Source organism: Carassius auratus, unplaced genomic scaffold (genome assembly GCF_003368295.1).
Source record: "Carassius auratus strain Wakin unplaced genomic scaffold, ASM336829v1 scaf_tig00215161, whole genome shotgun sequence".
Classification (NCBI taxonomy): Eukaryota; Metazoa; Chordata; class Actinopteri; order Cypriniformes; family Cyprinidae; genus Carassius; species Carassius auratus.
In genome coordinates, this window is record NW_020527958.1 from 1 (window position 1) to 72,089 (window position 72,089).

General features: G+C 36.2%; 1 protein-coding gene and 1 pseudogene across 1 annotated transcript; both read left to right on the top strand.

The window, feature by feature from the left end:
- The first annotated feature begins 623 nt into the window (after positions 1-623).
- Positions 624-11,266, top strand: LOC113093818 (p53-induced death domain-containing protein 1-like; annotated as a pseudogene).
- Positions 11,267-14,964: 3,698 nt separating this feature from the next.
- LOC113093817 (mitochondrial glutamate carrier 1-like) lies at positions 14,965-36,946 on the top strand. The gene is made up of 11 exons (XM_026259378.1): positions 14,965-15,151; positions 28,387-28,516; positions 28,610-28,735; positions 28,832-28,887; positions 28,974-29,064; positions 29,977-30,034; positions 32,245-32,305; positions 33,681-33,819; positions 33,911-34,065; positions 35,529-35,604; positions 35,709-36,946. Exons 2-11 carry the CDS (start codon positions 28,497-28,499, stop codon positions 35,860-35,862), a joined length of 936 nt encoding a protein of 311 aa, XP_026115163.1. The 5' UTR covers positions 14,965-15,151; positions 28,387-28,496; the 3' UTR covers positions 35,863-36,946.
- Positions 36,947-72,089: the final 35,143 nt, after the last annotated feature.

Here is a 72,089-nt window from a genome sequence, read left to right on the forward strand (position 1 = left end):
TTTTAGCCCACAGTGAAATGAATGTTATGGTGTCTTTACAGTGATTTACCATGGGAACTATTCACCTCTAAACAGCGCAGATAATGCAGCTATTGTTACTAAACACAATAAGCTGTTATTGTACCCACCACTAGTCAAATTAAAATTTACAAAAAAAAAAAAAATGAGTAAGGCAGTAATATTGCAGTAATATAATAAGATATTATATATATAATATATAATATATATATATATATTATATATATATATATATAATATATATATATATACACATGTATGTATGTATATGTGTATATATATATATATATATATATAGTATCTAGAATATATTACTGCTATTTAGATATATTTAATTTACATATTTATGTATGTATACACTGAAAATATATATGCAATATTATGTATGTATATATATATATTATATATATATATATATAATGTGTTTAATATGAATAGATTTTTTAAAAAGGTAATTATGCATTGACAAAACATATTTTTTTTATTATTTTTTCAGTAGTGGTGATGCTCAATTGCTGATCTTCAATTTTGCTGACTGTGAAGTTCATTGGTACGCTTTTACTGATTGTGAGCTTTTCCAATTAACACTTTCTTTTTCTCTAAAGGATGTTTTGTCTCTCCGGTGGATGGGCTTGTCTGAGCATGGCCGCCCAGTCTAGAGATGTGACCCCACTGCGGTGCTGGAAAGATGAAGACGGAGGTGCCAGATTCATCTCTCCTTCAATTTCCTCACTATATGTTGTTTGTAGGAGGAGCTGAAGAAAAAAGAAAAACCGGAATAGATGGAGAGAGAGGAGGATAAAACAGGCAGGGGAGAAAGTGTGGCTGGCCACGTCTGATAAAGAAAGAGAAGAAGGAGGACGTATTGGTGGTTTTTCAGCTGAAAGAGGAGCGACGATGGGGACGGACGTGGGTCTGGTTTTACCAGGTTCGTTGGAGCTCACAGTTGGAGGAAAGTCCACCGTTTGGACTCTCTCTTTCCTCTGACCACACGACACCTGGGCTCCGTCCGTCTGGTCGTCCTCTTCCTCCTCTCTGGCCTGTCTCTCTCCTCCTCTTCCTCCGTCTCTGGGGCTGGATGGTGTGCTGGCAGAGCAGCGTCTGGTTCTGGAGGAGAGGTTCTCCCTGTGTTCTGGGAGTGTGCTCAGGAGCGGATGAGAGGCCTGCAGTACCTCAGACTGGGATCAGAGGATGAGGGGGCGCTAGAGAGAGGCACTGAGTGTGCTGCCCCGACTCACACAACTGCGCTCTCTGACTATCAGAGGTACACAAACACACACTAACTAATGATTCAGAATAATAATATTAGTCTGTCTAACCTTTTTCACAAGTTTGTTTCTGTCTCAAGGACACCGTTTCCATGACCCTCAGGGTGAGCCTCTCCGGGGCTGCTCTCCTCTCTTCCTGACTCTGTCTCTTCACTCTCTCTCCTCGTTCACCTTGATCTCTCCTTCAACCGTCTCTCCTCTCTTCCTCCGTGTCTCCTGTCTCTCTTTCATCTCTTTGAGCTGCTGCTGTGTCATAATCGGCTGAGGGGTCTGCCGGAGGGTCTGGGAGCGCTGGTGTCCCTGTGGCGCGTGAGTCTGCTGGGAACAGGCTGGTGGATCTGCCCCGGGGTGTGCGCCTCCTCTGCAGGCTGGAGGAGCTGGACGTGCCCTTCAACCAGCTGGAGAGACTTCCAGATGAACTCGGCCAACTTCAGGACTTACAGAAACTAGAGCTGTCCAATAACAGGCTCAGAGCGCTGCCGGAGACTCTGGGTGAGGAACACACACACACACACACACACACACACACACACACACACACACACGCACACACACACACAAGATATGTTTTTTTCTTTCTACATGTTATCTTAAGGGTTTCCCATTGTTTTAGTGTAGCATTATCATACCGTTGTTTTCAGCTCGTTTATGTACATATAAACTAAAGCATGCAGTTGCATAAAAACAATAATATAAACATCATTCAATGTAAATTGTAATAATCGTAATTAATTACAATTTCAAAGGAAAAATTGACAATTATGATTTTTGGCATAATCGTGCAGCCGTGCATGATGCTATCTTTGTGTCAGAAATTGTCTTATACTATGCCAACTGCTGTTTCTAAATGAGATTTCAGATTTCTAACCTGGTATTTGTGACATGTCTGATGGCTCGTTCTCTCTCTCAGGGTCTCTCCGCTCTCTGAGGAAGCTAGTACTCCAGAGTAATGATCTGAGGAGTGTTCCTGAATGTTTGCGCTCCCTCCCGCTGCCTCGACAAACTGGACTTGAGGAACAACCCGCTGGGTCGACCGCTAACACCCCCACGGATCGCCCATGTGACCCCAGGTCACTGTCAGCTCTCACTGATGCTGCTTTAGTCCAGCTTATGTTACATTATTATAATGAAATGTTTATCAAACAAATATGACCTTTATCAAGCATATGATTATTATGACGGCCTAGACAGACAAGCATATGAGTATTATGTTTTTATAATATAATGTATTCTGGATGGTATTTTTTTGCATTGGTGTATGATGAAATCTGTACAAACTAAGCCTGTTTGATCCCATTGACATTATTTGTGTTTTAAAGTTCTGGAAGAATCTGGGATCCAGAGCTGCACCTCTGATTTCATCAACACAGGTGAACTGAGCTTACCTTTGTTTATCATTCAGAAGTATGGGGCGGTTTTAATGATTTTAAAAGACTTATGGTCTTATGGTCACCAAGGCTGTGTTTATTTAAATATAGTTACAATTTAAAATAACTGTTTTCTATTGTAGGATATTGTAAAATGTAATTTATTTCTGTGGATGCTAAGCAGTATTTTCAGCATCATTACTCCAGTCTTCAGTGTCACATGATCTTCAGAAATCATTTTAATATGCTGTTTTGCTGCTCAAGAAACATATTGCTTCATATTTTTTCTGGAAGCCATTATCATTTTTGAATGATGAAATCTTAAAAAAAAAATAAAAATAAAAATAGAATGCAGTGTTAGGGTAAAAAAAAAAAAAAAAAATTTAAAAACAGTATGCATTAAACATTCTATAATGCTAGTTCCAAACTCTCCTCTGTCCATCAGTTTTCAAGTGTCACCTGCTGGCTGTCACGTGCTCCTTCCTGGAGGGGCGGAGCTCTTGTTTCCACGGAGATGCGTAAATGCAGTAACACATCTCCAGTGGGCGGAGAGGAGACCAGACCGGAAGTGGGTGTGGCTAGATGAGCATGACATCCTGTTGAGTCGACAGCTGGAGCTCCGCCCACACGGAGCCACATTTGAGAGGGTTATCATTTTTGTTTATCAAGCTTTTTAATGACGTCTTTCCATGATTAAAACACTGATTGAGTAATTATGTGAGGCATGATTTGTTAATTTATGTTTGTTTTGCGTTAAAACTAGTTGTAAAGAATAATGGATGATTGCACTTTTCGGTACGAATATGTGTACAGTTACACACCTATATATATATATATATATATATATATATATATATATATATATATATATATATATATATATATATATATAATATTAGAGGTGGGCATAGATTAATTTTTTTAATCTAGATTGATCTCACTGTGATCTTGAAATTAATCTCTCAAACTCCCAGCATGCACTTCCTTCAGCCAATCAGAGTGCAGATTCCTCTTCCACCTGGAGTGACTGGTATTGCATCACATTCACGCTTCACTTCTTTCCAGGAAACGGTTTAATTGTTAAACCGAGCAGATCGTAAGCTTATTAGAGTCTCGTTCATGCCTGAGAGATTTAAGTTCACAGACATTAATGCTGTTCAAAACAAATGAGGAATGTGTACAATGATGTCTCCATCTTCAACACTGTTTTAGCATAAAAAAAAAAGTTTATTTTTCAGATGTTGAACTTTTTTATTAGTTAAACTCCTTAGATGTAAATTTGTTGTTTAAACTACCCCTAGATTTTAAGTTAATCTTTTATATTTTAACAGCACATTTGCATGTTTTGTGATGTTAATTCATGGTCACATGAAGTCAAAGTAAACAGAACAAAAAAAAAAAACTCTTTTTAATCATAATAGTGTTTCAGTTCACATTATATACGCACTAGGATTTTAAAAACCCAGTCAAACTGAATAATAATCATAACATTTAAGTAATTATTATTATTATTATTATGTTTGACTCTAATTATAAAAATGAATATTTGATCATAATTGTAATCATTTTAATTGTACACGGCAAAGTTATACTTTTATACTGCTCTTTATCTTTAGTGTTTATTTAGCCAAAATATTAGTGTACTGCATATTGCACAGTATATACTTTTACTGCCATTTTTAAAAATAAATATAAAATAAATAGTGTGTGAAACTATTTTAAATTATGTGTTTAAATTATGAAATGTAGCAATTTAAAATTACTACATCATATGCTTAATTTAACAAAAGGTGTCCAATTTTAAAAATACAGTTGTTATATTGTTATATAATTGTTAGATGTTATATTGTTTGTCATAATTTATTGTCTAAGAGCCTGATTACATCTGGTCATGCATTTTCGCTGATCGGATATATATCTGATTTGTTAAAATAGTTTTATTTTACTCTTGGCCACATAAATGTGTCTCTACAAAATGGATAGAAATCGAATGTACAGTTCCCCCGCTATATGGAAATTTAGGATTGCATTTTATTGATAAAAGCAATAGATATGCACTGCATTTTATTCATCATCAGCTAATTTAAAGATCAACTGGAGAGAGATCAGCACTGGAAAGCAACTCAGAATCTCATCAGCTAATCATGTTTATTATTTTAACATTTTGGGAGGAGTCAAATTGTGTGTAACTGTGTAATGTAACAAACAAAAGAGTGTGTATTGCAGATGCATGTTTTAGCTTTGTGTGTGTATGTGTGTGTGTTTAGGACACATGGTGGACATGTCCCGTTTGCACCTAATGCACGGTGACCCCACGGCCCACACCTGGACTGACATCACCGCTCAGGTGTCGCTTCAGGTCACGCAGATCTACGTCCTTTTCTCCATCACAAACTTCTCATGGTGAGCGTCTATAAACACATAAAGTGAACCCATACAGTCTGTCATGTATTAATGCTGTCAATCAATAAAAAAAATCACTAATCAATCACACATTGTGATTAATCCCACCTACATTAATATTCAAGTTTTAAAATATATTGCTGTTAATTTTATTTTCTTCAAATTAATGAAGCGCTAATTTTGAAAGCACTATACAGTGAAATGTGACATATTATACCTAAAAATTCTTCATACAGTGGACTACCAGTAAAATTGATAAATATTTAAGAAAAAATATTATTCAGACACTTTGACCTGACCATGTTCTGCTTAAGTGTTTTTTCTTCAATTGGTAATGCAAACTTTTTACACCACAGTCTGAACAAAATGAAGCATCGCTTGGTAAGTGGTTGACCTAAATTGGTATTATCTAATTGTGCATTTAAATTTAACAGCTGACAGATATTCAACCTAATTTCATTTGTGTGACAGTCTAAGAGAAGGATGATTTTATCAAGATGAATTTGTTAACGCTGAATTTTTGTCATATTTTATTACCATTTTCCAAGCTATAGCGAATATACTGTTAATGTGAGAAATGTTGAAGGTGTCTGAATAAATTTTCGTTTGACTGTATATGTGTGTGTGTGTGTGTTCAGGTACTGGTTGTGGTACACCACTCACAGGTGTGTTTGCGGGGTCGTCAGGAAAATGTATCACCGCTTGAAACAGTTCCGGGTTCGATTTCTGGCATTACAGAGAAAAAACGACCCAGAGCAAGTTCTGCTGCAGTGCCTGCCATCGGAAAGGGTGAGAGTATGAGCTCATGTGAGGGCTTTCATGCTATCTTGAATTTAAGGTGCTCTGGGGGAGGCATACTAAGTCAAAGAGTTCAGCCTTGAGTCTCTGTGCTTACAAGGTGTTTAAACTAGTGCTGGGCGATGATTAATCGCATCCAAAATAAACTTTTTTGTGTACATAATATCTGTGTGTGTACTATTTATTATGCATTTATAAGTATGCACGCATGCATGTATACATTTAAGAAAAATATATTGTTTATATATTAAATAAATGTATATTTAATATAAATTACATGTAATTACATGTACATATTTTCTAAATATATACTCTGTGTTTGTGTCTTTATATATACATAATAAATATATACAGTACACACACACATATATATGTATGTTATGTACACAAAAACTTTTATTTTGGATGCGATTAATCGCGATTAATCGTTGCCCATGACTAATTTAAACTTACAGGAAGTCAACCTATTAACTTGTTCATAGTTAAAGACTATGTTCATTGCAGTAGGATACTTTATTTTTCTTTAAAATGACATGCGTTACCTTCATTAGTCATGGTTCTTGTCTCTCTTTAGGCTGAAAGCAGGTTGCTGTCTCTGTCGGAGCAGTATGAAGGGCCTCAGCCGTCGGAGTTGAGCGTCCTGCTGGAGGGAGAGCAGTTTTTTGCAGGTTTTGAGAGAGGCATTGACATCAATGCAGGTGGACACACACACAAACAGAAAACACTACAGCTTACTATCAAACATAATGAAATCACAATAATAGCTCAAGTTTATTTAGCGGATTGTAATTGGAACATGTTTCCTCAGACCGTCAGGACTGTAAAGATGGCAGAATCTCATTCACCTTTTACTCTCACCTGAAGAACATTAAAGAGGTGCACGTGTGCCCGACCCACCCACAGCAGGGCACAGTGAGAGGGCAGGTGAGACAGGACTTGGGGTCGTTCAGGGGTCATAGTTGTTGGATTAGCCCAGTATTTCAAGTCAAAAGTAATGGAATAAGATGCGTGTCCGTCTAGGTGTCATTTTACCGCGGTGAAGTGCCCAGTGATCTTCCAGAGGAGGTGACGAGTAAAAGAAAAGAAAATTTTCTCCATCACAAACTTCTCATGGTGAGCGTCTATAAACACATAAAGTGAACCCATACAGTCTGTCATGTATTAATGCTGTCAATCAATAAAAAAAAATCACTAATCAATCACACATTGTGATTAATCCCACCTACATTAATATTCAAGTTTTAAAAAATATTGCTGTTAATTTTATTTTCTTCAAATTAATGAAGCGCTAATTTTGAAAGCACTATAAAGTGAAATGTGACTTATTATACCTAAAAATTCTTCATACAGTGGACTACCAGTAAAATTGATAAATATTTAAGAAAAAATATTATTCAGACTACAAGATCAAGACTCTGTCCCAAAGCACACAATACTATATTGTGTTTTATAAGATATCTCTCCTGTAAGACCTTTGTTCATCTTCAGAACACAAATGAAGATATTTTTTATGAAACCTGAGAGCTTTCTGACCCTCCATAGACAGCAAAGAAATCGGTAAAATAGTCCATGTGACTAGTCCATTTTATCAACTCAACAGTCACTTTTTGTGTGCAAAGAAAATAAGTGTGCAATAATAACATAATATATTCAGCAATTCTTCTCCCTGAGTTACTGGAGAGTACCCCAGAACGTAATCAGCATTGTTTTTGTTCAGTAGACAGCGTGGGCATGCTGAACATAAACAACGTTCACTTTTTATATTATATTATTACATTACATTTTTATACATAAGAGTATAATTCATATTATATTATTATAATATAAGTGTATATTTTGAAATATTGTATAAGCATAAGAAAGTATATTTGTATTGTTATGTACGTAAATATACATTATGAAAGGAACACGCCACTATTTTTGAAAATAGACTAACTTTACAACTCCACTAGAGTTAAACAGTTGAGTTTTACTGTTTTTGAATCCATTCAGCAGATCTCCGGATCTGACGGTAGCACTTTTACTGTAGCTTAGCATACTGTAGATCATTGAATCTGATTAGACCGTTAGCATCTCGCTCAAAAATGACTAAAGAGTTTCTATATTTCTCCTATTTAAAACTTGACTCTTCTGTAGTTAAATCGTGTACTATGACTGACGTAAAATTAAAAGTTAGGATATTCTAGGCTGATATAACTAGGAACTACACTCTCATTCGGGCGTGATAAACACATAACGCATCACCTGAAAATAGAAAATTGCAACTTTTCGTTTTCCGTCGGTTTTAGTACTTGATGTAACTACAGGAGAGTCAAGTTTTAAATAGGAGAAATATAGAAACTCTTTAGTCCTTTTTTGAGGGACATGCTAACGGTCTAATCAGATTCAATGATCTATGCTAAGCTAAGCTAAAAGCGCTACCGTCAGACCCGGAGATCTGCTGAATGGATTCAAAAACAGTAAAACTCAACTGTTTACCTCTAGGGAGTTGTAAAGTTAGTCTATTTTCAAAAATAGTGGAGTGTTCCTTTAAGCACTGCATGCAATTAAAGAAAATGGTTCCAGTTAAAATGCACAAGTGAAAGTGCTTATTTGCAGCCTGCTAATGTATTAGAATCAACCTCGAGAAGCTGTAAGTGACTATTAACTAATGTTTAAAATCAAACACTTATTACAGTAGGTTTCCTTTTAGGTTAGGATGCTGCCTGTGTATCCCACTAGTGTTCTGAACATTGCTCTTAAACAAAAATGTCATGTTTGTATCACATATTTCGGTCTATAATGTAGCCTCTGACAGATGAATGAGTATTGTGTTGTCATGCACACACACACAGAACGCAGACTGTGATGGGAGCATCTCTGGCGAGCTGAACCTGGGCGACCCGGAAAGCGGCTACCTGACACAGACTAACCTGCTGTCCATGTGCTTACGCATCAATCAAGAGTGGCAGAACATCGGCATCAACCTGGGCATCAGCTACGACCAGCTGGAACGCATCCGCAACCAACACAGGTGGGCATCAGATCAGAGCCAGCAGAGGGCCCTGCTATTCAGGACCAAACCTTCACTCTTTGTTACAGGACTGATTGACTCCAGGTTTACAGCTTGCATGTGATCTCCAGATCCCCTTAACAATTTCTGTGGCATTCAGTGATGCAATCATTTCAGTAATAAGAGGTTAGACAAACTGTACTACCAAAATAGGTTGTTGTTCACATTTATTGCAGCTTGTAATATTTGAATATTAATTAGATGCTGTGACTGGACATTCCAGGATTTAGAATCAAGCCTCATTAATATTCATGAGTTTTTGATATCTTAATTCCAGTTTTTCCATCACAGATGTGTTTGCGCTAGTGTAAAATCACTCATGATGAGAGAGAGAGAGAGAGGCTGTGTGAAAGGAATGAAGGCAGCGGTGGTTTTATGAGGGGAATGTGAGTGTTTTGTGTTGATGGTTCAGCCATCTGGGACTCTGCAGGAGACGGTACACACTCACACTCATGCATGCACGCTCAGTCTGTTCTGTAGTCTGTTCATCTTTTTGTCTTTAATGTCTCTCAATTCAAGTTAAATGACATATATTATTATAGAACAATAAGCAAAAAAGCAATCGTTAATTAAAAATACAAAGCAATGCCAGTCACAAAATAAGGCACAAAATGCATTTATTTCAAAGTGTATGTCATGACATTTCTTCTTGTTTTTCATTTCAAGGCATATTTAATGCCATATTTTCTCTCAGTTTTCATTATAAATTAATACTTTAATTCCTATTCCTTTTATTTACATGCCTTATTAACTTAGTTTTTTTTATTTGCAAGAAACTGTTATCTCCTAATTCTCATTAATCTTATACTACTACTACAGAAGATTCTCTTTCATACTCCCATTATTTTTTTAATGGGAATAATAGTAATAATATTAAACATTTACATTAGATTTACATTTATTCATTTTCATTTTAGCTGACGCTAATAATGATAATAATAATAATAATATGTGTGTATGAAATTTTAACATCTATATTATTTTGTGTGTTTGTTATTTTAGTATTTTTTTAGTATTACTTTTAATTCATATTTTGTGTTTTGTTATATTTTCCATTTTCTTTTTCATTTTAGTTAAGTTTTAATAATTGTGTTGCATGTTTTTTGTTGTTAATTATTTTCTAATACTTTATTTCATTTCTGTTATACATTTTTTTTTTTTTTAAGTAACAAAAATAATTTTTATTTTTTTGTTTTTAATGATAATGACCTTGATGCAGTTTTTTTTTTGGATTATGTCAATGAAGTCTATAATTTAGGAATGAAAGGTGTTAAGAAATCAATGCAAAAGATTTGTTATTTAGATTCGTGTTAAATTTAAGTTTTATTTATTTATTGCAACATTTCATATATTTAATTATTTATTGTAAATAAATATATAAATTATCATAATTTTCTATTATTTATTCATTACTTTTGTTATATAATCATTATTGATAATATCATAATCATATTAGCTTTAATTATACAGTATATTTAATTTTGTTCATTATGTCTCCTTATACTTTACTTGAAAAAATTCAGACAGATCAGATCGTTTTAGTAACAGTAATAGTAGCAGTAATAGTTACAGTAAGAAAAATGAAATCTTCTTGTGTGTGTTTTCTCAGGGACTTTGGGGCCCAGGTGTTGGCGATGCTCTTTCATTGGGTGAGAGGGAAGCAGGGGGCGGGGCCTGGGGTGGTGCAGCGGCTGATGAAAGCACTGGTGGACAGTGGTGGGCGGGACTTGGCTGAGGAAGTAGAGGACATTGTGAATCTGGGGAAGAGGAAGTATGAAGAATCATTAAAGAGAGTCGGACTAGAGACAGCAGCCAGCTCTGCAGACCCTCAGTCCAGCTGACACACGCTCACATTGTGACATATAAACTCCCACCAGCAGCACTGCAGACCAACAGAGACACACACACACAGACAGACAGTACAGTCTCTGGGTCTCAGAGCAGATTCAGTCTGTCTGAATGATGTCTTCATTAGATGTTTGTCTCTCTCTCCTGTGCCTCTCCAGCTCACATCGTCCAGCAGATGTGATTTATTTGTAGTGAGACACAATGCTGCACATGAGCCATCCGTACTTGTTACTTGTTCTTAGTGTTTTAACCAAGAAACAATCAAAAATATTTTTTATGTATGTGGGTGAATCCCACGCAGCCTCTAAATAAAGGTCATATTTCACCCTAAAATCAACTAAAAAATATGATTAATTTAACATTAACTTATATTCAATAAATAGTTATACATTTTGAATAAAGAAACTGAAGCTATTTTGGGATTTGGGATTGATATTATTCCTCCTTTCTTATTACTGAAACGCTCCCAGATGTTCCATCAGTTTTTTTTAAAGCCTGTGTCTGTGTATATTTACCTATTAATTTCTTATAATTATATATATATATATATATATATATATATATATATATATATATATATATATATATATATATATATATATATATATATATATATATATATATATATATATATATATATATAGTCACGGGAGGAGCACAAGACAGACACAGTGGGCGTGGCGTCAGGCCTCGGAGAGGCTTTTATTAACAGAAATCATAAAACAAAAGGGAATAAAAGTGGCCAAAGGGGGAAAGTGTCCAAAATAACAGGGGATCTGGTGTCCTCGTTGTGCTGCGGGGTTCGTGTGGGTCGGGCAGTGTTCATTGAGGAAGGGTCCAGGCAAGGGGCGGAGTCCGGCGGCCGCACGCGCACCCCTCCTTGGTCCGGGGCGCGAGGGGCGGCGGCTTCCTCTAGCGGCCGCATCTCTCTCGTCGGCCGCGGCGCTGGTAGGGGATGGACGGCCCGGCATCCTGGCCCGTCGGCCGTGTATACGGGTGCGGTTCTCCTCCGGATCGCGGGTCCGGCTGCTCACGTCTCTTGTGGCGCGGGAGTCCCTCAACGCACCCTTCCTGGACCACGAGGACACCAGCGTGCATGCACGGGGAAGAGACCGGTCCCCTGAGGAGAGGCGCGTTGGGCTTTTAACCAGCGGCGGTAATGAGGCTCCACTTCCTTCAGGTGTGCCCCATCACACGCCGCCAGCCCTGACTCGTCCAGCGCCCCTCCTCTCACACACCCACTCCAGTCGGGAGCCTGGTGAAGGGCGGCGATTTAGGACGGGGTGCCGGTGACAATCAGGGAGGAGGCAGCTGACTCGTCACATTCCCCCTCCCAAGCGACATCCCCGTCATCAGGGCGCCGCCCACACGGGAGTGCTACCATCCTCAACCAGGCTCCAAACGGTCGGAGTGGGCGGGGATTCCTCTCCGGGCGGTTCTCCCTCTCGCAGCGCACCGGAACAGGGACAGAGAAACCGGGTTTTAGTGACAGCCTCAACCAACCACAGGGTAAAATGACAATAACAGAAGTCACTTACCCTTTTTGTGGCTGGGAGGCTGTCCCCAGTTTTCCTCCGTCCCAGTCCGGGTTCTCATGAACGTTTGCAAGCGAGAGGGAGTGACGTCACCAGATGTTTCCCAACTGCGCTGTCTAGGCTCCGCCTTGCCCGCATTCTCCACCAGTGTCACGGGAGGAGCACAAGACAGACACAGTGGGCGTGGCGTCAGGCCTCGGAGAGGCTTTTATTAACAGAAATCATAAAACAAAGGGAATAAAAGTGGCCAAAGGGGGAAAGTGTCCAAAATAACAGGGGATCTGGTGTCCTCGTTGTGCTGCGGGGTTCGTGTGGGTCGGGCAGTGTTCATTGAGGAAGGGTCCAGGCAAGGGGCGGAGTCCGGCGGCCGCACGCGCACCCCTCCTTGGTCCGGGGCGCGAGGGGCGGCGGCTTCCTCTAGCGGCCGCATCTCTCTCGTCGGCCGCGGCGCTGGTAGGGGATGGACGGCCCGGCATCCTGGCCCGTCGGCCGTGTATACGGGTGCGGTTCTCCTCCGGATCGCGGGTCCGGCTGCTCACGTCTCTTGTGGCGCGGGAGTCCCTCAACGCACCCTTCCTGGACCCACGAGGACACCAGCGTGCATGCACGGGGAAGAGACCGGTCCCCTGAGGAGAGGCGCGTTGGGCTTTTAACCAGCGGCGGTAATGAGGCTCCACTTCCTTCAGGTGTGCCCCATCACACGCCGCCAGCCCTGACTCGTCCAGCGCCCCTCCTCTCACACACCCACTCCAGTCGGGAGCCTGGTGAAGGGCGGCGATTTAGGACGGGGTGCCGGTGACAATCAGGGAGGAGGCAGCTGACTCGTCACAATATATATAATTATAGGAAAAATATAGGTACATGTACACATATATTTAATTATTACATGTAAAAATATATATGAAATTATTATGTTGGGTTTATAAAACAACAGTACTTTTTCACTTTTTCACTAAAATTATAAATTAAAGGCAAATACCACCCTAATGTACATGTTGTGAAATTTTAGTAATAAAAATAAAATCAGTTCACATTAAAATATTAAAATGTGATAAAATATTAAAATAATAAATCATGGGAAGTGTGTAAATGTATTTTATCTTTATACATTTTTGTGGTTATGAGAATACTGTTATATGTAAATGAGAATTTGGTGGTAACAAATGCTTATTTATCATGAAAATTAATGCAAAGAGGACTAAGCATATCCCCCCCCCCCCCCCCAAATAAAAAATAGGATTAATATTTTCTTTATGCAAAATCTCAATCTAAATGAGTATAGAGCTCGGGCGTAGACGTTATGGAATGGTGCATTGTGGGTAACGGCGGCCATTTTAGAGGCATCGCAAAGCAGGTTTGTAATAAGATAATAGCCGGTCTCCAGAAAAAGTTATAGAACGTGACAAAAAAAGTTGCCTATACCTATATGGACAAACTTAATAATGAAGCCAAACAACGCTACTTGAAGAAAAAAAAAAAAAGAGCTTGTAATCGATCCCTATGAACACATGAAAGTTTACCAAGCCTCATTTTCCCTAATAATTTCTCCTACCGGGTCTGTGGAGTGAGCGCTTACACCTCCGATCAATTAAAAAATTTAAAATCACTGGAGGCTCACCTGCAGATCACAAATGGATCTGCAAATTAAACGTGGAGAAAACATTCGTTCTCACTAAGGAAATAGTGGTGACGCACACACATATACTCACACACTTATCAGATTCTGCGAGCTATGAAGCTTGTCTATGCGGGTTTGTTACACTTCAGGAGTAATTACTCACCTATCATACTTGCAAAAATCCACTGTTTTCATCCGGTAGTTCTGTAATTCGGTATAATATTGAAGATCATTCACCTCGGACACAACCCACCATTCACCAAAACAAGACGCTTAACTTCCTATTTTGAAGTTCGTTCCAGTTTTTTTATTTAGTTGTTCAAATTTGTTAAATACAGTCAGCACAAAAATATCAAAAAGCGATCAGAGACCATACACAACATGTCTCACCATAACTATGTATTATAATATTATCGAATGTGATGGTTTCCCTCCGTACAGTGGCGACCCAAGCCATCTGACGCCTCTTGGTGATTTCAGACACCTTGTGTTTTTTTTTCCAAGTAGGAAAATGTTGAAAACTAATATGATTCACGAGGCGTTTGCCCTGTCGATCATGAAACCGATTACAGCAGTTCACAATACAGCAATACTGAACCATTTTCCAAAAAATAATCAAAATTAATGACCAAATGACCAACGTTACCTAATGCCTACTATACAGTACATCTACTTCTGTACCGCGATTCCCACAATGCATTGCGACGTGACGCAACGATCCCGACCTCTATTGCAATATGACCAGGACATGTTCTGGAAAAAAATCCAAACGACATGATTAAATTATTAAATCAGTGATAGTCATTCTCCGCTTTTTTTTTTTTTTTTTTTTTATATATATATATATATATACCCCAAAAACAATAAGTGTGGTGTTTTCCTAAATCCAAAGGACATCATCTCTTTTTGGTGTAGTATCCTTCCGTGTGTTTAGATCAAGGTCACCGTTGCGTCACGCCGATGACGTGAGGACGTATTTTTTATCTATTTATTTTTTTTACCTCAGAAAGGAAACCTGAGGACGCAGTTACCGTCACGCGCCAGCAGGCGTCGACCCAAACACTCAATGCCTCCCGTCCTCTCCTCCTCTCCTCCTCCCTTCGTGTCGTGCTTTTACGCCCTCCTTTTCCTCCAAACACACGAACCGCAAGTAACACCGGCAGCTTTAACTATTGTCACACTGTCACCGGAGGAGGCACGTCACATGAAGCCATAATAATCCGGAATAACGGGACAAAACAGCGGTATGTAAGTCACGCTTTTCTATAAGCGTTTTTTTCTTTGACGAACGATTGTATCATATTAATATCCATATTCGTTTTGTATAAGGAACCTGAAATAGAATTATGTTACTTGTGATTTGATCGATCACCGCTTTATGATGTCAGCAAAAGAAACGGAGATAACGGCACAGCGGTTCATAATGTGATGCGGCGGAGCGTTTTCCCGTTATGTGGCAAACATCGCCGCGTGACGCAAAAAAAGGCGTTGAAAATGCTACGGGACAGATCAAACCGGCATACGGGGACGGGAGGATTAAAACGAGAAGCGTTTCTTTGACTGCTTCGCTCATTCCAACGGCCGCGTTCCGCGCACGAACATCTGTTCTTCATCACACAGCGGTGCGCGCGCTCGGTTTTCGTTAGTCGGGGTTATTAACCGGGGGAATCCAGCCGCAGAGGCGTTAAAGACGGCGCTATGTGTGCACGGATCCGCGGAGGATCATCAGACTCGAGTCTCTCGTGGATTTAAACCGGATTCTCTGCAGCAGAATTATGTCATCACTATCAGCGACCTCGTTCAGATCTACTGCAAATATTTCGTCGTTCTTCTGTATATTTTGGCTTTTATTTTCCGGTGATTATGTAATTTCGTCCTTGGACTAAAAGCAAACGGCCTTTACAGAAATGTTCTACACTCAGAATCGTGGTGTTTTGGGCATTGAAAGACGATTTGAATGCCATAATGTATCCCTGGACCACAAAAATAGTCATCATTCATTCTCTGAAACTGAGATTTATGCATGATCTGAAAGCTGAATAGATCAGTTTTCAATTGAGGTGTGTTTGTTGGAATTGGTCAATATTTGGCTGAGATGCAACTATTTGAAAATCTGGAATCTGAGGTTGCAAAAAAATTAAATAAATAAATAATTGTACAGTTACAGTATTGTAAAAATCGCCATAAAAATTGTCCAAATGAAGTCTTAAAAATTAAGTTTTGATATATTTACAATAGGAAATTTACAAAATATCTTCATGGAACATGATCTTTATTTAAGATCCTAATTATTTTGGCATAAAAGAAAAATCTATAATTTTGACCCATATTGTTGTTTTATTGCTACAAATATACCGTGCTGCTGGTTTTTAGCTCCAGGGTCACATATATGACCTACAGTAGCCTAACATGATGTATTAGCATTATTGTACCATAGTATTAACATTATTTTATACCATGTTTTTTTATGCTGATATTATTGTGTTCTTTACTCTGGAGTACCATGCATGTAATATGATGCATGGTATTGGATTATTACAATGATAATTCACCACGGGATTTATATTGTGTTTCAAAGAATGCTATGGTAGTGCCACTGAATCATGTTCAGTAAAAACACGGTAATACCATGGTACGTCCTTTCTTGGTTGCTTCATCTGGCTTGAAATCTTTGAGATATCGGCTTTGTTTCATATGGACTAATCTTCAGATTTACGATGTGTGTCTTTGAAACACAATCTGGTCTCAGGTGAACTTTAGTATAAGTTAAACATCTGCTGACGGGGCAAAGGTGGAAGATAATAGTTAAGAAGGGCAGAACACCTTGCAGATAACAGATTCTTGTAAGGTGTTCTTCAGTCAGAGCCGAATGAATATTCTCACATGCATCTCACTCAGAACATGGAATACATTTTAAAATAATTGAATTATTGTCTCATTTCTATTGTTCCTAATTCAATTTAAATACTAAACTGTGTTCACACACCTCCTTCTTAAACTGTTACTGGCTTAGTGGTGAGCACCGTGAGAGAAAGAGAGTGAAACAGTGCGCGCACACACACACACACACACACACACACACACTGGTGAGAGTACTGTACATCAGCTAACCAGTTAACCAGCAGACAGCGAGTTCTCTTGCTCTGAGGGGCTGATATTCATCTCTCTCATCGTATTGCCCCACACACTCAGTAAATCTGTCTTTGCTCTAGAGTCAGTCACTCATCACTGTCGGCTCATTTCTGCAAACATTGATTCACTGCTCAAACTCTGAGACTGAAGGCTACTAGACGCTCAGCTAGCTCTCCCTCTCTCTGCTGTTTAAAATATAGTTCTTGATAAATAAAAAAAACTAACATAAAAAAAATCTATATATATTATTATGTTTATATTAGGGATGTCAAATTTCGATTATTTCCATGATCGATCGTCGTTTAAATTAACGATCAATTAATCGATTAATCGTTAACCATAATACTGCAAAATGCGTCTATTGCAGGCACGCAGTCAGCGGTATGACAGGATGTGCAAAAGCCACACACACACACACAAAACGCTTTCTCACTTGAATTAAAGAGGTTTTAGTCTGAATAAAATGCTAGTAGCAGGATTATAAAATGAATAGATGCGATTATGATCATTTGATAAAATGAAGAGAGCGCGCCATACTTTTGAGGTCATTTTACTTTGTTGACAGTTTCCAATCCCGCATGGAGAACGCTGAACGCGCATCTTTAAATGGTTTTGTGGTGCTCGTTGTTGTATTTTAAAGCACAATTGCAATGTTTTCAACTGACATTATTGTATAAAATTATCCTAAATGTGGAGCGCGTGTGACTGCGCTGCACATTAAGTGAACTACATCGGCGCTGCTGCACCAAAACACAGTTGCTCACATTAATTTGATCCTGCTGGATTCTGTCCTAGAAAATGTCAGATTTTTAAAAATCCAGCATACAGCGCATTAGATCGTGACAGTGCATGCGTGCAGACGAGGATGAGCGAGCGCGGATTTGGCTAGATTTATTTGGAGGTTATTGCTCATGTCTCATTCGGCACAAATCGAAATGTTTCCATATTCGCAATGTATTTGAATGTTAAACTATTATTTATAATGTAAACTAGGCTTGTACTTAACACGCATTCGCATATAGACGGAAAAAAGATGATCCTCTTCATATGAGCAAAAACGTCCTTGGCATAACAGCAGAGTGGACCGGTATACTACGGTCTATTTAAACTGACCAGTGTAACCTTTTAATGTTTAGTTGACATTTTATTTTGATAATGAACAGACTGCGATGTAAGTTTGAATCGCTAGAATATACGTGTGCAGCAGGCTCCGGGGCGATCGAAACAGCTGAGACATTAAAAAAATATATATATTTTCCGCAAAAGTGTTTACTTTCATTTGTGCACACTCACAATAAAAACAGAAGATTTGTGCTCTTGTAAAATAAAGCAAACAAACAGAATGCGTTGTCATCATTTTTTTTTTTTTTTTTGTGAACTTATGGAGCGCCCACACTTCTGTTTTAAATCCGTTAATCTTAATTAGCCTATTTAAGTCGGATATATTTCGCATAGCCTATTTAAAAAAAACAAAACAAAAAAACATGAAAACAAATTGTTATTTTTATGTTGGGCCTATTACTTAGTAGGCTATAAATTTTCCTTAAAGCATCCCATTTTGTCCCAGGGCTTAGAACCTGTGCCCTAGTCAGGTCCATGCAGAAACTTGTGAACGATGCTCGGCGTCACCGTTTAGTGACAGCAGTGAATGCTCCAGGAATGTGTCGGTCACAGCGCCTATTAATCGCTGTTTTGAATCCAGCAATTATTTATTTAGAAATGATAAGATCTGATTATGACAAGTGTGGTATAAAAGCTTTGTTTATTAGAGGAATAATAGGTTAACTGGAAAATGTTAGATCGCGACCATGCTTTTGGACCCCATAGTCTGCATTTACGCGGCTTTGTTCTGGTTTGCCGGTTGGTCACGAATTTCCACAAATTCAGTATATTTAGGCATTGTATCTTTTCCTAAATCTTCATCGTCTAACCCTCTAATTTCCCAGGTTTATTTTATTATCTTTCGCTTTTAATAACTGTTTTCGCATCTCTTACTGTGGTAAAAATGGGAAGGGAAATTAAAGATTTCATGAATTAAGAATTCGTTCGATTTATTAATTTGTTCCCTTATTTCACTTAAATCATGGGTTATTTAGGGAACAAAATTAATGAAACATGGACAATTGCCACATTAATAATTCGTAGGAATGAATTAACAAGTTGTAGGAATGAATAGACTACCTGTCCTGTCACTGTGTCCCGCAGCCCTGCAAAGCGCACGATATAAAACCGTTATCTGATGAAATGATTAGTAACTACATTTCTATTGCATTTAATGTTGAAGAACTTTTATGTTGTTTCTATTTTAATGTACTTTAAAGTTTAAATCACATTAAAAGCTTAATTTGTACATTGTGAATGAATGATGATGCTTTTATATATCGTCACCGTCACTCACAGCCGCTCGCACGTGTTGAGTGCGCATGAGCCGCACGCAGCCAAACATTGAATCGGTTAACCGACCATCGATAGCCTTAATCGATTGCATCTCTTATCGACAATTAATCGATCATCGATTAATCGTTGACATCCCTAGTTTATATAAACATATATATATTTTTTCATAATTATATAAATTTTTCATAACTGTATAAATTATACATATATTGTATTATCAAATAAGAAATAATATAAATTGAATAAAATTTGTTTTATATTTTGTTAAATTGTCGAAGAAATTATGTACGTATACGCACACGTGTCTGATTATATAATAATTAGATAATTTTGCACTCTTTATGTACTGATATTTATATATATGTATGTATGTATATATATATATATATATATATATATATATATATATTTTACTATATTTATTATTATATTTTATTTGTACATTTACTAAAATTTAATAAAAAATAATAAAATAAACGTATATTATATATATATATATATATATATATATATATTTATATATATATATATATATAAACTATAATATAAACAAAATGTAATTAAATGTGTGTGTGTGTGTGTGTGTGTATATATATATATATATATATATATATATATATGAAATATATGTAAATATTTTATTATATTTATTATTAGAATTTATTTTGTACATATAGTAATAATAAATAAAAAACACAATATAATAAAACAATAATCAATGTGTATATATAAATGTATTAAAAAAAATTTCCTTATGAAACTGATGCATTTTAGTGAATTAATTAATTAATTTCGACTGTTCAATTCTATAGACTTGATTAAATTAACTGATCTTTTGATTCATCAGTTTGTTGTCTTTGCAGAAACCATACATGGAATAAAATATATATAAAACACATAAAATAATTTATGATTTCCACAGAATTATGAAACAGCACAACTGTTTTCAACATTGATAAATAAAATGAAATACTTTTTCAGCAGCAGAATATGCATATTAGGATGATTTAAACAAACCGGATCAACAAAACTGTTAAAAATATTATTAACGGTAATATCCCAAATAATATTAATATTGTAAAACAATATAGTTTTAGTTCTAAACAATGTAACTTCTGAAAGCCAGAGGATTCACAAATCAGTTTAAGCCAACCATTAAAAAATAGACATGAAAACCCCTCTAATAACTGACTATAGTCTTTGATATTTGTCCGCTCCCTGCATCTCAGTATCACTGTAATATTTACTCACTAGGATGCTGATATTTATTCGTCTGTGTTTGTTTGTTCTCTCAGTAGCATCTAAACACAGTGTATGTTTGTCAGATTATAATCAGGAAGCACAGCTGGATTATTCTGGATTTGAAGCACAATGTAAACCTGCTGAGGTCAGACTGAAAGCATGACAACAGGCCAGAGGCAGAGAGGAGAGGACCGTACAGATGTGGAGAGCAACATCTGTTATCAGAGTCAGATGAGCGACCGGTGCGGTCTGGTCAAAGCTGCACAGAGATTTCAACTGCAGCTTAAAGGAAAGTGAAAGTGACGTGACATTCAGCCAAATATGGTGAATGATTTGTGCTCTGCATTTAACCCATCCAAAGTGCACACACACAGAGCAGTGAACACACACACACTGTGAACACACACCCGGAGCAGTGGGCAGCCATTTATGCTGCGGCGCCCGGGGAGCAGTTCGGGGTTCGATGCCTTGCTCAAGGGCACCTAAGTAGTGGTATTACTGGCCCGAGACTCAAACCCACAACCCTAGGGTTAGGAGTCAAACTCTCTAAACACTAGGACACGACTCCCCCAATAATTCATTATTATCCAGCAAGGATGCATTCTGCTGGTCATGTATCATCATTTCCACAGAAATATTAGTCTGTACAACTCAACAGCAACAAGAAATGTTTCAGTATATTAGCTAGATTTCTGAAGAATCATGTGACACTGAAAACTGGAGAAATGATGCTGAAAATGTATGTAAAAGTTTTATTTTTATCAAATAGCAGGAGACTTCTTTTAAAAACCTGACCAACATGAAACATTTGAACAGTAGGGTATATATTTTAAAAATCAAATAATGTTTTTGTGTGTGTGTGTGTGTACTTTTTCAATTTGTTTGGAGCTTGATATTATAAATCAGTGTCATTTTAATTCTACGGACAAGAAATGTTCTTTTAAACTCCTACTGACGACATGAGGGCTGACTATCCATTTTATGCTGATAGTTGTTGCTCTGCGAGCTCTAACCATCTTAACCGAGATGATCTACCAGCTTTATTGGCAGAGCAGCTGATGATTATAAATGTGGGAGTAGAAACCTTTTCCAGCAGGTTTTCCAGAGAGAAGCAGTGGCGTGTCCAGAAAGACTGATTGTGAAGTTCTTGGCTTCAGCAGCTGCTTGTGATCTCAGGTCGGCTTCACCTACTTTCCTCTCCTCCTCCTCTTCCTCTATCTTCCCCTCCCTCCCTCCGTCTTCTCTCTCCTCCCACCCAGCTGTCTCTCATTACTCTCTCTCTCTTTACACTCCTGCATCCTCATTGATTCTCTGCATCTCTCTATTAGGCAGAAACGCAATACGTTGCGTGTATTTTATAGTTGACCTCTGTGTTTGTGTTTTCACTTACAGGAAATGACACGGTCCTATGGCAATACCGTGGTTTAGTTTAGTTTTTTGGGGATTTTTTGGTGTTGGGAGTGTTTTGTTTGATTGTGTTTAGGGGCCAGTCTAACATGAGTTAATGCTTCGTTTTAAAAAACACTTTAACATCTCCCATAAACATGCTGATCATTTCCTGCTTTTCTGATGCCCTCCCTCTGAAATGCATGCTGGGCTCAGATTGGTCAGCTGGCTCAGTGTGTTGTGATTGGCTAAACTGCTAGTGCACATCTAAACATATTGATGTATTTCTACTGGGTTGTCTCCCAGCCCTTAAATGAATATAGTTTGTTCAAACACAAAAACAATATAAATTCAGTAAATAATCAAACTAACTTAAAATCTTTGTGGACGATGACAGTTTTTATCTGCTTCATGTGCCTGGTTCACTTGCTGTTCCAACAACTTCCGCCCAATCATCAGCTTTATTAAAATGACCTGATAGCTGGGGATCATGTTTTTTTTTCTGTTGTTTGTATTTGAAGTTTTTCCTTTTTTGAGCCCCACTCTTTCAGAATTCCTGACATTTTTCCTTAGCCTATTGAATATTGTTCTTTACGCGCCTTTGATTTCCAGATTACTCCAGAATTAAGTGAAAAGAGATGAATGCAGACATGCAGACACAACAGACTGCTTCTGTCAGCTTTTAATATACGGTTTTATCCTGATTAAAGCTTTAATACAGTACGCCAACTGCATGCACGTCCATGTTTAATGCTTCTCAAAGCTATGTGAAAATAAGTCTATAATTGGAACAGTTCATTGTTTGAGCTGATCTGGTGATCTGAATGAGAAAGAGAGAGAGATGCAGAACATGAGCAGTATGAAGAACCGCTGCTTTAGAATATTGATTTTTAAACTTGTGAATCCATTAGAAGACAGAATCGTGATTCATATATGAATAGATTTTACATGAACCTCCAGTTTTCTCTTCCTGTTCTCTAAAGCAGAGCAACATGGCCCCGCCCCCTTGGCGCATGCTCCCAGGGGCGGGGTTTATCTGGGTTTGTGATGTCACGAACCCCGGCAGTAAGTCACTGTAGTCTCTACGAGACGGTATTGTAGGCATTAAACTGCCAGAGTTTTAAAAGACCGCATCTCCGTCTGCATTGAACTTTCAGTGCTGCAACTTTGCAGATATTGTTTATGCTCAAACAGCAACATTACACACTAACTAACGTTAAGAAAGTGAAATTGCAATCAACCACCCCTTTAAAGAAGTCTCTTCTTCTCACCAAGGCTGCATTTATTTGATCAAAAATACAGTTAAAGGTGCAGTGTGTAAATTTTAGCAGCATCTAGCGGTGAGGTTGTGAATTGCAACCAAGGTTCCCCTCCCTTTAGGGAAGCTACGGTGGCCCATAAAATGTCATAATCTGAGACAGCGGAGATAACAGCAATGAGGTTTATTTACAAAGGTCAATACATGAATTATATTTACTTAATTATTCAATAAATCGATATGTTATTGTAAATGTTATTGTTACTTGTTCATCATTGTGTCAGTGTTTTATTCGCAAGAACAACATAGTCATGAAACACCCTCTGTTTGTCCTTTAAGGGCTACTGTAGAAACATGGTGGCAACTTCCACTGTAAAGGGACCCGCGGTGTATGTAGATATAAATGTCTCACTCTAAGTTAATAAAAACATAACGGCTCATTATGTAAACATAGTTATATATATTATTTTGCATTTTTATCAACAGATCTTCGTAAATATTATGCACTGCACCTTTAAAACAGTGAAATATTATAACAATTTAAATTAACTAAAATAACTTTAAAAATGTTATTTATTCCTGTGATGAAAATATTTACAATAACATAATATTTATTAATATTTTGGATGAGCATTTATTTTTATATTTTCAGATTTAATTTTAATTTTACCTTAAGTTTTAGTAATTTTGTCACATGCTTTTGTCATTTTATTGTTTTATTGATATTTTTAGTTCTGTTCTTTTTAGTACTTACGCTTATTGTTTGTTTCAGTTAGTTGTAACATTTCACATTTTCTAAAGTTTTTCTTTATTTGATATTTATATTTTATTTTATTTCAGGCTCAATTCAATTATTATGTTATATTACTTATTAATATATTGAATTAGCTTTTATTTTCAACTGTTTCCTATTTTTATTGTAATTTTATCTTAAGTTTCAGTAATTTTGTATTTAGCATTTTATTATTTTGTATTATTTCTATTTCATTTTATTTCATTTTATTCCAGTAATCTTAGTTCTATTCTTATTTACATCAGTCAGTTCAGTTTTTTTTTATTTAACATTTGTATCTCAATCATATTTTATTTTAATTTCTGTTTTCTTTCAATTATAAAACATTCAGAAATCATTCTAATATTCTGATCTGGTGCTCAAGAAGCATTTCCTATTCTTCTTAAAGTTGAAAACAGATGTTCGGCTTAATATTTTTCTGAATTTATTTCTAGATCCTTTGAGTTTTAGAAGCTTCAAAATAAATTATTTGAAATAGCAATCTCTTGTAATCTCTGTTTTTTACTGTCACGTTTGATCCATGTAATGCATTCTAACTGAATAAAAGTATTAATATCTTAAAAAACCTTTGAACAGTTGCATATGTAATACAAAATAAGTGATGCATGTCTACTATTGACAGGCGTGTGTATGAACATATTAAAGGTGTACGTTCATTATGTTACAGTGAATAACACACACACACACACACCCACCACAGGCCTGATATCAAATCTCTAGCTCTCATTCACACAAGTTTTCAAAGCCATTTTCAGTCTGTTTTCCCGGAAACTATCTTCCTCGTGTTGTGATACTGCCGAAGATCAGAGAGGCATTGGGAGGCTGGAGTTGTTGTGGATATAGCTGATATCATGCTGTTCTCTCAGATGATCTCTGGGGTTTAAAGGGGTCAGAGTGCTTGAACATGCTTATTTTCTGGAGCATGCTGGGTGCTCATTGACACGCTCATCCTCCGGTGCATTAGACGTCTTTAAAGTGTGAAAGCTGTTCTTACAGTCTGATAACTGTTGTTTGGTTGGTCAGTTTCGGTCAGTTCTGCTGTTTATTCTGATTTAAGACAGTCAGGCATCGGTCTTCACTCCTCAGTCTTGTTCGTTTGTCACAAGACCAAACCACTGCTGACACAAAAACATCATTCTGCGCTCTGTTCCTCTCTGGACTGAAACTGAAACTTTCATCGCTCAGATTTTGCTCTTTCTTTGCTCGGGAGACTTTACTTGAATTATTATTTTTTTTCTCTCAGATGTTTCTCATGTTGTCTTAAAACATTAATGACAGTCGATGACAGGCACAAAGCTAAAACTAATATAGCATTAATTCATATTTTGAAGGTTTTTTATATTTACATTTATTTTGTCATGTTTTGTTTAGCTTTAAGTTATTATTTTTAGTTTGAGTAATTTTAGTACTTCAGCTTAAACATATTTCAGTTAGTTGTCAAGTCAACATTTTAAATCTATAAAGTTTAATATTTATATTGTATTTCATTTCAGTTACTAACTTTTAAAGATAGTATTTTATTATTTATTAGTATTTTGAATGAGCCCCTAAAATACATTTTCATTTTAATTTTACCTTACATTTTAGTAATTTTGTTGCATACTTTTTAATTTCATTAGTTGATTTTTATTATTTATTATTTAAGTTTATTTCATTCCAGATTATTATTTTTAGTTAGTAATTTTGATACTTAAGCTTAAATGTCTTTATTTCAGTTAGTTTCCTAAGGCAACATTTTACATCTTTAAAGCTTAACATTTTAAAGTTTCTTAAAAAAAATAGTTTATTATTATTTTTATTTTTTTCAGTTATAGTATTATAGTATATTTAATTTATTGAATTAGCTTAATTTTTAATCTTAGCTTAAGTTTTAGTAATTTAGTAATTTACATTTTTATTAGGTTTTTATTATTTCTAGCTTATTCACCTCATACTTATTTCAGTCAGTTGCCACATTTTGTAAAAGTTTTTTTAAAATCTTATATTCAAATTTCAAATTTAATTATTTAAAGTTTTAGCTTCAGTTGTAGTTTTACTTACCAAAGAATTAGAAATTATAACTGCTCAGATCACTTGCTCAGTGAATTTGATGAGAAATGTCTGAGTTCATATTGAGATCTTTGACTTTTGATTGAGACTTTGGCAAATGTGAGCACAATTCGAGACACTGGGATCTCTTCCGAAACTCTACAGGAGACACGTGTGAGATCATGGGCTCTTCTTCTCAGGAGAATCATCTGAGAAGCAGGAGATCTCCGCAGAAGTGGGTTTTTGTCCAATCCAAAAGAAACGTTTTTGTAAGATTTCTTCTTTTATCATTGTTGCTTGACCTTACTAGTTACATATCAGTGTTATAGTGCCGTTCACTGACAGTAGGAACACTGTGCCAGTCAAAACAGACCTGATATTCTCACCAAATAAAGAGAAAGATGCTGAGATTAGGAGGGAAAAACAAAAGGTCTCGGGCTGCTCCAGACTGCTTTGTGTTGGTTATTTCTGATCTTATAAGCTATAGGCTATCACGAGGCTTCACGAGTGTGAAGAAAAAGAGGAAACCAGACAGTGAAAATGCAGAATTGAAGGTAGAAGTGTCCAGTCCAGTCAGCAGAAATCAGGAAACGCGTCAGTGGAGAGCAGGAGGAAGAGAGGGAGGGGCCAGAGGGAGAGAGACGTGCTGATTGGCTGAATGGAGGGGAGGAACGAGGGAGAAAGACTGACTTCTTCAGGTCGCTCAAATTCCACATATGATTAGCAGAAACACACACACACACACACACACACACACAAACAGCTCCATGAAGATTTCATGACCATCAAACTCTCAGCTGTGAACATGGAGGACTGCTTTGGGTTGGCTATACGTTTAAAGGGTCAAAAAAAGAGAACATTTATGTGTTTATGTTTATTTTTAAACATTATTGTGTGTATTTGGTGTAATGCAATTTTTATGCAGTTTTAAAACACATTATTTTCCACATGTTTCTCCTCTAACATTTAAACAACATTTCGGTGACCGCAATAGTTTGATTATAACTGAAAGTGAATGCAACCACCGAAGAGATTTTAAAAGTGGTTTCCATCAGGTCCAGTTTCAACAAAATATACAGTACACAATGCCATTATTGATCACTTTAATATACATTTGCATATCATTCTCTATATATAACTTACACTTATCTCTGTAAGCTGTCAAAGCATTTGTAATTGTTATTTTAGGGTTTCTCGTGTAATATAATATTTATGTTTTATATTATTACATTTATTCATTTAGCAGACACTTTCATCCAAATCGACTTACAAATGAGGACAATAGAAGCAACCAAGTCTTAAGTGGTCTCTTTGAAGTTGTTTAATTGATATTATTAATTATAATAATTATGCATTAACACTGTTAATATAGAGATCAAAAATATCTGTTTTGTTTAAAAAGTATACTATGTCAGAGCCATGGTGGTGTTAATAATGTTAGCATATTTTGAGTCAATATATTTATAATAATATTTTGAATATTTTATTTTTATATTTTCAGTTTTCATTTAAATGCTAGGCTTTCTTTTCTGTAATAGATTTTTTATTTGAGATAGTTGTAGTTTTCAAAGCTTTCTAATTTTTTTTTCTTAATTCATCTGGTATTATTCATCTGGTATTTATATTAATATTATTAATTCCTATTATTAGTATTCATTATTATTATTATTGTTAGTATTACATTGGTAAGTAAGCTGTTAAAGCATTTGTAATTTTTGTTTCAGATTTTTTTTTTTCATCTAATATTTATATGTATTCAAATTAATATTATATATTATTATACTATTTATATTATAATATTTATTTTAATTTACCTCAATAATTCATATTTTGTAAGAATTATATTAATAACAATAATAATTATTATATTTATTTCAGTGTTTAGATTGTTAATTTTTTCATTATTGTATAATAGTCAACATAAAAACAAAACTGACTCTATTTTCTCTCTTAATTAATTTTTTCTGGTCTCATTGTGGACAGTATGAGCTTAAAAAATACACGTTTGTCTTCTTAATTCTTCTAAGTTTCTCTAAAATGACAAAAATGACGTTAATTCCCAGCGGATGAAATATTTTAAAGTTCCTGTGAAACCGGTAAAATGTGATAAGAATAATACATAGAGAGAGAGATGAGGTGAGAGGAACAGATGGGGAAAGAAAGAAAAGCGCGAATATCTGGAGTCAAACACACCTGTATCAGAAACACACTCATATCTCTGTGTGTGTGTGTGTGTCTTTCAGAGATCTGCCAGGGGACGGTGAATCGACAGAAATCCCAAATACAAAAACACTCTGCAAAGACGTGTACTCTTGACGCCTTAAACACTGAAGAAGTTCAGGGAGCCAGATAAATGGCTGACAAACAGATCAGGTGAGTCTGAAACGTCAAGTAACACTACTCTTTTGACCTTAAACCCAATGATACTTCAACTAATGTGCCGTCTCCTCTCATGCTTCGCTCCAGTTTGCCTGCCAAGCTAATAAACGGCGGTGTGGCGGGACTGATCGGCGTTACCTGCGTGTTTCCCATCGATCTGGCCAAAACCCGCCTTCAGAACCAGCAGAATGGATCGCGCCTCTATACCAGCATGTGAGCGCTCAAACAGACGCATCGAATCATATAGAAGAGTGATTCAGTTGATTAGATTGACTTGTGCTTGATGTGTACACGTCCTGTGCCCTGCAGGTCAGACTGCCTTATTAAGACCATCCGCTCAGAAGGATACTTCGGCATGTACAGAGGTACGTTCATGTGGTCAGCTCTGTTCAACAGAGAGCTCGTTTGGGAATGATGGCATTGAGATTGTGTGTTTGTCTCTCTCTCTCAGGTGCGGCGGTGAACCTGACTCTCGTCACTCCTGAAAAAGCCATCAAGCTGGCGGCAAATGATTTCTTCAGATTTCACCTCTCTAAGGACGGGTGAGACATAAACACACACACACACACAGTAAACGCACATATCAATATAAACATGATGACTAGCTCTTTGAGCTGACTGTGCCCATTCACACACACAAAACACATGACACACTGCTTGGGTTCATTCCCAGCCTTTAACATGTCAACAAACATTTTTAATTTTAAGGTTTTCATCTAGTATTTACATTTATATATATATATATATATATATATATATATATATATATATATATATATATATATATATATATATACTGTATATATACTGTATATAATAGTATATAAGATAATAATATATAAGAAAAAAATTATAGAGAAGAGAAAAATAGTGAGCTGTTTATGTATGTAAAAAAATATATATAATAAAAAAATATTATATTTTTTATATGTTTTATGTATATATTTCAAATAAAAATGAACATTAATAAATTGAAATATATTTTGTTATAAGTTAATTTTGTAGTACTTTATATTATAGTTTATAATTATATTGATTAGTATATATATATATATATATATATATATATATATATATATATAATTTTTTTACATACATAAACACAGCTCACTATTTTTCTCTTCTCTATGGTATCAATGTGGTATTTCACCAATGCCAGGGTACACATCAAAACACCAACGTATTTCCATCTGATACAGCCACAGTACTGACATACCGACACTATCAAACATCTCAATCAATTCAGCACACAGTATTACGTCTGACCCGCATTAATATTAAATAAGTGTGGAAGCACACAGAATATACCCACAATGCCTTGCTCGGCGGCATCTCCATGGAGACCGAAAACGGCACCGGTGAATTATTGACCGGCGAGTCAGAGTGTGAATTATTAACGACCCTCGGTGTGTGTGTGCTGATAATGAGAGCGGCTTCATCTCTTGTTCCCTCAGGCAGAAACTCACTCTACTGCGAGAGATGCTGGCCGGCTGCGGGGCGGGAACATGTCAGGTACACACACACACACACACACACACACATTAATAAGCCTCTGTTAATAGATGTTCCACTATTATTTTCTTCAAGTCTGCACACAGACGATTCAGCAGCAGTCAGATCATTGTGTTTGTAATGGACTACCAGACAAAACACAGATGGATTAAGGGTACAAACACGCTCCCATTACACATTCCCATCAGACACGCGTCAGCTCATCTGCCTCTAACAGCCTTTGTTGAGCACGTCACCTGAAGCAGCTGCTCATTCACAACCAGCTCTGTGCTTTTCATGATGTTCGGTTCCTAAATGTGTGTATTTTTCCACAATGTGAGACTAAAGTAACACTTTTATACTGAAAGCATCTGCAGAAATGGCCACAGGTTCCTCAAATCAGTGAGACGGGTTTTCCATTCACATATTTGCAAGGATATTTTGGGATGTTGCATTAAAAAATGGTAGATGAAAAGCCAAAGATATGAATAAAATGTCTAAAATGTGCATAAAAATGTACATGCTTGTTGGAGTGGTTTTATTTATTCATATTTTGAATAAGCTTTTCTTTTTTATATCTTCAGATTTCATTTTAATTATATTTTATTTAATTTAATCTTGTTATGCGCTCATATCGTTATTAGTTTTATTTATATATTTATATTTAGCGTTCATTTATATTATTTGAGTTTTCGTAATTTTAGTACTTCGTTTTAAACATATTCCAGGTAATTGCCAAAGCAAAAAATGAAATTAGTTGTTGGTGCCGAAACTACACAGAGCTACAGTCACAAACCACTCAGCAGCATGGCTAACAATTTGTTTCACACCAGTCCACAAAACTCTTTAAAAGCTCCCTATATTCACTCTCATCAAGATCCTTTATGCAGCCAACAACTGCTGAGTCCTCAGAACATTTCTGGAGATGACAGTTTTTGGAGTTATACTGGAAATCTGAAGTAAATAAAAGTAAATAAAAGCGGAGCTACAACCGTTCCTTGAGGAACACCAGTCCTTGGGACACACAGTTCTGCATCCTTAAATACTCTGTTGTCTATTTGAGAGGTATTCAGTTCAGCAGCTGAACATACTCTGATGTAATCCAGCATTTTCTAACTTATTCTTACTTATTAATACTTACATATGTTGAATGCACTAGAAAAATAAAGTGTCTCCTGACGTCTCTAGATGACTTGTATAAAAATATTTGTATAAAAGATAAATAAGATGAAAAGTACACAAATAATAGATTATATTTTAACTTCCAAAATATTTTAACATTTAATTGAGGAAACATTGTGTAGCACGGAGAAGTTGTGTGGATATATATTAATTATTGATCATAAAATTAATAGCACATTATATTTATAAATAAAACCATTTTATTTCAGACAGACTGAGAAAATAAAGTGGTTGGAAGAGCACACCAGCTAAATGCGTTAAACATTGTGTTGCGTTTCACTACTGACAGCTTTCTTGACTGCCTTAACTAATTGACTTATACGCATCGAAGTGATCCAGTCATGTGACTCCTCAAGAGGTGATCAGCTTCCTCTCAATAAACAGCTTTCCAGCATGTGGGATTAAATGATGGGATTACTGCAGTCTCTGGATGAAGATTGACATGATGTTTCCAACCAGCGATATCACTCCAGTAATCCCATCAGCCAGTGCCAAGGACTTCCTGTCCACCCACAAACCCCTTCAGATTTGATTAAACGTGTAATTGGGTCTCCAGTGACAGTGGTGCTAGTGCACATAAACACGTTCCCCGTCTCGCTTGTGCTGCTGATGTTCCTTCATGTTTATCCTAATCTAAATTTACAAAAATATGAACCACTGTTCATCTTATAATCTTCCACATTATTGCAGTAAAAATGCTTGCAGATATATGTTTGAACCTTAGCGTGTAGGAGGATATGCTAATTATATGTTTTTGTATGTGGTTGTTCCTTTTTGAGATAGTAATAGCATAAAACTGCAGGCTTTCATACGAGGCTTCAATAGGCTTATTTATGGCAAGTTAAAGAAGAGGCATTAACATCAGTGTGGAATTACAAAAATATTGAATTTAATACAAGTTTAAGCATTTGAAATCAGCTTTAGGTGTCAAACTGTGACTTCTTTCTCCTCGTGTTCGATTTAAATATGTGTGTGGCCCTTTAAATGCGCTTGTTCTTGCTTTCATTGGTTCTGAGGTTTCCTCTAACCTCGATTGTGTTATGTTGCAGGTCATCATTACAACACCAATGGAGATGCTGAAGATTCAGCTGCAAGATGCCGGAAGAATTGGTAAGAATTTAGACCTAAAAAAGAGGAAGGAGTGAAGGGAGGTGAAGTGAGAAATCAAGACATAGGACAGAGAAGAGAGACGAAGCACTGCCACCTTGTGGTCACATTTTTGGACATTAGTGTCAGATTTGACATCATTTTGACATTTTTACACATTGGGCAGAACATTGGCTATTTATTTGTGTTCTGCTTAATTAATACTTTAGTGAATGCATATGTTAGTGAACGTTTCAGTGAAGTGAGTGAATAACCAGCGCTCACTTCCACCCTCAATACCACGACCGAGGTGAGATGGCTGCCCAGTGCTTTGGGTGTGTGTGTGTGTGTGTGTGTGTGCGTGTGCGCATTTGGATGGGTTAAATGCAGAGAACAAATACCAAGTATGAGTCACCATACTTGACCACATGTCACTTCACTTCACTTCATGTTATTCAGTACAGCTAGATATTATTTATACAATGTATTGATATTATATAAAGTTTTAAAAAATATGATTTTTCTTTAAAATACATATATTTTTTTAAATACTGAATATTTTTCGATATTATTTTTAATTTTTTAAAGTACTGAATATTAAGTCATAGTAAGCAGTATTAAATATTATTTTAAAGAAAACGTAATATTGTTTATTATATATGTGTAATAAAAAAGTTCTTCATGCATTTTTTAAACATTAAATATTGCATATTTTATATATAGTTCTGTTTTTTTTTTAAATACTGACTATTCATTTATTTATTCATTTATTCATATATTCATATATATTTTGTAAAATATGACAAAAAAAAATGTCCCCCTATTTTTACATACTGGATGTTGAATATAGAATTTTTTATTACATTTTTTATTTTTTAATACTGAATATTTAAGGTCATTTTCAGCAGTTCTGATTCTTATATATATATATATATATTTATATATAAGATTTTATTTAAAAATATAAAATGTACTCTTATTTAAAATATTGAATCAGTTATTTCAGTTATTTGTATACTGAATAATAAGTTATTGTTAGTTGTACTGAATAAAGTACAAGCAAAAAAATTGAAATACAAAAATCTTTACAACATTGTAATTCTACATAAGGAACATTTAAACTTTTTGGTTACTACCGGAGCTTTTTTCACAAGTTAAAATCTGCTACAGTATACACTACTCAAGTATTTTCCATTAGGCTCATATCACATTTTTAACTTCTATAACTTTAGGGTTTTATAAAACAAAAGTCTGGTTTATGTTTGCCTAACTGAGCTAGGAGGAGGGTTAAAAGACTGGGTTATTCAAGTAAACCTCATACGATTGTATAATGACAATGAATATGAAATTCTTTGATAACATCTAAGCAGGATACTGTAATGTGTGTGTGTGCGCGCAGCGGCCCAGAGGAAGCTCATGCCTCAGGCTGTGACCCCCGTGGAGGTGAAGTCCCAAACAGCTATGCAACTCACCAGACAATTACTAAAGGAAAAGGGCATCGCGGGTCTTTACAAGGGCCTGGGAGCCACGCTGCTCAGGTTGGGGAACAAACATACAAACATATCACAACATCAGTCGTCAGATCACAGACTCTCAGACTATATCGGCTCTGTGTTTCCCTCCCTTCAGGGATGTCCCGTTTTCTATCATTTACTTCCCTCTGTTTGCTAATCTGAATGATCTGGGGAAGAGAGGAGTCGAGGGTCCCGCTCCCTTCTACGTCTCCTTCTTATCGGGCTGCATTGCGGGCAGCACAGCGGCCGTCGCCGTCAACCCTGTAGATGGTGAGCGTCTTAATCATAAACCATTGCTGCTTTTCTGATGCTCTGTTCCAAAACCCAGTGAGCCACCTACGAATGAAGCATTTCAATACTTCTGAGTCATGCAGATGCTGTACCCAAAAATTTTTTTTGGCATATTTTTGCCTTGAGCTCAGTAACTGAGCTGGGCCAAGAGAAATGACAAACACATTTTTAGTCAATCCTTAAAATGTGAATAAAAATAGTTCTAATCTAATTAAAGTAATAATGAATGTAAATATAATCTAATTAAACATTTTCAAAAAAAAAATTTAATAAAAAAAAAAACTGATCAAGTATTGAATACTTTTTATGTTTTTTTAACACTAAATATTATGCGTTCATTGTATTCAATAATGTATAGATTTGTTTTCATTATAAAAATACCAAATTTTAAATATTGAGCGTTTTATATTTGTTTTGTATATTTTTATTACTAAATATATTTATATTATTGTTTTCTATTATATATTATTATGTTTTATATATATATATATATATATATATATATATATATATATATATATATATATATACACAATTATTTTATTTTTAGTTAGTGAAATACAAAAAATATTATATATTTTTATTTTAGTTTTATCTGTTTTAAAAAATACTTTACCGCTTTTTGTATTCGTTTTGTTTATTTTTATTATTGAATAATAAAGTCTTTTCAATGTTTTTCTTTTCTATTTTTGAATTGTTTAATATTAAATATTGCATTTTTTTTTTAAAAAATTCAAAATAATAAATATGAATTATTGCATATTTATTTTAAGTTTTTTAAAATACTGAATATTAAATATTGCATGTGTTTTATATTGCTTTTGTCTTTAAAAAATACTATGTATTAAATATTGAATATTTTGTTTATTAGATTTGTAAATTTTTATTATTGAATATTAAAGAGTTTTCAATGTTTTTCTTGAATGGTTTTAAAAATGCTGAATATTACATTTTCTCTCTCTCTCTCTTTTTTTTAACTTTTTTTTAAATGCTGAATAATATTTATTAAAATTAGTATTGTCCTTTTTATGATTGTATATTAAAAACTATCATTCTTCAGTGTTTGTTTTATTTATAACTAAATATAAAACAATTCGGTATATATTATTTATATTTTTAAAATACTAAATATGATATATTTTTTTAAATGTATGAAACATTGATTATTTTTGTCTAAATTGAATATTAAATGTTGTACGTACATGTGTTACACAATGCAAACTTTGTTCAAAAAATGCATTGCCTGTCGAGTCTCACTTGTTGTGAGTTGCTGCTTCCCTCGAATGTTCCAAACCAGTAACGTTTCATCTGTCGGATGCTAAGTAGGCAGTATGCAGTGAAGCAGTGAGCAAAAACTCTTGTGCAATGCAAAAAGCAACATCTGAGAGGTTTCATAGCTGACCGTTGAACCACGCGTGTGTGTGTGTGTGTGTGTGTTTCAGTGATAAAGACCAGGCTACAGTCGCTGACACGAGGGAGTCAAGAGGACACTTACAGCGGGGTGACCGACTGCATCAGGTGATCCGCTGTTTATTAGCCACTGAGGCTAATAAACCTTATTTAACTCATACCATTGATTTGGGAACTAAACGTCTAAATTTCCATTTTCCATCTGATCACAGGAAGATTCTTCGCAACGAAGGTCCCGCCGCTTTCCTGAAGGGGGCGTACTGTCGAGCTCTCGTCATCGCGCCGCTCTTCGGCATCGCTCAGGTGGTTTACTTCCTCGGCGTGGGCGAACTCATCTTGAGCTACCTGCCCAAACGAAACAACTAGCCACCCATCCCATCATGCATTGCACCAGTCGGTTCCCCGCCCCCGCACATTATCCCGAAAGATCAAAGCGTAACGTGGGGCCAGTCTGACTGATTTTAATCGTTTGTTGTTGTGCCGTTTTTGTTCAAAGCGCCGTGTGTTTTGATCTGAATGTGGTGCTTTTAGTAATGAGCGTAACGTGAGATTATGTTTGCCAAGCTGCCTGTTTTTTAGTTTTTTGTCTCACGCCGAGACTAAATCATGTTCTTTTACGAGCGTTTAATCGTTGAGCCATCGTCCGATCACTGATATTTAAAGCGTAAAATCAACACTTTGAATGGTAGAGCTCTTGTTAATTATGTACTGAAATATCAAACAAACATGAAGCTCTTTCTGGAACAGGAGGACATGTCATGTTGATTAGTTTGACCTTTATATTAGCTGCTTCCGTCTTTCTGACGACCAAATCTGAATGACCTTGAGGAAAAGTGTGAGCTGAGAGAAGCATATCTCTGTGCCCTATCAAGGCTTTATTCGGCGTGTGTTTCAAAATGACAAGTCGCCTCTGGAGGTTAATTCAATTTAATTTCTCAGAAAAGCTGAGAGAGACATATCTGTGAATATTAGACTTGAAAGCATCTCTCAAATTGACTGAATCAAAATGTAAATGCCTCCAACCAGGCCATTAAAACTTCTGGAAAGTTCCCAGACTTTAGGAGATAATCATTATAGATTATGAGATTCATTTTCCATGGCCAGAGGACAAAGAAAATTAATGCAAATGATTTTTCTTTTTGGCCGATTCGACTCCAATTGCTGCTGTTTCACTACTTAGCATTAGCATTAGATATGGTCTTAAACCTCATTAAAACACGATTGTAGATGGTTTGAAGTTTAATACATTTTGGGGATGGCAAGTTGTTTTTCTTCAGTTAGGACGGGACACATCATACAAAGTGTGCAGTCATGCTGAACATACAAGCAGTTCTTACCAGCGTTGTTATTAATTACAACTATTATAAAACATATTGTTATAAAGTGAAGCTGAAATAATAGAAAACAGAAAACTTTTACTAAATGAAAATGAGACATGTTTGGAATTAGTGGAATTAATAAAAAAATTAAAAAAGCACATAATCGAAATGCCAAAATTAATTGATATATATATATATATATATATATATATATATATATATATATATATATATATATATATATATAAACAAAAGTTGATTCAAAATATGAATAGAAACTCTAATATTATATACTTTAAATAAAATGAAAACAAGAAATGTTGCTTTTGGCACTAAATTAAAATAGGTTCAAGTACTAAAATGAATAACCGGAATAAAAATAATTAATGTAAGCTTTTTCGGATAATATATATTAAAAAAAAGCAAACAACAAAATATATATATATATGAACTAACTTTAAAATAAAATGAAAATTAATTTTATAAAAGTTAAAGCTAATTCAAAATATCAATAAAAACAATTAGTATATAAATAAGACTAAAATACCACTGGTTCTCGATTGCACAAACTCAAATCAATTGGGTCTGGGCGAGCATCATGTGACCTAATTAATATTCATGAGAAAAAGAATGCATTTGATATTGTGTCCATTTACAGATTTCCCGCTACAAACAAATTCACTACAATATTATTATGAACATTTTCCAAATGCAGTTTCTAGGTTCATATCTGTCGGTCGAGATCTATGAAAGAATACTAATATACTGAAATCGATAGAAAAACGCCAAAGTAATATGTGCATATCGATTGTAACCTCGCAAATCATGAATATTAATGTGCATTGGTTGTTTTCCCACGATGAACCGTCACCCTGCAGTGCATCATGGGAGATTTTATTATTCATTCCAGGTTTTCCGAGAAGCCGAAAAGCACAGACTTTGGATGGAAGTCATATTTATTGATAATCCTGATGATGTAAACACACTTCTAGTATATCTGGCTATATATTTCTATGTCTGATTGTTGATTACTGTGGACTGTACATATGCAGATGATGTGCTTCTGGTTTTGTATGCGATGGCTCATTTGCACAACTCCCCGGTCCTTCTCTTTATGTTTTTGGCATCTGCACGAGTGAATATGCCAGTTTACGCTGTTTGAGCCGGACCTGTGATGTATCAGTGTTGGGATCGTGAGCTTGTTGTTCAGGCTAGTGTGCACTACCAAAGGAACCGAACAAACCCTAACGCTTTCTGTTCTCGTTTACTCACAAATCTCGATGTGCAGCCTATTGAGGGCCCTCAGATAGACAATGACTATGTGTGCAATGAAGAGCGTATAAAGCCTGTTTCATACCGCCAAACGATTCCTGACCAAATACCTCTGACTCCTTTCCCAGTTCATGCTGTAGTACACTGGTTTGCTAAACTGGTCTGGTTAATATCTGAATATACACTAGTGTTCAAAAGACTGGGGTCACAGAGATTTCTTTATTACTTTTAATGAGCAAGGAAGCATTCAGTTGATCTAGCATGTATTTCACCCAAAAAAATAAGCAATTAACTATTAGCAACATTGATAGTAATGTTATAATGTTGCAAAAAAAAGAAAAAGAAAAAGAAACAACATCAAATAATAAAAAAATTAAATAAATAAATGCTGCTCTTTTAAACTTAAAATATTTTTGAATCAAAGATTCCTGAATTAAAGAAGACTGAAATAAACAATCTTGAAAAAAAAAAATATTTCACAAAAATATTAAGCAGCACAACTGTTATAAATATTGATAATAATGTTGTAATGGTGCAAGAAAATTATTTCCAATAATTACTGTTCTTTTGATCTTTCAGTGAATCTTGAATCAAAAAAGAATACCGAATCAAAAAAAATCGATCTCGGATTTTCGAATTTTCAAATAAATACCGGTAGTGTTCTTTAGAATTTTCAAAGAATCTTGAATCAAAAAATCAAAGAATTCCGAATCAAAGAATCATGAATCAAAGAATCCTGAATCAAAGACTCCTGAAAAACAGGTGTCAGTTTCTACAAAAATATTAAGCAGCAAAACAGTTTCCAACATTGATAATAATCAGAAATGTTTCTTGAGCCGTAAATCAGCAATTTACTGACTCTGAAGACAATGCACAAGAGCCTATATTAAAAAAATATTACAAAAATCTCACCGACCCCAATCTTTTAAACAGCAGTGTACTGTAAAATGTCACTAATGAATATGACACTTCTGATAAATAATAATTATCCAGAGGTTCAGAGGGTTTATGGTGCTGTCTAACAAGTAAACATCTCTAGTCTCGTGATGATGAGCTTATTCAGAAACTATTCAGATGCTCTTATTTATTGTTTTAAGGTCATAGGTCAGACTTCATAACCCTTCGGTTACCTCACATAAATGAATGCAAATGGATTCAAATGGAAGTATGTCTCAAGCCTGACCTTAATGACCTTGTTTTGCCTTGTGTTTGTTTTGCCAGCGTGTTTTTGATTACATTTTTTCCTAAACATTCCTAAAGATCTGTGATTTCTTTCAATATTTTTTGTTGTTGTGTGATGATTTAGTCTTATTCAGATTGTTTTTGGTTTCTAAACTGTATTTGTTTGAATCGTGCCTCTGATTCGCTTGGTGTTTTTTCAGCTGTGAACTCGTTGTGTTTGTGAACGTTGGTGTATTGTGTGTGTGTGTGTGTGTGTGTGTGTGTGAGGGGTCAATAGTGCACACAGGTGTAAATGAGAGGGCTGTGTGTCTCTTCTCTGTGGTTTATGCAACACTAAAGTGTGTGTTTCACTCTTTCCCTCCTTCTTCCTTTCGCTGTTCTTGAAGGAATTAGACAGCATTTGGCAAAAAACACCAGAAATAGCTTTGATGATTTTACAATCCAAGCACAAAAACAGATCCGGCACAAGTGTAATACTCTCACGCCCCTCTGATGTCATACAGGAGTCAAGATACTAGACTACACATATAACAAGCAACATATCGCAAACTAGAGGATGTATCTTTGACTCCTATAATCCATGTTATTTGATAGTATTCAGTCTTATTTAATAGTAAATTAGATGTTAGATATTTGTGATTTCCTTCTCTCTATATATAAATATATAGAAGGACCAGCACATATTTATGCAATAATTAAGAAATTATTATGGCTGAGCCTCATGAAAATATGTCATGGTTATATTATTTCACCCCTTAAAATGTAATGATTATATATATATATATATATATATATATATATATATATATATATATATATATATATATATACACAGTATATACAGTAGTGTATATAAAGTATATACATATATACAGTATATATAAAATTAAACCAATTTTAGGAACTTTGCTATTTTTTCATTTTGTATTATTTTCATGACATTCATTTTTTGTTTTTGCTTCATTGTCATGTAAAATTTCAAAAATAACCTTTGTTTTTATTTTACATTTTATGGAACCTTTAATATGTGTTTCTTTTTAACACTATTTTCATGAGAGTTACTGTAAAACAGTTTTTTTCTTGTCATGAAAATAATGCAAAAAATGTTTTAAGAAAAAAAACAACAACCCTGAAATAAGTAAAATTATTTTGAGCATTTATGGAAGAATTAATGTTTGTTGCTTTGTAACATTGTTTTAATGAAAGTTATTGTAATAGAGTAATATAGTATACAATACAGTATATATTGTCATTAAAGTAATGTTAAAAATTTTTTAAATAACCAACAAATATATATACACACACACAAATTAGTTTTACTTTTTAGGAACATTTAATAATTTTTGCATTATTTTCATGAAAGTTTTTTTTTTTTTAACATGTATTTTTTTTCTTTATTATCATGAAAATAATATACAATAATAACAATAATGTACCTACAAATTAGATGTATTAATTAATATTATTAATGTTTTTTTCTGGGGAATGAAATCTGTCCGAAACATGTTCTTTCTTGACATTTTTGATGAGTCTCACCCGTGTTCTCCGTGTGGTTCCTCCTCCGAGAGGAACGGTGCAGTAACGCACTTTACCTACAGACACAAACACACAAAATGCACAGTGAGGCCCTTCTGGAAGACATGTCAGTGTGTGTGTGTGTGTGTGTGTGTGTGTGTGTTGATATACAAACAGCCACATGATGTGTGAGACTGAAAGATGACATTTGTTTTAATTGTTGGTGCAGAAACTGAAGACACGCTGATCATGTTGAATTCCTTGTCACAGATTGTTGTTCAATAAAATGAATTTGTTCATAACGGTACCTTGTGCCTGTAATGGTTCTGTCTGAACGATGCAATCATTTTTATAGAGGTATAAAAGCTAAAAAGTTAATATAACTGTGCAATTTAATGACTAATGGCTGTCTTACCAATATGATCTTAGTCTATTTGAAGTGATAGGCTTACAAATGCTGCATCGATGTAAAACGTTTTATGCTTCAAGAAATAAACTTGATAAATGTGTATCCATTTACGAGACATTTCAGTCATGTCAGTACTCCATAAACATAATTAATTTCACCATAAAGGAGTAAAAATGTAAATATGAAATATTTATGTCTGTTAAAAGTTTGTTTCAGTAGCCATTTTTTAGTTTTAGTGTCTTTAAAAGCTCGAAACTGTTTTAGTCTGCAGTACTCTGTGCGGTCGCTGGGTGTCGCTGCTGTGCTAATATAAATAATTCTCCTCAGTGTTGCCATCTTTGCAATTTTGTTGTTAATTTTAGCAACTTTTTTTTCCCAAAAACACCTAGCAACAAATTCAGTGATTTTTTATATTTATTTGACAAATTTTGATAAGTGACTCAGACAATAAAATGGCACACATTTTCCATCTACACTGCACAAATAGGAAGAAGATGCCTAGCAGTAACACATCACGTGTATCGAGTTAGCTGCTATTTGCAATTGTATGAAATAATAATATTACACAGGGCTACCACACTCGTGTGCAGTTTTTTTAAGTGTGAAAAGCTAAAAGTTTCATGAAAATGTGACAGCATACAGGTCTCGAATGACATGAAGGCAGGTAGCCCATACGGTTTTCATTATAATTTTAATATTCCTTTAAACGTCAAGATGAGAGACTGAGCTTATATTAACCATATATTCTCTGAGCATCTATCCTGATCTATTATTAGTCCGTCTCCTGCTCAAACACACAGAGGGAGAGAGAGCAGTTAGCATAAGTGAAGGATGAAGAGGATAAGAGATGGAAAGAAGGAAGACCATTGAAGTGAATGGGGGATGAGGAAGAGAGAGAGAGAGAGAGGCTGGTAATGTGTATATAGGCCACTAAATCAATGGGAATCAGGTTTTCAGAGAGGAGAAGACAGGGATATTTATAGAGGAGGAGAGAGAAAGAGAGAGAGAAAGCAGATGCATCTGTACTGACTGAACAGGCACACACACACATTTTATTTTTTTGGACCCTTACTAACAATTTATTAAATATGGAGGCTATACTTTATTTCTTAGGGGTAATGCATGATTGTTCTTTGGTGAACAATGTGATAAGGAGTAAAGAGACTCCCAAAACTTTAGAGAAGAATCACATACATGGGATTTATTCAATAAGGTTATGCAAAATAAACTCAACTCAAATATCACAACACACACGCCTCCGTCAGTGTGTGCAATAAACCATTAATCTTCATATACTGCTGATTCTGACTTGAACATGTTACATTTTTAATTGACTTCATGTAAATGCTGACTTGAGATGAGCAGAATGAATTATGGGTAATCAGCGGAATGAGGTTTAGCATGTCCTTTCTTTTTGGATCAGCACACAAGATTGCTAGAAGATGGCGATTTCACATTATGAATATACATTGGATTTAAATGTGTTAGTAATGTTTCGGTCGAACGACCTCAAGTTTACAAAATGCTAATTTAAAAACAACATCAAAGGAACAGTTCAAACTAAAATTAAACTTTGTACGGATGTGTCCTTACCCTCAGGGCAATCCAAGATTAGGATGAGTTTGTTTCTTCATCAGGTTTGGAGAAATGTAGCAGTACATCACTTGCTCACCAATGGATGTGAATGGGTGCCGTCAGAATGAGAGTCTGATAAAAACATCACAGTAATCCACACATCTCCAGTTCACAGTCTTGTGAAGAGAAAAGCTCTGTTTGTCAGAAACTAATAAATCATTAAGGCATTTTAACTACAAACTGTCACTTCTGGTCAAAAGATGAGTCCATAATCTATAATAAATCCATCTTTTTTTTGTCCTCTCATATCGAAAACCACCAACAAACACTCTTTAAAATAAAGGTGCTTCACGATGTCATAGAAGAACCTTTTTTGTCTGAATGGTTCCATAAAGAACCTTTAACTTCTGAAGAACTGTTTCTGTTTTACAAAAAGCTCTTTGTGGCGAAAGAAGGTTCTTCTGAGTATAAAAAGGTGAGAAAGAGAGCTGTTGAAGAGCTGTTTTTAGTTTAAAAGGCACTATTATAGATATAAGACCCACATTTCAGCTGGAAGCAAAAGTTTAAAGTTAAAACATTTTAATGATGTACAAACATGCAGCTTTTTTGCTTCTCAAGATGTTAACTGATGGACTGGTGTGGATTATTGTGATGTTTTTAACAGCTGTTTGGACTCTCATTCTGACGGCACCCATTCACTGCAGAGTATCCACTGGCGAGCAAGTGGCATACTGCTAAATTGAACAAACAAACTCCCAAAACAGCACTTGGACTTTTAAAAATCACTTTGGTTTTTGAAATAAGAATAGGAAGCAAGAGTTTTTCAGCAAGATCAGATGACAAGGTCGCCGTAAGAGCAGCACGTGCCACCCGGACACACTTCATCGAGCATCAAGTCATCCTTACGGCAGCTTATTAAAGACATAACAGACGACCGTAAAGGTTATATAAGAGCATCATTATCTGTGCTCTGTTCACTGTGGGTCCCGAGCGGAAATCTGCTGGATTTATTCCTCGGCCCGTGCAGTTAAATAAATCAGATTTGTGTTTAATGTTTCCTAATCAAAGCTCGTGGGTCACACGTGAGCCAAACAAAACCGCTTTCACACATTTAAGATGACATGCTCGTGTAGATGTGGCAGTATTGACATTTACAAAACTGACAGTTGAGCAATACAAGTAATCATCTGAGTCATGTGATCAGATGACTTTCTTTCCAAGTAGTAAAGAAAAGCATTTACAAGAAAATATCAGAGTTCCATTCATTTACTGTCAGCTTTCAAGGGACAGTTCACCCAAAAATGAAAATTGTGTCATGAATTACTCACGGTCATGTCATTCCAAACCTGTAAGACCTTTGTTTATCTTCAGAAACCAATTTAAGATATTTTTGACGAAATTCGAGAGCTTTCTGATCCTGCAAAGTTTTTTTTGTAGAGAAAGGGCCTTTAGATTTGCAAAAAATAACACTTTTACATTTTTTGTTATAAAAAATAAATAAGCAAGACTAGCCCGAGTGACAAAAAGTAACGCAAAAGTAACATAATGCATTGCATCGCATTGAAATGAACTAAGTAACACAGTTAATGTTTTTATAGAGTAATGCAATATTGTAATGCATTACTTATTAAAGTAAATTCCCAAACAGTATGTGATGACAGTGAGTGTGATAAGATGAAATTTACAGCAGAAATTATTTGAAAGCTCTAGTAAACGTTTAAGTAAGGTATATACAATGTGCAATGTGTTCAATAATAAAAAATTAAAAAACGTAAATGTATGTTGCATAATATGTCATTTATATCTAACATTTTCATTATTTATACAATAAATTTTAATTTTAATATTCTATTTATAATTGTGTATATATATATATATATATATATATATATATATATATATATATATATATATATATATATATATATATATATATATACATTAAATTGAACAAAAGTGTCAGTGAAGATATTTAACATTATATCAAAAAATAATAAAAAATTAAAACATGCTTCTATGGTTTCCAGAAAAAAATATTAATCAGCTTTTTTTTTTTTTACATTGATAATATTAATGAAGGTTTATTGAGCAGCACATCAGCACATCATCATGATTTCTGAAGGATCATGTGACACTAAAGACTGGAGTATTTATGTTGAAAATCACAGAAATAAATTACATTATGACTATATTCAAATAGAAAAAAATAGTTTTTCAATTGTAACAGTATTTTACAATATTACTGTTTTATTTTATATATCATATGGACTGCATTTTTTGTAAGTTGTCAGCATCAGGCATAAAAGAGAACTCGATAGTTTGATCTATTGTTGGCTTTTGTTACAAATACACTCGTGCTGCTTATGACTGCTTTTGTGCTTCAGGGTCACGTGTCTTTAACTGTAATGCGAGTTCTGCTTGTAATGGCACAATCTAACCGCTAGAAGTCGCCACTTCGACACGCAACTCCTCTGCTGTCTGAGAGGCGTGAGTGGCGTGCGCAATGAGTGAACGCACAGGGCTGATACACAGTCTTTCTTCTATCTCTCGGTTTATCTTCACGGGTCCGTCGAGGCCTGTGCGTGCAAACCGGGTGATAGGCGTTCAGGGTGGAAGAAGCCTTCGGGAACACGGACTCTTCTCCATCGGGATGGAGACCGACCTGCGGAGCCTCATCTGGATGCACAAATTGGATGTTATGCAACAACGGGTTAATAAAGCAGAGCTTCAGTTAGTGTTTCACTGATGGCACCAGCTGCATGTTCAACACTCAAAGGATAGAAACAAGGTTGCATTACGCGTTTTTCCAAACACGCAAGCGCAAGACACAAACCCATTCATGGACTTGACATTCAATTAACCAGTCTTTTATTACACGAAGAATAATTTACTTTTAAATGCACGTAATTCACATAAAAATATAAACTGCTACTAATTCAGCCTCACTAGCCTATTATTAGACACTACGATATCCTCACTAGTTATAAGTTAGCTTAATAGCGTTTTTAACTTGTAAAAATTGCTACTTTTTAAGTGCTATAGCATCTGAAAATGTTACAGGTAATAATCTGAGTCTAGTCTAATGAACAGGTAGCTTTATTTTGGGCATAAAGAGCCGTTTGTGACTTGAATGTGCGAGGGTCTATTTTACCTGTGCAAATCAGCTCAATTTGTGTTGCAACTATTTTCACTGAGAAATTTCTAGCGAGTTTCACCAACTATTACAAAGCAACAACAAGTAGGCTAACACTGAATTAAAACGTACTCTTATTATTCCTCGTTTCACTTACAACTCGGAACAGCGAAGTACAGTGACAGAAAAATGCAGATTATAGTTGGTTATAAGGAATAGATGTCAAAGCATGCTGGCAAAGACGTGTTCAAACCATGCATAAACCTGCACGCTTTATTCCCACAGGAAAAAAAAATGTTATATATGTGTATGCATATAGACCCAATAACAGCTCCGGAGCATCCTCCACCCCACCCCACCCGTGGGGCAATGTCTCAAAGCACGTCACCGTGAGTAAATGTGTGTGTGAGGAACGAGAGAGAGAGAGCGAGAGAGAGAGAGAGAGAGGGTAGATGTGTGCAGACAACCTGCGCGTAATTCTGGGAGGACTCTCCGCCGAGCAACGACACAATAAACACTCACGGAGCCGCAAGAGTTTCCCTCGGTGGAGTAACAGTAAGCACTTAAATCACGTCACACCATCCAGGCAGGAGTCCATCATCAATCTGCAGCCATGTATCTGAACAGGGAGGAGGAGTACAGCAAAGGTGAGTGATTTTATTTCTCTTGCCATTAAACTTACAGGAGTATCTTCTCTTCACCTTGGACGGATGCCTCTGGCTCTGGGTTGCACAGGTGGGGATGCACAATGGAGTTTGGGGGTGGCACGATCGCACCTGTCGCGGGGTCATCACTTCTTTTGCCTCCTTGTTTTACATCATTGTCCGCACGCGCGCAAACAAAGACAAGCGCGCACTAATCACTGTTTGATATTGTCACGCGTTGACATTGCGTTGCATTGACAGCGATTACTGTGGCATGCTGGGTTTGATAAATAACTTTGATTGGAGGTCCCGTGAAGGTCTGACGTTGCGTAATGGTACGCGAATGCGTTCTTCTGGAAGGCGCTACTTGTTGTGCGCTTCGTCCTTGATGGAGCTTCACGCGAGGAGACGCGAGGAAGGACAAGCGACTAAAACACAAGGTCAAGCATCTCGAAGCGGGCTCGACGGTGCCTCCGTGCTATCCGCACCATTACACGCGAACCGTGGCGTTGTGGTGAATCTTTATGATGATTCCGTGGGCGTTTCGCTGGGGTTCGGTGGGCTGTTATTTGTGTCAGCTCACCCACGTGTTTCCGAAGCGTGATTCCCCGTGCATTCACAGGGTGCCCACTACAATTTCCCCCGGTGTCCCTCCCACGGTTAATGAATCTGCTTCGGGGCTCCGGAACGGAGGTGACTGGAATTAAGAGTGGAGGCGCGTTTGGGCTGCGCCTGCAACACCTGCTGCTACCGAGAGCCTGAGAGCAAAAGACGGGGTTTGATATGCGGTAATGGCCGTGAGGAGATAATAACCGTGGCGTGAATGCAACTGTGTGGGTTTGGAAATGAAAGGTGGTTACGGATAAGCCCTCAAACATCAGGCTAATATGAGACACAGGACAAACCTGACACAGAAATTGGATCAGGTTTTAAAAAAGCAAGGTGTTTATTCAGATTTCCCCCACTCAGCTCGCAGACACGAATCAACATAATGTGGATGTACATTTCAGTATACATGAAACAGGAGTCACACAAGGAAATGTTCCATGTTATCATAATAACTGTTGTGTCATTCTAATTAAGGCTTTAGCCTATTTACTAATCAAGACATCATTTAGTCAATTTATGGACAATTTCCATGAGTAGGTTCAGTAATCAGTAGGTGTGCTTTTTTTCACATCCCGAAAAGGTTAACCTCACTAGTGGCTGGGACTTTGACTCAGCGATTCGAATCTTTTGAACATATTAAAGATTTGTCTGCTGATTTATTCGGTGACCTTTTCAACACGATGGTGACTAGTCGAAAGAAAAAGTCCCGTGAAGATTTTGTCTGCAAATCTTCTCAATTAACAGAGTTTAAGCATCACAAGGAATTTTAAAATACTCAATTTGTTTATTTTGTTCAATGTCGTTCAGTGTGTTTACATATGAGATGTCATTCAGACAATTTATAAACATTCCATGACTACGGAGCCCCGCACATGACACTCAGGAAAAAATATAGGCTATGGCTAAATCGGGTGTGCACGTTTTAGTAAATTGAGGGAACGAATTAGTAAATCGTGCGCACGATTTTTTTTCTTCTTGCATGTCATGTGCATATCATGTGCGGGGCTGTGTCAGGTTCAATCAGGTTTTATTATTTTATAATCCAGAGAACATTAGCAAAACATGGATATAACTATGTAACCCACTGTGGCTGGCACGATGCATCTCAGCGATTCTTTTGAATCTATTAACGATTCGCTTATTCATCCTTCTATGCTCGCAAGTGGTGACAACTGAATCTTTTGTGTGTTAAGAGCAAACGAGTCATTGAGTCATTCACTCTAGAGAGTAGCTTATATCGAGACAAGCATTGTTGTGTTTTATTAAATTTGCTTGCCTTTAAATGTAGTCTATAAACTCAATAAACAGTGATAAGCATCATAAGTATTTGTTAATGCTTAATTCCTTTATTTGCTTCAATACGTCAACTTTACAACTTAAATGTAGCCCATTGATCGAATCTTGTTCAAGTGACTTGTTTAGTGAAGGGGGCGTATTCCGTCAGCAAGCTCAACCAATGAAATTCGCCATTAGAGAATGTGCATGAATGCTATTGGTTCGTGCTAAGTCACGCCCTTCCAAACGAAGATCCACAGCATCGAACTGAACGATAATAACGATTCGTTCACTTAAAAGATTCATTTGATTCTTTCACAAACGAACAACCACTAGGCCAATACAAGATCATTCAGCAGGTGCTTTCACTCAGTCGGGATTTAACTTTAGGCAGGTAATCGAAAGCCTGGACATGTTGAGGGAATGTGTATGCTGATGGTTTAACTGATCGGGTCTGACTGATGGAGTTAATTGATGAGGTAGGCAGATGATGTGTAGCCTTCTACTTTAATTTTTTCCCGCGCTTCTATGACGCTGGAAGCGTGTGGTTGAACTTTTGTTTCATATTGTGTTTTATTATTACAGTCTCGTTTCTATGTCTTTAACTACTTAGTTAAATGATAAAGATATGCTTTTTCAAATGGTATCACATGAGTGATCACAACTGTTGGGTTGTTACCCACTAATTGTGTTCGATTAAAAACGCCAAAACCTTTAATGAGATGACTTGTTTTGAGGAACGAATACCGAATCACGAACAGACTGTAGAGATGTTAAACACAATCTGGAGCCTCACCCCCTCTCCTACTGTTTCTATGAGACATATTTAACTTTCATGCTTCTTACTCTTCCTGTAATTACTCGTTTTTATTAAATACAGACAAGTGTGACTTTAGGATGAGCCTCAAATCAAGCAAACCTCTTATATGAAGTGCCATTGTTTTTGAATACATCCACAGGGCTTTATCAATATGGTTTAAGAAATGGTGACGCTTGAGGTCCATTACTGATTATTGCATCTCTCTCTCTCTCTCTTTCTCTCTTTCTCTCTCTCTCTCTGTTTTTGATTTATGTCATTGATAGATGGAGTTACTCACTAGAATGGACCACATATTAAAGATTGGGGGACTAAATACAAGAGCTGGTTCTCATTTATCAAGTCCAGATCTGGCCCTCACGCTAGATACGTTTGTGTGTGTGATTGTATTAAGTGAAGAAGTGGACAGATTGCAGATGATAAGTGAGGGAATGGACCAAACGGTGAAAAAAAACTGTATGTGTGTAAATATGGATGTGTCACCGAGGCACAGAAGAGGACAGGAGGGGTATAATGTGCCGAAATGATTGACAGTGCATGTATTATTCATGCAATCCTGTTGATCTGAAAGAGAGAGCGAGATGGAGAGACACAGACAAACAGAGAAAGAAATAAAAAGAGACAAATTTCCTGTGCCTCCGTAGACTGTTCTGTATTTAAATCTTGAGTGACTGCAGTGTCAAACCAAGAGGATTTTCTAATTAAATTGCAGCAATACAGATTTTAAGTGTATTTCGGTACTACATACCATAGATCTATAACCAAGATCAATGATTGTGAATCTTTGTTGAATGACTCTGAAGCCCATTTTGATTGTGCATTTGCTCCTTTGTATTAGGATTGGGTATTTTGATTCATCCTAGTGACTTTTAGTCTGAGCCTTTTGGATTTGGTTGTTTAGATTTGTTCAGTTGGTTGCATCACTGAGTTTGCATTCTTGCATGCTAAATGTCATGGAATAGATAAAAAAAAAAAAAAAAAAATGAGAACCCCCCCCCCCCCCCAAAAGATTTGATATTGGTGAAATATCTACGACAGTATAATATAACAAAACTTTTGCAGTTTCTTGCAATGCAAGTCTTTTGACTTTTATTACGGTGAATGGCTTCTGTGTCTTTCTCACGTTCCAACCCAAACGTCTGATTTGGGAGTATGTATGTTTGGGTATGAAATCCCACAAGAAGGGTGGACTGTTTTACGGGCTGCAACAAATGGTTGTGTACAGCTGTCCATTGTAACTCGGACAGTAGCTCCATTTTAGGGTTAGACTCTTTCAATCTGAATAATAGTTTGAGATGTGCACATTGCTTGCCTGCAGGATTAGGGGCCATTCACATATTGCGTCTTTTGCACGCTCAAGTTCGTTATTTTAAATGTAGATGCACAGCAAATAGTGTCGCGACGAGCCCGTTCTTTCCCAGGCACGTCTGGAAATGCACCACTGGTCATGTGACAAGAACCAACCAATCATCCTTTCTGTAACAACATTGAAAGCTCAGCCAAAATAGAGGAACAGCTGATAAATACATTTAGTATAAATTTTGCAGTAGAGCTGCTGCAAGTGGTTTTTCAGTGCTGGAAATCCATTTATCTTTTGCTGAAACTTCCATGTCGTCATGGAGAGCACAGGACATGGTTTCTTAGCAACGACAGAGCGTTTTGGAAAGGAGGAGAAAGTGGCATGCCTAGCATTTTCCACGCGTTTTTAGGTACCACATGTGAACGTCCCCTAAGAACGTCCCTCCTGGGAAGACCAGAACCACCCAGTTGTTCAATTATGTTATATGAAAAAAAAAATACTAATGAATACACTTGTCTCCATCACACGTTGCACTGATGGGCGTACACTCAGAAGTTTTCGGATCAGCTCGTTTACATGGTGAAATTTTTCGTTTGATCAGTTCATGAAAAGGTTTATTCCACCCCTTTCAATCCAACTGATATTTCAATCAGTTTGAGCATTTTTATTCAGATGGAGGTGTTTACGTGGAGCATTTTCATTTAGATTAAAAACTTTAAGTTGTTTGTAATTAGAATACAATGCTCCATGTAAACTGGGCTAGTAATATATTTATGACCGCGATTTCTCCTTAACTTTAGTGGGCTCCAAAGTCCATGAAAAAAACTACTATATACATTTGCTTTAAATTCAAGTCAAGTTAAGGAGTGCGTTTGTTTAGTAGGTCCAGCCAATGCAATCTGTGCTCATTCTGCAGTATAAAGCTTTTTGCGTGTGTTACAATCAGTTTTTGAAGGCAGGATTAGGTCACCATGGCAGTGTTAATTTCGTTGACTAAATATTTTCGTCATTATTTTCGTCACGAATATATTTTTGCAGACGAAAACGAAACGAAAACTAAAATAGAAGGCACTGATGGAGACTAAAACTATGACTAAATTGATTGACATTATCGTCAACGAATAAAAGACGAGACGAAAATAGACTGTGACGAAAATCAAATCAGCAGACGGGAGAGATGCGAGGAATGAGCAAAAGAACCGGCAAAACAGAACAGACTGCATGAGAGAAGAGAACCAATCCGAGCCTGACTTATTGAGACGTGAAGCGAAGGTTTTCGGTTTTTAAATGAGCTCCCGGGAAGACGGCATTCGAAGAGGTGATGTCTAAAAGAGCGACAAAATGTCCACAGCTCACTTCACGTTTGACAACGAACAAAACAAAACAAAGCGTAAAGCACGCAGAGCGCTCATTCGTGGCAAGAACACAACCAATTTGAAAAGACATTTACAGACGAGCCAGCCACCCGGACATTTTCTCAAATGTAATTTCACAACGATGTTCTTTTGTTTATTGAGCTAAGCAAAATTGGAAGACTGCAGTGTGTAGATATTGTAGCATTAAATATTACGAACTGAAAAGTACTGTAAAATAGCCCCTTCTTCAAGTTAGATGAGAGCACAATACTAATACGTAATATCATGATAAATACATTTGATTAATACTAATGTTTAGTATATTTTATAATGTTCTACTTGTTGACAATATCACAAATATTTCTATATTAGTCATGTGAAACATGAATGTTCACATCCTATCATTATACATACTAATCTAGCAATATTGTAGTGTTTAAAACATACAATATTGCTAGACAAATGAATACCTTATAAAATCTTGTTACTTTTTTTTATCCAACTAGCTGCCAACTTATTAAATATTTACTTTAAATGTATGCAATTATTGTTCAGCTCAGCTGTAAGCTTTAAGGTCCTGGACCTAACGTTATTTTTCTTTTATTGATGGTCAGTTGGCAGCTAGTTATTGTTTACATTATCATGACAGTGTTTGTTGCTGCATAAAAGCTTTTGAATCGAAATAAAGACACAGTTGTGTTGAAATAAAGTTGAATTTGTGTTTTATATATTTTGGTTAAGTTTGTTTCCTATACCAGCTGTAAAAAATTGTCTAGTAAATCTGTTATTGATTTTTTTAGTCTTATTTTAGTCGACTAAAATACCAAGCAATTTTAGTCGACTAAAATACCAAGCAATTTTAGTCGACTAAAATACCAAGCAATTTTAGTCGACTAAAATAGCAAGCAATTTTAGTCGACTAAAATAAGACTAAAATTAAAACAAATCAGATGACTAAAACTAAAAAGAATTATAGTCAAAAGACTAAGACTAAAACTAAATTAAAATTTCGTGTCAAAATTAACACTGCACCATGGTGGTCACACACTCTACAAAAGAAGATGATTTGTTCACTTTAAAGATTTGTTCAAAAACACAGAGTCATTTGCGATCGAAACACCTCTAGATAGTGATAATTAGCTCTCAACACCATCCAAAGAGTTACAGAGCCATTGTTCCCCCTTAGATGTATTTCTTCCAGCTTCAAGAGTTTCTAAAAGCCAGGTCGAAGATGGCCGCTGAACCCTTGGAGAGTCGCTCCTGTGACCCGTCATTTCTTTAAAATATTACTCACAGTACCTGAGCTCGGACAACAAGGGAGAGTAATTGGAAACCAGTATCGAGCTATTATACAGAGGATAAGTAAGAGGGAAGAGCATTGATTTTAAGCTCCGTTGGATCTTACCCTACTCTTATGAGAAACAGGAAATTGATTGTGAGTTTGAGCCTCTACATCATAATGAATATTGGATGCCAAAATTGTCAGTTAATGAATATGTTGGCATGTATCAAAGTTAAATGCGATTGCTCACTCACAATTCTTCAGAAATAATCTGTTGCGTTCTCTGTCTCGGGCTGGTCACGCGATTGATTTTATTGGCAAATGGGAGTGTGGACGTGACCTTGAATGAAGTGTGAAGGCCCCGTGGTTCATTTTCATGCGTCTTACGGTGCATTCTTCAACAGTGAAATTCAATTATCATCATGAACGGAGAGAAGCCTGTGACCTTACGATTTAGTATTTTATATTTCAGAGTCCCAGGTTTTACTTTTTCTATTCTTTTCAAGATCCGCCATCACAGTTGGTTCATTGAAGGACACGGAGTCTTTAAGTTTTTAAACAGAGAAGTTTAAGTGCAGGTTTAATGGAGTAATTGTTCATAATTTGGCCCCTTTAAAATGCCGGAAAGCATTGCTATCTGATCCGGAAGTCTGATGAGCGATTAAAAGTCCATCTGTCTCATTGATTAATGCTAATTTCGACCCTGGGGTTGGACTAAATCAAAACAGTAGCCCGAACGCCCCAGTGCACAATGACAAATATTCTTCATGGTGACTGTGTGAAAATGTATCTTCTGAGGCTATACTTATTGTTTCACAAATCAATGGCACTAGTGGCCATTAATGTAAATTTGCTGCGATCTGGATTACGATGTAAGAGTCATCAAAGTGATTAGCAAGAAACAGAAAAGAGAGCGAGCGAAAGGAGGAGAAGGAGAGGTATAACTCTGCAGAAAAACATCGTTGCATCTACCTCCACCTTATATCTCCGTCAACAGCATTTGCAGTTGCTTGCTTACCACTGAATATAATTGGTAATCGTTCTTTAGTTTGGTTTCATATTTACAGAAAGCACTTAAACAATGGAAACAAACATGTTAACATGAGAATGAAATGGGAGAATAATATACTAATCTTGTCTCAAAGTCATATTCAAGATGTATTACAATCCACATCATGATGCTTTAAACCCCAGTAATTTTCTTATGATACCGTAATGCAAGATTACCGAAAGCAAATTGCACTCATAGGAATTACGTTACCAAACATTAATCTGCCTAGAACAGCAATTCAACTGATAAAAGGATCATATAGACAATGAAATACATATATTTATGCACTTTTAAATGCTTCTAACAAAAATATGAACTTCATGTTAGACTCTCAAAGTGCTTGGTTCGGTGTACTTCAATTTCAAGACTTACTGTAACCATGACTTGTTTTTTAAACTGAAGAGCAAGTTGAAAATATTTTCTGTGGTAATCAATATAACCACAAATGCTGTCTAGATAGGGTCTAAAAGCAGCACTTGCCAAGCTAAATTTAAGTCTACAACAACATGAAAGCTAGACGTCATTTGTTTGGTTGCGAATAACTTCATTTCTGACTAAAAACATAACTTGCTTAATCTTTTGTGAAAGATAAAAAGATTTTGGTTGCATTCCCAATGTTGTACAATGAACTACTTACAATACTCTGCCATATTCTAGAAATGTTCAAATTGGACACCTCCAGTTGACGGAAATGTTACACAGACATTACTTTTACCATTTATACTACAGAATGTCATAGAGTATAATGTATACCAAATAGGATATACATGTCTCTGACCAATCAGTGATGACTTTTTTCACACCCAAACAAATGGCATGTTTAAATTTTATGTGTTAGTGCTATGAATACAAAAGTGGACTGTCTACCAATCATATTTACTTAGACTTTATTTATGGTTAACATATTTTACGAATGGATACATGGCATTTTATCTTAGGTAATTTTATGTTTTATTGGACTTTGTCTGTGTCAAACACAGAATACAATGTACAAACACTGTAATTGATTGACAGGCGATCTGACCAATCATAATGCCAAATCTGACATTTTTGTCTAACAAACAAACCAGACAGAAGAGTAGATTAACGTCGGTGGACTTGAAATCAAAAAATGTGTGTATTGAAGTTTTTCCGTGTTTGAAACAGGATAACTTCTGATGTTTATTTCCTGCTTTAAATAGTAAATATGAAAAGATGATGTGATCTGATGAAAAGATGTGCGGCTTGAACTGAGGCTCTACAGCAATCTGTCATGACACATTAAAGAGCCACAAAATGTGCAAAATTTGATTGCGTGAGAATATGATGTGCAACACTAATGAAAGGGGGGTGGGTCTTTGAGAAAAGGTCAGTTGTGTCAGTCAGAGATATCATTTTAAAAACTACTTCTACATTTACGCATTTGCCAAATGCTTTTATCCTAACCAACATACACTGCTTCAAATTAAGTGCTTCAATCCCTTGAAATCGAACCTATGACCTTGGTGTTTCTAAGGTCATGCTGTAATATTTAAGAGTTAGAGATTCCTGAAGTAGTGGTTGGGATCGCTTCTATAGTTTGAAGTTTTATTGCCAGCGTCTGGCCTGTCTTGCCATCCTGGGTGTGTCCCGCTTGTGTTTGGACCAGATGCAGTTGGCAGGATTGAGACAGAACGACTCCTGTGAGTCCACACTAATGCGCGAGTCTGTTTGGATGGGTGGAATTTAAATGGATAGCTGGGAGATAGAGGAAATGTGTGTGTGTGTGTGTGTGTGTAATCATACTCCATTTTCATTAGCTAGAAAATCACCGCAGTAAAATGACATGAAGAATAGGCATTATGAGACGCAAAAGTGATTGTCTGTTTCGTGATGCTAGCTACTCCTTGTTTACATGACCCATATTGTTCAGTGTAAAGAGCTGGTGGTGGGGTCTCTCTCTCTCTCTCTCTCTCTCTCTCAAACACACACACTACTACAGGAGCTAATTACAGGCATTGTGTAAGAGCACCTGAAATAGAGTCGATGTGCTCCTCAAATAGCCTTTCGTTCGGCTCTATGGCATCGGATGAGACGGCGGAGGAGATTTCAGGTCATACTCAGCAGACAGTACTGAAGCATGCAAAATGTCAGGTCAGATTTCTAGTCAAATTTATTTGTGTAGCGCTTTTCACAATACATATTGTTTCAATGCAGCTTTACAGGAAATTATGATTGTTAATGTTTATCTTAATATTTTTATTATGCCTTCTAGTCGAGTTGGGAGATAATTAGTCATCAACCAATATTGTTTTTTTGACAGCTGATGCCGAAATCTTGGAAAGCAGAGGGCCCGATTGCTGACATAAAGCCGATATAATTAAAATGTGTATTATTTATTTATTTATTAATATTTAAGAAATTTGAAATTATTTTGCATTTAAAGAATAAATGTGTTAAAATAAACATACTTATACTTTAGATGACAAAGTATTTATCACAAATAAATAAATATTTAATAAAAATATAATTAAAAAGGAAGTAATCACTGTAACCAACAGGGCACTCAGTATTTTGGGGAGTTTGTGTGCATTGTGAATCATATTTTTCAAATAAAGCCAGGGTAACACTCATTTTACATACAGCACACAGAGAAAATGACATGAATTTGACAATGGGCAAATGCATAAAGCACAGCACAATTTGAAATCACAAGTTTATAGTTTAAATCATTCAATTCACACGGACCGACTATGAACACATGATCATTCAGGTTACATGCACACTTCTCAAGATCCCACAGCTGAATTAGACTAAGTTTACAAGGTTTGTGAAATTAAATGTTCATTAGCCATTCAAAGATTTGTTTCAATTATAAAAGTGCGTATTTGCTTAATGCTGACGGCAAACAAGAAAGTATTATAATGTTTGCCTTTCAATTACTAATAACATAAAAGCAATCGTTATAATACTTTCTGTATACATTAATTCCTTTGTTTAACCATTCTGTCTGATTTGTGGCTTTTGAGAATCCATTTGATGTAGACAATGTCGAAATTGATGTTATTTTAAAAATCCCTGCCCTACTATATAGTATATACATAGACTGTAAAAAAACATGACCGTAGTGTCCGTGACATCACCCGTAGACTCCTGAAGTGCGTTTCTGAAGCCGAAAGTGTGCAGAGCGGGCCGTCGCCATCTTGGCAGTGTGTCACAGCGTGACTCTCCCGGATAATCGAAACTGGGCAAAAAGGCGGGAGCTAGTTTCTGAAGCCACGCCCACTTAGCGTGACGGCACTGTCAGCAGCAGCAAACCGCCTGTCACTCAAGTGGCCACGCCCTTAATTATGCAGAACTTTAAGTCTTAATATTATTTAAACGTATAGGTTATAAAAAGTGGCCAGTCGATGAATTATAGTTTTAGTCACTTCCTTGTTGGCTTCACGAAAGAGAGCGGGAGGTTGCCGCTCAAATATATATTGCTTTACAGCAGTACACTGTATGTATGTAGATAAAGTTCGTTATGCTGTTGAAAGGAGTGAAATTATTTCCTTATGTAATTAATTCTTTGTGAAACTAAACTCTCAGAAACTCTTGCAATGATTTGATCAGATAGGAATATCAAGAAGAAAGACCATTTGCCCATTCCCCCTAAACACATGGTCCAGGTCACTAAAAGTTGACAATGAAATGCCAAAAACTCAAGTCGCAATGCTCACATAAAACATTTACTGTATCTTCAGGATTCATGATTGTAAACTTTTCATGTTTGGTATTATTTTAAGTCTCTGTACTCCATACTATGTATCTTCCTGAAGTTAGGTATATTATTGTTTACTCAAAAATGTAATTGTGATAAATGCATTGTGCCCATAGAGCGCATTGGGTAGTTGTTTGTGTTACTACATGTGCACATAGGCTATAAGTTTATTCTCTAAAACACATGACTGCTTTACTCTAGGTGTTCTTTGAGATACTTAGGTAAAACGTTGTACATGCCATGCATTTTAGACCATGTGTCTGCTATACTAGGATAACTGTGTGATAATATAGTTTACATTGGGTCAGTAAAACAGTGGACAACTGAACGTGTCTAGAGACATAAAGTCCTCTGGTCTTCACTTGGCTGTGCAGAGTTATGGTGATGGCTCTCTTGATTTTACTCCAGCACTAAAAGCAGGGTTTTGGCTCCGATCCTCCATCTGACAAGAGAGTGTATTAATTCAGTCTAAAAGAGGGATCGCAGCACTCCAGCGGAGTGGACTTGAGTCTGGTCCAGACTCACTTGTCATTCAGAGAAGGATGAAGACGCTTCAGCATTCGTTGTCTTGTCTGTTCTGGGGTCCATTTCCCAAAATAATTGTTTGCTAACTATGGTCATTAGTTGCACTGAACTCTATTGGTAATGACAGAACTTGCGACCATAGTTGCTTTTGGGAAATGCACCCCTGTTCTCTTCTGCTGTTTTTTTTTTCTTCTCTTCTTGCCTCTTTTATTTCTCAGATGTTTTTTTTTCTGACTTGCCCCTCAATTTTCTCTACTCGTCTCATCTCACATTGCCTCACTTCTTCATTTCTTGGCTCTTCTCAGTTCATCTCACATCAACTATTGTTTGCTTATTTCTTCTTCCTGACAATTCATTTTCTCATCTTGTCTTGTCATGGGTCATTTTCTCTTCTTTTCTCATCTTCTCGCATCTCAATTCTACCTTTTCTCTTCTCTTTTTAACATTACCTAATCTCACCTCTTGTTTCCTTGTCTTTTTGACTAATTTTATTCTATCTTATCTGTTCTTCTGGACTTGTCTCTTCTTTTCTTTTTATTTCTTCATGCTTTATCTCAGTTGGTCTTAGCTTGACTTTCTTTTGCTAATTTCTTTTCTACTACTCTCAATTTCTTATTTCTTATGTCTTATCATTTTTCTCGTCCCTCAAGCTCATGTTGCCTCATCTCACCTTGTTTTTTGTCTCTTTTATCATTGTCTTATCCCACCATTCATTTTCTCTTCACGTTCTTTCAGGACTGTCTCGGGACTCTCAGAGAATTTCACGTTTTTGAAGCAGGATTAAGATGTCAAAATGTGCATGAAAGAATGATGGAGAGATGAATCCCTGGAGTGACTCTTCCGTCAAGGTCATGTAAAGAGAGCATGGGTCTGAGCGAGAACAGACAGTCAGGTTGAGCAGCCTTGTAAACTCAGAGGTGAGAGCAGGTTTACTGATGATGAGAGAAGCACAGGGAGTATTCTCAGCCTCAGACGGACCGTTGGCTAAACATCTGATGCATACTGCACGCAAAAGTGGAAACATTTTTGTCGTCGGATTGGTTAAATTATGAAGGATTTCCGGTAGACATGAATGCATGTTCTTTAATGTTCCGCCTGGAAACAAAGATGCCGTGACGCCTAACCCCCTTACGAAAGAAGAAAGCCGCCATGTTTACAGCTGTGACGACAAGCACTTGTCAGGGTCAACCAAATAGTGGAAGTATGTGAAAAATTACAAGTTTGCGGCATAGAATCTTTAAAATTCTTGTTATTGTAGCGACATTTCCACCCCCCAAAAAACTGTGCTCGGTTGTGTGACATGTGGGTCAAATGGCTTCATAGGCTGGCCTTGGCCAATGAAAGCTGCCATGATTTCCAGACCATCAGTCTGAAGGTCTGGTTACACAAACTACACAGGGAGGTAACCGAGACATGAAAGGCTTTCGTTATACATTCCTCTACATTGCGTGTAAATCACTCGCATGTGTGACAAAATCTTCACTCTGGGCAACTAAATGATGTCTAATATTAGCCACTGGCTTATTAATTCTCAGATTTAACTCGCCAGTGTGTGAGTTGGAGGCTAAGTATAAGTTAAGCACAGATATATTTTCACTCACAGAACACTCTGAGCGCTTCAGAGTTTCAATCTTTGTCAAGCAATCAGTGATATTTTTCAGTTCATCTCAGTGGATGCACAACACACCTGTATTTAATGTACCGTAAACTCTAGTGGGAAGGCGCACGACTCCGACTCACCATGACTTTGCTTTTTCTCACACTCAAAGAGAGAGACAGAGCAAGAATGTCTTGCATACGCTGTATAATTGACATGAAATATGTAAACAATATTCTTTGTTTTTTTCCTGTCAAAATACTTAATCTTTTAAGAACTGCCGGGTTCTCCAGTAGTGGGTGGAACTTATGTGCAAACGACAATCTCATTGGCTGGAGCTCTGATATGATCATCCCTGTTTGATTTCAGCAAATCAGTTTGAGTGAATGCACACAACTTGATTAAAATTCATGAATTCAGCAGCTCATAAATCCTTACTGCATTTACACTCACCTCAGGGATTATTAGGCACACCTGTTCAATTTCTCATTAATGCAATTATCTAATCAACCAATCACATGGCAGTTGCTTCAGTGCATTTAGGAGTGTGGTCCTGGTCAAGACAATCTCCTGAACTCCAAACTGAATGTCAGAATGGGAAAGAAAGGTGATTTAAGAAATTTTGAGCGTGGCATGGTTGTTGGTGCCAGACGGGCCACTCTGAGTATTTCACAATCTGCTCAGTTACTGGGATTTTCACGCACAACCATTTCTAGGATTTACAAAGAATGGGAAAAGGGAAAAACATCCAGTATGTGGCAGTCCTGTGGGAGAAAATGCCTTGTTGATGCTAGAGGTCAGAGGAGAATGGGCAGACTGATTCAAGCTGATAGAAGAGCAACTTTGACTGAAATAACCACTCGTTACAACCGAGGTATGCAGCAAAGCATTTGTGAAGCCACAACAGCAGAAGACCCCACTGGGTACCACTCATCTCCACTACAAATAGGAAAAAGAGGCTACAATTTGCATGAGCTCACCAAAATTGGACCTTTGAAGACTGGAAAAATGTTGCCTGGTCTGATGAGTCTGGATATCTTTTGAGATATTCAGATGGTAGAGTCAGAATTTGGTGTAAACAGAATGAGAACATGGATCCATCATGCCTTGTTACCACTGTGCAGGCTGGTGGTGGTGGTGTAATGGTGTGGGGGATGTTTTCTTGGCACACTTTAGGCCCCTTAGTGCCAATTGGGCATTGTTTAAATGCCATGGCCTACCTGAGCATTGTTTCTGACCACGTCCATCCCTTTATGACCACCATGTACCATCCTCTGATGGCTACTTCCAGCAGGATAATGCACCATGTCACAAAGCTCGAATCATTTCAAACTGGTTTCTTGAACATGACAATGAGTTCACTGTACTAAAATGCCCCCACAGTCACCAGATCTCAACCCAATAGAGAAGGGGTGCCCAACCCTGGTCCTGGCGATCGACTGTCCTGCAAAGTTTGGCTCCAACCCTAATGGAACACACCTGCCTTTTAATTTTTAAGTGAGCCTGAAGACCTTAATTAGTTGCTTCAGGTGTGTTTGATTAGGATTGGAGCCAAACTTTGCAGGACAGTCGATCGCCAGGACCAGGGTTGGGCACCCCTGCAATAGAGCATCTTTGGGATGTGGTGGAACGGGAGCTTCGTGCCCTGGATGTGCATCCCACAAATCTCCATCAACTGCAAGATGCTATCCTATCAATATGGGCCAACATTTCTAAAGAATGCTTTCAGCACCTTGTTGAATCAATGCCACGTAGAATTAAGGCAGTTCTGAAGGCGAAAGGGGGTCGAACACAGTATTAGGATGGTGTTCCTAATAATCCTTTAGGTAAGTGTATATTGTTCTTATTGGTAAAATTCATAGTATTATTATCTTTCTTTTCCACTTTTTTTTTTTTTACAGAAAAACAGAATGATTAAAAAAAGCACCTATTCATAAGTTTAGTTAAAATTACTAAAATGCATTAACACGTGGTTACCAAGTTTTTGTGTGTGCATGTGCTGTGTGTGTGTGTGTATATGTGTATATATATATATTTGTGTGTTTGTAAAATAAAATATTCAAAATGTATAATATACATATTCCTATACAGTACATTAGTCTGGCGAGAGTAAACAAAAAAATTAACTAGCCAATGGTGATTCAATTGCAAAGGTGTCCATAGAGGATTGCGAGTACATGATGCTGCATGCATGTCTGCTTGTGTGAAGGCACACGACGTGTATTGTGCAGGCAATGCGTTATGCAACCATCCCTTGGTTCAATACGAGCAGCATTCTCTCTCTCTTGCTTCTCTTTTCCTTACATCTTTGCTCGCTCCCTTCTCATTCTTTCTGTTAATCTGATCTCATCTTGTATCATATAAGGACTGCATGATTTAGGGAAAAATTGCGATTGTGATTGTGAAATGCATAATTTTTTGATTGTTTGTAGGGTTACAAAATGTGGCCAAAAATCTTTATTATAAATCAATATGACTATAGAATTATAATAATAAAATTAGTAACAACAACAGCAACAACAAGAATAAAATAACAATTATTATAAAAATAAAAATCTAGTATTAAAGAAAAATATAAAGATAATTTTCCTATACAGGACAACTGTAAAATTACACTTAATATTTATGGCGTTGGAATATTTTCATCTTCAAATGTTAAATCATCAAGCTTTTAAAGGAATTTGCATAAAAATAAATAAATAAATAATGTGCAGCAGAATTTGTCAAAAATATTATAATAAATCAATATGACTATAAAAAAACTCCTACTACTAATAATAAAAATAATGATGATATAGGGCTGCGCAGTTTGACCATAAATGTTATTACATATTTGTAGGAATAATAATAATAATAATAACAATAATAATAATAATAATAATAATTATTATTATTAAATCTGGTATTAAAGAAGAAAAAAATTTTTTATTGTACATTGCAGCTTTAAATTTACACTAATATTTATGAGTACTTATGAGAGTTGGACCATTAAGCTTTTTTTTGGTGGCAAACCACAGGGAGAATTTAAACTAAGCAGCTAGTTTATAAGTGCTTCTTAAGTGAAGTTTGGGATGATGGTTGTGTGTGTTGTGCATGCCTTCAGTGACCCAAACTTAGAGCAGATGCAGAGATGAGTTTGTGTGGAACAGCATTTATCGTGAACTGATTCGCTCTGAGACTCTGGATCATGAGCTGCTCACGTGTAAATGAACACAGTGCCATGATTCACTCTGAAACACGCATACATTTATTCATTAAATTTGCAGTCTTTGCTATTTGATAATGGCACGAAGCCATGTATTGATTTAGCTTTTATTTGGATTAATTGTGCAGCTGCATCTCATCTCATCTCATGATCCTGTTTCCTTTTCCTTTCCACTCTTTGCCTGTCTCATCCTCTTATTTTTTTTCTTCTTCATCTTATTTTATCTTATTTATTCTCTCCTCTCCAACTGTTTTGAAGAACTCCACCTATTGAAGAAAACAGAATTGTGGAATTGTATAAAAAGAGACCACAAAATGACTAAGGATACAAAACCAGGTAGTGTTTAAAAAGAATACAAATAACCCAGGACAGCGACCACAACTAGATAATGACCGAGGTATATATGCTATGACATCACAAACCCACCACTCTCTGCCGCTCGTGTGTGTGTGTGTGTGTGTGTGAATGCCTGTCATGTATTGCGCTGTGCTTTTGAGGAGCTGTGAAAGGAAAAACAGGGAAAAATCTTTTAATCACTTTCCTCTCCGGAGAGCAGAGAGCCTCTCCAGAGGGCTGGAGACAGAACGAGAGAGAGAGCGCGTGTGTGTGACTCACTATTCATGTTTGATATTTTTGTGCTAAGTGGAAAGAGACTGTGTGTGTGTGTGTTTCACTGAGGGAGAGAAAAGAAGGTGAATGTGTGCGAGATTGTGCTTTCACTTTAAGTTGATGGAGGCGTGTGTGTGTGTGTGTGTGTGTGTGTTTGTTTATTTATAGGATGTCATATATGTTATGCACTGGCTTTCTGTACTGTATAGTGTATATTGTGTGACGGTCTTCCAGCTGTAGCAGCGGTTGAACTATCTGCTGAAGAGTGTAGCTGAAGGTTAATGAACTGATAAACACACACAATCAACAAAATAATACAAACAATAATACCATGCACAGCAACACACAAAAGCAGTGTATAGAAATATACAGCACATGTAATCGATATTCATCCTTAACAAATGATGCAGCAGTCTGGAAATTCGTCAGATTCATGTGTGTGTTTAAACAAGGTTGTTAGTAGAGAATTGTGTGTATGTGTGTATGTGTGTGTGTGTGTGTGTGTGTGTTAAAATCTGGCAATGTGTTGACATGGACAGATTGTACTGAATGAGTGCCATGTCTTCAGAGTCTGTTCATTCCTTCATCCCTTTTCTTCCACCATGTTGTCCTTTTATCATTATATCTTTATATATCTATCTGTCTCTCTGTCTGTCTGTTTGTCTATCTTTCTGTCTGTTTATCTGTCTGTCCCTGTCTGTCTTTCTGTCTGTCTGTCTATCTTTCTGTCTGTTTATCTGTCTTTCTGTCTGTTTATGTCTGTCTGTCTCTCTCTGTCTGTCTATCTGTCTGTCTCTCTCTGTCTGTGTCTGTCTGTCTGTCTGTGTCTGTCTGTCTCTCTTTCTTTCTGTCTGTCTCTCTGTCTGTCTGTCTCTCTGTCTGTCTATCTTTCTACCTTTCTGTCTGTCTATCTTTCTGTCTGTCTGTCTGTCTATCTTTCTGTCTGTCTGTCTGTCTATCTTTGTCTGTCTTGTCTGTCTGTCTATCTCTATCTGTCTGTCTCTCTGTCTGCCTGTGTTTAGCTTTCTTTACACCTGGAAATAATCCAGCCACATAAAGAGCGTGAGAGAGACAGCAGGAGGATCAAAAGAAAAGCACACCATTACGCTCTTTCAGCGACCTGACAGATTCATTTCTCATTGTCCTTTGTACTCGTCCCCAGCGATAACCTGTTAAATGTTTATCAATAAGAATCAATTGAGGAGACTGTTAAATATTCATGATCTCGATGAATATTCGGAGGAGTTGGATGCATAATGAGCAGCAGGTGGAGGATGAAACACGACCAACATTCCGAATTCCATCATGTTTGTTTACGGACTGCTGTCAACTGGCCGTCGCTCTCAATTTCCCCTCCGGGTAGCTTGTTATAGTTTGATTTTCTTCGCGATGGCTGCCCTCAATGTCATTCCTTTCAAATGCCGCCATGGCAGATATTCCCACTCACATATGCTCGGTTCCAGCAAGACTGTAGTTCATGCGATCTTGCGTTTAAGTAATCTCACCTCGCGCTTTCCCCACCGGCACACTGTTAGCTCACTCAAGGGCCTCATACCTTCAGTTTGCCAGATAATTGCTTTCACAGGAGTCTATTTATAGATCTTCAGAAGCAATAATGTGGCCTGATGCTAGAAATATGTTTCGTGAATAGACGCAGTTAGCAAGTGGTAATGATTTTCAGCAACCCTACTGAAAAAAATGGGATTTGCTTATTTATTAAGTCAATTATTCCTGCTCATTAATAGCTGTCCATCATAGGGCAACTTTTCAATGACAAACAGTAGTTTGCACTCAATAGTTTTTTGTTTATCTTGCACTGGATTTATAATTATGCTGATGCAACATCACAGAAATGTTTACAGTTTTACATTTGGCAGATGCTTTTACCTTATGAGTTGTATCAGTTCATGCATTCCTTGGGAATCGAACCCATGACTTTGGCATTGCAAGTGCCATTTAGGCTGTACCATTTCCATAGCATTCAGCCTGTCATGTGATCTCACGAGGTGACCCACTTCATGTAAAATAAAACATTTTGTAGGCCAATGAAATGCATGGAGTTCTAATGCCATTTGAGGTTTATAAAATAGTCAACATTTGAAGTGGATCAAAACCTTAGTTGCCATAGTTGCCTTAAAAATGTGTTCTTGTCTTAGGACAACTTTGGCAAACTTTTCTGATCCACTTCAAATGTTGACTAATGTATGCATTTAAACCCTTTTCAAAAGTACAATTCATTTCTTTACTGGGTAGAAGTTTTTTAAGGGCACTTTAAAGTAGAATAAGCCCAAAATTCAGGCTTTTCATTTTAATCTTTTGGTAAAGTATTTCAGATCAAAGAGATCAAGAAGGCTTTCATCAACATAATGGAAATGTGGTTCGAGTAAGCCAGTAGCATGCGACCTTTACCACAACTGTTTTAGCCTTGGTCTATTAAATGCTGCTAGTTATTTATTTTGAAGACCCTAAACTGGACTTTGTTTCCCCCTGGTGGTCAGAACTGAAAATAGAGGAGGAAAAAGCAGTGGTGTGATGAACAGCTGACATGTAAAACACATTATGCAAAACAACAATCTCATAAAGAAATTTCACCATCCAGAAAACACTTGGCGGGTGAGTATGTGTTTGTGTACTGTTTGCACACACACTGCTGTTATCCTCCCCATAATTAAAGTGAAAGATAAATGAACACTCACAGATGTGAACACAGATAGGGAAAACCAGAAGAGCAGGCACAATATGGCCTAAACAGACCAAATCCAAGCACACACACATTTGCACGTCACTGTTTGTTCCTATTCTTGATCTGACACCAGTTGGGCAGCTTTGTTTTCAATCTCCTCTCATCCATGTTTGGCACCAAGGGGGTCTGTAATACCTGGAGGGAGCAATGACTTTGCATTCAAATTCATACAAATGGAGGTTGCTAGGCTGGTGCATACTTTAGAGCTGCAGGAAATGACATCATGAGAATGCTAATGGCACCACAATGTAGTGTCGATAACAAGTTCAGTATAGAGTACCACTAGGCTCAGTACTAGGACCTTTGCTTTTCACCCTGCACATTGGGAAATATCATTAAGAAACATGGTGTTAGCTTACACTGTTATGCTGATGATACTCAGCTACGTGCCTTTGCAACATGATGAAACATACCAATTCACAAAACTAACGGAATGCATAATTGATTTAAAAAAAAGTATGACTTATAATTTCTTACTGCTAAATTCTGAAAAAGAAAAGGTTTTAATTATTGGACCAAAACTTCAGCAAAACATTGTTTGCAACATTTAAAAAAAAATTTTCCCCTGATTAACACTTTAAAGTTTATTTGACAGTCTGTATTGTATAAAGCGCTTTGTAAATAAAGGTGTTTTCACTTGACTTTCTGTGCTGTGACGTCAAAGTCAGCAGACTGGGTAAAACCGTCCATTTCAGATTCAGTTTCGATTAATATTCAATTATGATTTTATACACACATCCAATTCAGAATAAATTCACACTTAGCTCAGAATAGATTTAAATTTAATGCACATTCAAATAAGATTCAATATGCAATTGATACATGTTCAATTAGGATTTCATACAAGTTTCGAAATCAGATCAAATCTTATGTGAATGTGAAATCGTAATTGAATCAAATCTGTATTGAATCTTATTTGATACTGATCTGGTATAGCAGATGTTCTTTTAATATTATTTTATGCACTTGCTTTTAAGCAGGGCACCTAATGTAATGGAAAAGGGGTGGGACAGGTGTTTTCAAACAGGTACTCTTCCACAAAGCTCTTGTTGTTGAGATTTATATCAGATAACACACCCTTATTGCTGAGTATATTTGCTCAATCTGTTGTTACGCACGCACTCATGCAGCTGACTACAAAAGGATATTTACTCTTGACCTAGAATTGTCGTCATAATATGCATACATACAGCCGTGCACGCCTGGGGAAATCCTGATGAATAGTATGAGACAGATCTGACACTAATGCAGAATAATCAAAAGCACATACCACCAACTCTCATTATTTCTTTTTTCTTCATTAGTTCTTACTCTGTTTTTCAGTAATTACCACATGTATGTTTGTATACACACACACATATACACACACACATACGTATATATTCATACATTCATGCATACCTGTGTATATTTCATTAATAAGATATTTTTTTATATTTTATTTCAAATATATATACATTTTTATTTATATATATATATATATATATATATATGTATGTAATACGTGTGTGTGTGTGATATGTAATATGCTTATGCAAAAGTTATATTGTGTTACATGATTTAATTATGGTATTTTATATATATATATATATTTACATTATGCACATATGTAAACATTTTATTTCAATTTACATAAATAATGATTTACACAGATTTTGATTCGCAAAACTGCTAAACAGCTAAATCTGACAAACAATTAGTGCTGTAAAATGATTTAATTGCGATTAATCATCCAAAATAAAAGTTTGTTTGCATAATATGTGTGTGTGTATTGTGTATATTTATTATGTATATATAAATACAGCATATATTTTCAAAATATTTACATGTATATATTTATATTCATATAATATTCATCATACAGTATTGTTCAAAATAATAGCAGTACAATGTGACTAACCAGAATAATCAAGGTTTTTCGTATATTTTTTTATTGCTACGTGGCAAACAAGTTACCAGTAGGTTCAGTAGATTCTCAGAAAACAAATGAGACCCAGCATTCATGATATGCACGCTCTTAAGGCTGTGCAATTGGGCAATTAGTTGAATTAGTTGAAAGGGGTGTGTTCAAAAAAATAGCAGTGTGGCATTCAATCACTGAGGTCATCAATTTTGTGAAGAAACAGGTGTGAATCAGGTGGCCCCTATTTAAGGATGAAGCCAACACTTGTTGAACATGCATTTGAAAGCTGAGGAAAATGGGTCGTTCAAGACATTGTTCAGAAGAACAGCGTACTTTGATTAAAAAGTTGATTAGAGAGGGGAAAACCTATAAAGAGGTGCAAAAAATGATAGGCTGTTCAGCTAAAATGATCTCCAATGCCTTAAAATGGAGAGCAAAACCAGAGAGACGTGGAAGAAAACGGAAGACAACCATCAAAATGGATAGAAGAATAACCAGAATGGCAAAGGCTCAGCCAATGATCACCTCCAGGATGATCAAAGACAGTCTGGAGTTACCTGTAAGTACTGTGACAGTTAGAAGACGTCTGTGTGAAGCTAATCTATTTTCAAGAATCCCCCGCAAAGTCCCTCTGTTAAAAAAAAGGCATGTGCAGAAGAGGTTACAATTTGCCAAAGAACACATCAACTGGCCTAAAGAGAAATGGAGGAACATTTTGTGGACTGATGAGAGTAAAATTGTTCTTTTTGGGTCCAAGGGCCACAGGCAGTTTGTGAGACGACCCCCAAACTCTGAATTCAAGCCACAGTACACAGTGAAGACAGTGAAGCATGGAGGTGCAAGCATCATGATATGGGCATGTTTCTCCTACTATGGTGTTGGGCCTATTTATCGCATACCAGGGATCATGGATCAGTTTGCATATGTTAAAATACTTGAAGAGGTCATGTTGCCCTATGCTGAAGAGGACATGCCCTTGAAATGGTTGTTTCAACAAGACAATGACCCAAAACACACTAGTAAACGGGCAAAGTCTTGGTTCCAAACCAACAAAATTAATGTTATGGAGTGGCCAGCCCAATCTCCAGACCTTAATCCAATTGAGAACTTGTGGGGTGATATCAAAAATGCTGTTTCTGAAGCAAAACCAAGAAATGTGAATGAATTGTGGAATGTTGTTAAAGAATCATGGAGTGGAATAACAGCTGAGAGGTGCCACAAGTTGGTTGACTCCATGCCACACAGATGTCAAGCAGTTTTAAAAAACTGTGGTCATACAACTAAATATTAGTTTAGTGATTCACAGGATTGCTAAATCCCAGAAAAAAAAAAATGTTTGTACAAAATAGTTTTGAGTTTGTACAGTCAAAGGTAGACACTGCTATTTTTTTGAACACACCCCTTTCAACTAATTGCCCAATTGCACAGCCTTAAGAGCGTGCATATCATGAATGCTGGGTCTTGTTTGTTTTCTGACAATCTACTGAACCTACTGGTAACTTGTTTGCCACGTAGCAATAAAAAATATACTAAAAACCTTGATTATTCTGGTTAGTAACATTGTACTGCTATTATTTTGAACAATACTGTATATAATGTAAATATATTTAATTGTCATACCCCATCTGACTTTTGTTTTGTTTTCATCCCTCATGTGCTGTGTGTGTGTGTGTGTGTGACCTAGTTTCCCTAATGTTAGATGGTGTCATTTAGTTCAGGTGTTATTAATTAACTTCATTTGCTCCCGTATTTTAAGAGAAGTCTGTCCTGTCTTCCTTTGTCCGGTAATGTGATATTACACTGTTTGTTAGACCCTCTTCTTCTTGCGGATTACCATTTATTTGATGTTATAATCTTAGTCATGCCTTCGTTTCCCTTACAGCAGTAGTGTAAAAGATATTTTTCTTAAATATATACATGCATATATGTATGTATATATATATATATATATATATATGTATGTATATATATATGTATGTATATATATATGTATGTATATATATATGTATGTATATATGTGTGTGTACATATATATATATATATATATATATATATATATATATATATATATATATATATATATATATATATATATATATATAGACACACACACACACATAAAATATGTAAACCAAAACTTTTATTTTGGATGCAGTGAATCGTGATTAATCATTTCAAAGCTAAACAAATGACACTGCAAATAAAATAAAAATATATAATAATAATTAAATGCACAGTTTTTTCTATGCTTTGTATACTGTATCTATTGGATAATGTCTTTTTTTGGTTTGTGTATTATTTGTAAGACTACAGTAGGTGAAGATGGGATGGAGTGAGTGTGTTTTTGGTTATTTATAGAGCGAGAGACAACAGAAGATGAGAAAGATGGAGAACACAGAAAGCTGTGCGAGTTTCTACACTTGTGAGAATGTAAAATGAACACAGATTACATAACTGGTTAATACACACACACATGCACGTTGAGAGCGTATTATTGCGCAGCTACTATTATCTGTGTAAGGGGGATGTTAGTGCTGTCATGATACAGCTCGTGTGTCACATAAAGGACCTGTGTGTTCGAGTGAGGTTTAACTACGTTTTGGGGACCAAATGTCACCACCAGAATAGTAAAAGCTGAAATCACCTTCTTCGTGCAGAGCAGCCTACAGTCCCCTAGAGGGAAAGGGCTTAGACATGCTAAATTATGTTAATGGAAATTCAGAAATGTTCTAGAAACGTTGATATAAATTTGTGTGAGTGATTATTAGTAGAGCTTTCAAATCTCTTCGAATCTCTTGTGAAAGAGGTGAAAAAGCATCTTACTGTCCTTCATGAATCAGCAGTCAATCAAAAACACCCCTCTATTCCCTGATGAATTGGACCTAAACCCCGCCTTAAAACACTATTGACCAGTCCTGCTTTAGCAACCGTCGCCATATCACGAGACAAGCTTATGCTCTTTTCTGAAGTCTATTGAAGTCCTTTGTGTTTGTGTAGTTTTTAACGTAACTGAAGTTGTTCAAATATTGTTCAAGCCTACATAATATTCTCGTCACTTGCTGACTATTTAATTTATTGCTGACTAGGAGGACTAGGATCACTAAAGAGATGGGATGCAACGTAAGGGCTTAAAATGTAAACATCGTCCCAATATTAAAAATGATGATGATGATACGGCTTGCTGATCATGATAATGTCAGTGGTGTGATGATACTTAAAGCCAACTTTTGCTAGAATGGTGAATAGATTCAGTTTTTATAGATTCACTGTATGTACAGATTTATTTATTAATGTGTAATATATTTTTTAACTCAGTTTGACAGATTGCCGATACCGATATATATTTCCTTTTGTTTGGAAACAACACACACTCTCTTGTGCAGATATACACAAATTACAAAACTTTACACAAAATATTTTCTTATCTCTAACGCACCTTGAGTAATATGAGTTATTTGTCGTATCGGCAAGGCATACTGGCATTATTTTTCATATCGGATGATAAAAAAGCCTTTATCACTTTTTGTTTCTAATCTTTTAGTCTAAATTTGT

Excerpts from the sequence above, each read along its gene's own strand:
- LOC113093817 (XM_026259378.1), top strand. The coding sequence starts at position 28,497 with ATGGCTGACAAACAGATCAG. Across the intron at positions 28,888-28,973 it reads ATACTTCGGCATGTACAGAG|GTGCGGCGGTGAACCTGACT; the intron begins GTACGTTCATGT and ends TCTCTCTCTCAG. Across the intron at positions 35,605-35,708 it reads GGGGTGACCGACTGCATCAG|GAAGATTCTTCGCAACGAAG; the intron begins GTGATCCGCTGT and ends ATCTGATCACAG.